At 46.7% G+C, this 70,953-nt stretch overlaps 4 protein-coding genes, 1 long non-coding RNA gene and 1 other non-coding gene across 6 annotated transcripts; 2 read left to right on the top strand and 4 right to left on the bottom strand.

Moving 5' to 3' along the window:
* Positions 1-36,061: 36,061 nt before the first annotated feature.
* LOC125536034 (uncharacterized) lies at positions 36,062-37,446 on the bottom strand. The gene has a single exon (XM_048699108.2). It carries the CDS (start codon positions 37,298-37,300, stop codon positions 36,230-36,232), a length of 1,071 nt encoding a protein of 356 aa, XP_048555065.1. The 5' UTR covers positions 37,301-37,446; the 3' UTR covers positions 36,062-36,229.
* A 1,149-nt stretch (positions 37,447-38,595) lies between these two features.
* On the top strand, positions 38,596-38,668 carry TRNAA-AGC (transfer RNA alanine (anticodon AGC)). The gene has a single exon. It is a non-coding gene; the product is annotated as a tRNA-Ala (tRNA).
* A 2,737-nt stretch (positions 38,669-41,405) lies between these two features.
* Positions 41,406-47,206, bottom strand: LOC125536032 (calcium/calmodulin-dependent serine/threonine-protein kinase 1). The gene is made up of 11 exons (XM_048699107.2): positions 45,941-47,206; positions 44,244-44,374; positions 43,995-44,036; positions 43,797-43,905; positions 43,505-43,583; positions 43,108-43,404; positions 42,887-42,999; positions 42,486-42,593; positions 42,348-42,410; positions 42,095-42,262; positions 41,406-42,006 (listed from the first exon to the last, which is right to left on the bottom strand). The coding sequence occupies exons 1-11, from the start codon at positions 46,466-46,468 to the stop codon at positions 41,869-41,871; spliced, it is 1,776 nt and encodes a 591-aa protein (XP_048555064.2). The 5' UTR covers positions 46,469-47,206; the 3' UTR covers positions 41,406-41,868.
* A 7,047-nt stretch (positions 47,207-54,253) lies between these two features.
* LOC125536031 (uncharacterized) lies at positions 54,254-55,547 on the bottom strand. The gene is made up of 2 exons (XR_007294891.2): positions 54,695-55,547; positions 54,254-54,603 (listed from the first exon to the last, which is right to left on the bottom strand). It is a non-coding gene; the product is annotated as an uncharacterized LOC125536031 (long non-coding RNA).
* Positions 55,548-58,638: 3,091 nt separating this feature from the next.
* Positions 58,639-62,936, bottom strand: LOC125536029 (Putative methyltransferase family protein). Its single transcript, XM_048699105.2, has 8 exons — positions 62,746-62,936; positions 62,581-62,648; positions 61,207-61,326; positions 61,061-61,134; positions 60,600-60,651; positions 60,393-60,494; positions 60,170-60,278; positions 58,639-59,055 (listed from the first exon to the last, which is right to left on the bottom strand). Exons 1-8 carry the CDS (start codon positions 62,832-62,834, stop codon positions 58,935-58,937), a joined length of 735 nt encoding a protein of 244 aa, XP_048555062.1. The 5' UTR covers positions 62,835-62,936; the 3' UTR covers positions 58,639-58,934.
* Positions 62,937-63,080: 144 nt separating this feature from the next.
* On the top strand, positions 63,081-65,485 carry LOC125536030 (10 kDa chaperonin, mitochondrial). Its single transcript, XM_048699106.2, has 3 exons — positions 63,081-63,331; positions 64,364-64,506; positions 65,158-65,485. The coding sequence occupies exons 1-3, from the start codon at positions 63,221-63,223 to the stop codon at positions 65,204-65,206; spliced, it is 303 nt and encodes a 100-aa protein (XP_048555063.1). The 5' UTR covers positions 63,081-63,220; the 3' UTR covers positions 65,207-65,485.
* The last annotated feature ends 5,468 nt before the right edge of the window (positions 65,486-70,953 follow it).

The following is a 70,953-nucleotide window of genomic DNA, read 5'->3' as shown; positions in this document are numbered from 1 at the left end:
TCCTTTACTCGAATCGTTTTTACTTTTCCACCTCAGCATGTTTTGCGAGGCGGTTTCCTTAGCACGTCTTGTCAAAGCAGAGATCGTGTACCCTTTTTACGGGATTCTCATCAATACGGACGTGGGTAACCCAACCGCGCCATTTATCACGGCGCTCGGGAGGCAAGCGAGTTTTATTAGGCAAGTGGGGACGCATAACCGCATCCGCCTATATAAGGGGATAAGGGTCCACCCTATTTACCTACGCCTTCTTCCTCCCTTGCCTACCCATCTCTCGCGCACCCGAGCTCCAGCGCCCGAGCCCGCACTTCCCACCTCAACCTTTTCCAGCAATGTCCGGAGTGGGAGGAAAATGGATGGTCTCCTCCATTACGGAGGGCAAAATCAAGAAGCTAAGGAAGGCCGGGTATCTATCCAAGGACATCGCGTACCGGCTTCCCGAGGAGGGGCAGCTCATCCCCACCCCAAGGCCCCATGAGAGGGTGGTATTTCTCCTCCACTTCCTCCGCGGACTGGGTTTTGCACTCCACCCATTTGTCCGGGGGCTCATGTTCTACTACGGCCTGGATTTCCACGATCTGGCTCTGAACTTCATCCTCAACATCTCGGCATTTATCGTCGTGTGCGAGGCTTTTCTCCGCGTCCGCCCCCATTTCGGCCTCTGGCTCAAGACTTTCAACGTCAAGCCCAAGGTGGTGAGCGGCAGCCAGGCGGAGTGCGGACGCGCCATGGCGGGCAGGATGGCCAACGCCCTATGGTTCAAGGGCTCTTTCGTGCAGACCCTAAAGGGATGGCAATCCGGGTGGTTTTATATCACCGAGCCACGCGATCCGGAATGGACCGCGGCCCCCGAGTTCCGATCCGGACCCCCCACGCGGCTTGTGTCCTGGAAAGAGACGGGCCTGTTGTGGGGTGACGAGAAAGAGGTGGCTGGATGCAAACATGCATTCAGTCCCTGGTGAACAAGCCAGTCCGGCTAGTTAATATAATCCAGGTTATGCTCGTCGCCGGATCCTCCCGTGCCAACAACGGGATTTCAAGCTGTGGGAGTTCGACCCGACGCAGCATCAAACCCTCAGCAGGCTCTTCGACACGACGTACGAGGACGCCTGGAAGATGCTATTCAAGGGCGCCGAGGCTCCCGCATCCGCTTCCGAGGACCGCGGATACAGCTTGCAGCGTCATGCTAGCAAGGTATGCCATCTACACCTTTTACAGGATGTTTAAGCTTTTTTCATAGATTGACTCTGTGCGGGATCTAAACTCCCTTACCTTTGACAGGCTTGGCGGGCGATAGCCGAACCAATTAACTGTCCGGCTCCATTGCCCGAAGACCTAGCCCCAGCTCTACTAGTGAAGCTGCTGGCTCCGGCGCCTTATGTGGTGCCGGAAAAGAAGGCCAAGAAGAAGAAGACCACGGGGACTCGGAAGAGTACCCGTAATGTGGTGCTATCGGACTCGTCATCCGACGAGTCCGAGATGCCCTCTTCCCGCGAAAACGAGGAGGAGGAAGAAGAAACATCTCCCCCTCCAGCGGGGGGAGGAAAGAAAAGGAAGGCCGCCCCAGTGGGGGGGCGAAGGGTCCAAGAAGAGGAAAACCCCTCCGCCGGACTACACCCCCGACGTCGACGAGGGCGAAGAGGAGTGGCCGGACAGGGCCAGGCGTCCGGCGAAATCGTAAGTGTTCAGATACCAGAGTAACTCATGATATTCCTTTTGTTGCACAGCTTTCCCTAATGTCGAATATAATCATGCAGCCCGCCCCGGGCCGAACTCAACGAGTCATCGAGCGGCTCCCTGGATTCATTGGACGTGAACTCTGTTCCGCCCGCTGTCTCCCCCCGCACTGCGGATGACACCGAAGTGGCATCGCAACGAGCTCCAAGGCAGGAGGAGGTGGTCCTGGAGGAGCCGCAAGGCGACCTCCCGGACCCCAGGAGTGAAGGGGACAAGACCCCCCAGGGCTCCAAGTCCGGCTTTAAGCCGGACACCGTGCCGGAATCTTCAACAATTCCGGACCGCGGCAGGTGAACTCCTTCCAAGAGGAGCAAGCCTTCTGAGCCAGCAGCCTCCGTCCAACCGGAGGCACCGGACAATCTGCTGGAGGTGCTTGATGGCGCCTCCATCGACGAGGAGCACCGTACTATTATGAGTACGGTGATCCAGAAGGTTCAGTCCGCCAAAAGCGGGCTGAGTGAAGCTTGCGCTAGCCTCCTAACAGGCTTCGAGGTAAGTAAAAATATGTAAAAATATTACGCATAGACAGTAGCCCCTGATGCTCTGTTTGGCGTTCGGAAAGAAAAGCCGAATAGAGGATCTATTAAATTTCGCAGGAGTCTAACAATAAAGAGTCAATATGCGTATGCAGGCTTCGCTGCTAGCCACTGCCGCACTGACTGCAGAGGTGGATGCCCTGAAGCAGGGGCTCGAGCGGTCCGAGCGAGAGCTCGGCCTTGCCAAGCGGCAGCTCGAGGAGAAAGAAGGTAAGAAATACCTTATAAAAAGGTGCCTATAGAGAGGCGTGATTGCAAAAAATAACAGGATTATACTGCTTATTGTAGGGGCCATGACTAAGGTGGCGACCCTCAAGCAGGCGCTGTCCGAGGCCGAAAAGAAAACGGCCACGGAGCGCACCGAGCGAGAGAAACTTGGGACTCAGGTCGGCGAGGTGCAGCAAGAGCTTCAGGCTCTCATGAAAAAACATGAGAGTTTGGAGCTTGAGTCAAAGACCCAAGCGTCCGAGCTCACGACAGCCCTTGAGACTTCCAAGTCTGCCAAGGCCGAAGCCCAAAAGGCCCTCCGAGAGTTGGAGGATATGAAGAAGATAGCAGCGGGTAAGGCATTCTTTATGCAAAGCAGAAATATAAAAGTAAACTACTTGTTACTTACCCGAATCCGGAGTTCTCCAGGGGCATTCACAGATCTTCCCTGCAGCGTATCCCATGCCGCCGCATGTTGGGGAACGTTGCAGAAAACAAAAATTTTCCTACTCGTTTCACCAAGATCCATCTAGGAGTTCATCAAGCAGCGAGTCATCGGATGCATCTACATACCTTTGTAGATCGCGCACGGAAGCGTTCAAAGAACGGTGATGATGTAGTCGAACACGACGTGATCCAAATCACCGATGACCAAGCGCTGAACGGACGGCACCTCCGCGTTCAACACACGTACGGGACGGGAGACGTCTCCTCCTTCTTGATCCAGCAAGGGGGAAGGAGAGGTTGATGAAGATCCAGCAGCACGACGGCGTGGTGGTGGATGCAGGGCGTCACAGTAGCAGGGCTTCGCCTATACTACAAGAGAGAGACGTAACGAGGAGAGAGGGAGGCGCCAAGGCTGAGGTATGAAGTCCTCCCCTCTCCTCAACTATATATAGGGGTGCCAAGGGGGGGTGGCCGGCCCTAGTAGATGGAATCTACTAGGGGGGCGGCGGCCAAGGGGTGGGGGGCTTGCCCCCCAAGCAAGGGGGCGCCCCCCTTAGGGTTTCCCCCCCAACCCTAGGCGCATGGGCCCTTGGGGGGTGGCGCCCCAGCCCACTTTGGGCTGGGTTCCCTCCCACTTCAGCCCATGGGGCCCCCCGGGATAGGTGGCCCCACCCGGTGGACCCCCGGGACCCTTCCGGTGGTCCCGGTACAATACCGGTGACCCCGAAACTTGTCCCGATGGCCGAAACAGCACTTCCTATATATAATTCTTTACCTCCGGACCATTCCGGAACTCCTCGTGACGTCCGGGATCTCATCCGGGACTCCGAACAACATTCGGGTTACTGCATATACATATCTTCACAACCCTAGCGTCACCGAACCTTAAGTGTGTAGACCCTACGGGTTCGGGAGACAAGCAGACATGACCGAGACGACTCTCCGGTCAATAACCAACAGCGGGATCTGGATACCCATGTTGGCTCCCACATGCTCCACGATGATCTCATCGGATGAACCACGATGTCGAGGATTCAATCAACCCCGTACGCAATTCCCTTTGTCAATCGATATGTCACTTGCCCGAGATTCGATCGTCGGTATCCCAATACCTCGTTCAATCTTGTTACCGGCAAGTCACTTTACTCGTACCGTAATGCATGATCCCGTGACCAGACACTTGGTCACTTTGAGCTCATTATGATGATGCATTACCGAGTGGGCCCAGTGATACCTCTCCGTCATACGGAGTGACAAATCCCAGTCTTGATCCATGTCAACCCAACAGACACTTTCGGAGATACCCGTAGTCTACCTTTATAGTCACCCAGTTACGTTGTGACGTTTGGTATACCCAAAGCACTCCTACGGTATCCGGGAGTTACACGATCTCATGGTCTAAGGAAAAGATACTTTGACATTGGAAAACTCTAGCAAACGAACTATACGATCTTGTGCTATGTTTAGGATTGGGTCTTGTCCATCACATCATTCTCCTAATGATGTGATCTCGTTATCAATGACATCCAATGTCCATAGTCAGGAAACCATGACTATCTGTTGATCAATGAGCTAGTCAACTAGAGGCTTACTAGGGACATGTTGGTGTCTGTTATTCACACATGTATTACGATTTCCGGATAACACAATTATAGCATGAACAAAGACAATTATCATGAATAAGGAAATATTATAATAATGCTTTTATTATTGCCTCTAGGGCATATTTCCAACAGTCTCCCACTTGCACTAGAGTCAATAATCTAGTTACATTGTGATGAATCGAACACCCATGGAATTCTGGTGTTGATCATGTTTTGCTCTAGGGAGAGGTTTAGTCAACGGATCTGCTACATTCAGGTCCGTATGTACTTTACAAATCTCTATGTCTCCATCTTGAACATTTTCACGAATGGAGTTGAAGCGACGCTTGATGTGCCTTGTCTTCTTGTGAAACCTGGGCTCCTTGGCAAGTGCAATAGCTCCAGTGTTGTCACAAAAGAGTTTGATTGGCCCCGACGCATTGGGTATGACTCCTAGGTCGGTGATGAACTCCTTCACCCATATTGCTTCATGTGCTGCCTCCGAGGCTGCCATGTACTCCGCTTCACATCTAGATCCCGCCACGACGCTCTGCTTGCAACTGCACCAGCTTACTGCCCCACCATTCAAAATATACACGTATCCGGTTTGTGACTTAGAGTCATCCAGATCTGTGTCGAAGCTAGCGTCAACGTAACCCTTTACGACGAGCTCTTCGTCACCTCCATAAACGAGAAACATTTCCTTAGTCCTTTTCAGGTACTTCAGGATATTCTTGACCACTGTCCAGTGTTCCTTGCCGAGATTACTTTGGTACCTTCCTACCAAACTTACGGCAAGGTTTACATCAGGTCTGGTACACAGCATGGCATACATAATAGAACCTATGGCTGATGCATAGGGGATGACGCTCATCTCTTCTATATCTTCTGCCGTGGTCGGACATTGAGCTGAGCTCAATTTCATACCTTGTAACACAGGCAAGAACCCCTTCTTAGATTGATCCATATTGAACTTCTTCAATATCTTATCAAGGTATGTGCTTTGTGAAAGACCTATGAGGCGTCTCGATCTATCTCTATAGATTTTGATGCCTAATATATAAGCAGCTTCTCCAAGGTCCTTCATTGAAAAACTCTTATTCAAGTAGGCCTTGATGTTGTCCAAGAGTTCTATATCATTTCCCATCAATAGTATGTCATCTACATATAATATGAGAAATGCTACAGACCACTCACTTTCTTGTAAACGCAGGCTTCTCCATAAGTCTGTGTAAACCCAAACGCTTTGATCATCTCATCAAAGCGAATGTTCCAACTCCGAGATGCTTGCACCAGCCCATAAATCGAGCGTTGGAGCTTGCACACCTTGTCAGCATTCTTAGGATCGACAAAACCTTCCGGCTGCATCATATACAATTCTTCCTTAAGGAAACCATTAAGGAATGTCGTTTTGATGTCCATTTTCCATATCTCATAATCGTAGAATGCGGCAATTGCTAACATGATTCGGACGGACTTTAGCTTCGCTACCGGTGAGAAAGTCTCATCGCAGTCAACCCCTTGAACTTGTCGATAACCCTTAGCGACAAGCCGAGCTTTATAGATGGTCACATTTCCATCCGCGTCTGTCTTCTTCTTAAAGATCCATTTATTTTCTATGGCTCGCCGTTCAACGGGCAAGTCAGTCAAAGTCCATACTTCATTTTCATACATGGATCCTATCTCGGATTTCATGGCTTCTAGCCATTTGTCGGAATCCGGGCCCGCCATCGCTTCTTCATAGTTCGAAGGTTCACCGTTGTCTAACAACATGATTTCCAAGACAGGGTTGCCGTACCACTCTGGTGCAGAACGTGTCCTTGTGGACCTTCAAATTTCAGTAAGAGCTTGATCAGAAGTATCTTGATCATTATCATTAACTTCCTCTCTAGTCGGTGCAGGCACCTCAGGAACATTTTCTTGAGTTGCGCCATTTTCCGGTTCAAGAGGTAATACTTCATCAAGCTCTACTTTCCTCCCACTTACTTCTTTCGAGAGAAACTCTTTTTCTAGAAAGGACCCATTCTTGGCAACAAAGATCTTGCCTTCGGATCTGAGGTAGAAGGTGTACCCAATAGTTTCTTTTGGGTATCCTATGAAGACGCATTTTTCCGACTTGGGTTCGAGCTTTTCAGGTTGAAGTTTCTTGACATAAGCATCGCATCCCCAAACTTTTAGAAACGACAGCTTAGGTTTCTTCCCAAACCATAATTCATACGGTGTCGTCTCAACGGATTTCGACGGAGCCCTATTTAAAGTGAATGCGGCAGTCTCTAAAGCATAGCCCCAAAAAGATAGCGGTAAATCGGTAAGAGACATCATAGATCGCACCATATCTAATAGAGTGCGATTACGACGTTCGGACACACCGTTACGCTGAGGTGTTCCAGGCGGCGTGAGTTGTGAAACTATTCCACATTTTCTTAAGTGTGTGCCAAACTCGTGACTCAAGTATTCTCCTCCACGATCTGATCGTAAAAACTTGATCTTCTTGTCACGTTGATTCTCAACCTCACTCTGAAATTCCTTGAACTTTTCAAAGGTTTCAGACTTGTGTTTCATTAAGTAGATATACCCATATCTACTTAAATCATCAGTGAGCGTGAGAACATAACGATAGCCACCGCGAGCCTCAACACTCATTGGACCGCACACATCAGTATGTATGATTTCCAATAAGTTGGTTGCTCGCTCCATTGTTCCTGAGAACGGAGTCTTGGTCATCTTACCCATGAGGCATGGTTCGCACATGTCAAATGATTCATAATCAAGAGACTCTAAAAGTCCATCTGCATGGAGCTTCTTCATGCGTTTGACACCTATGTGACCAAGGCGGCAGTGCCACAAGTATGTGGGACTATCATTATCAATCTTACATCTTTTGGTACTCACATTATGAACATGTGTAGTATCACGTTCGAGATTCATAAAGAATAAACCATTCACCATAGGAGCATGACCATAAAACATATCTCTCATATAAATAGAACAACCATTATTCTTGGATTTAAATGAGTAGCCATCTCGAATTAAACGAGATCCCGATACAATGTTCATGCTCAAAGCTGGCACTAAATAACAATTATTAAGGTTTAAAACTAATCCCGAAGGTAGATATAGAGGTAGCGTGCCGACGGTGATCACATTGACCTTGGAACCATTCCCGACGCGCATCGTCACCTCGTCCTTTGCCAGTTTCCGCTTATTCCGCAGCCCCTGCTTTGAGTTACAAATGTGAGCAACTGCACCGGTATCAAATACCCAGGAGCTACTACGGACACTAGTAAGGTACACATCAATTACATGTATATCACATATACCTTTTGTTTTGCCGGCCTTCTTGTCTGCTAAGTACTTAGGGCAGTTCCGCTTCCAGTGACCGCTTCCCTTGCAATAAAAGCACTCAGTCTCGGGCTTGGGTCCATTCTTTGGCTTCTTCCCGGCAGCTTGCTTGCCGGGCGCGGCAACCTCCTTGCTGTCCTTCTTGAAGTTCTTTTTACCCTTGCCTTTCTTGAACTTAGTGGTTTTATTGACCATCAACACTTGATGTTCCTTCTTGACTTCTACCTCCGCTGATTTCAGCATTGAGAACAACTCAGGAATGGTCTTTTGCATCCCCTGCATGTTGAAGTTCATCACAAAGCTCTTGTAGCTTGGTGGAAGCGACTGGAGGATTCTGTCAATGACCGCATCATCCGGGAGATTAACTCCCAGCTGAGACAAGCGGTTATGCAACCCAGACATAGTGAGTATGTGCTCACTGACAGAACTATTTTCCTCCATCTTATAGCTGAAGAACTTATCGGAGACTTCATATCTCTCGATCCGGGCATGAGCTTGAAAAACCATTTTCAGCTCTTCGAACATCTCATATGCTCCATGTCTCTCAAAACGCTTTTGGAGCCCCGGCTCTAAGCTGTAAAGCATGCCGCACTGAACGAGGGAGTAGTCGTCAACACGTGTCTGCCAAGCGTTCATAACGTCTTTGTTCTGTGGGACGGGAGCTTCACCTAGTGGTGCTTGTAGGACATATTCTTTCTTGGCAGCTATGAGGATGATCCTCAGGTTCCGGACCCAGTCCGTATAGTTGCTGCCATCGTCTTTCAGCTTGGTTTTCTCTAGGAACGCGTTGAAGTTGAGGACAACGTGGGCCATTTGATCTACAAGACATATTGTAAAATATTTTAGACTAAGTTCATGATAATCAAGTTCATCTAATAAAATTATTAATGAACTCCCACTTAGATTAGACATCCCTCTAGTCATCTAAGTATTACATGATCCGAGTTAACTAGGCCGTGTCCGATCATCACGTGAGACGGACTAGTCAACATCGGTGAACATCTTCATGTTGATCGTATCTTCTATACGACTCATGCTCGACCTTTCGGTCTTCTCTGTTCCGAGGCCATGTCTGTACATGCTAGGCTCGTCAAGTCAACCTAAGTGTTTGCATGTGTAAATCTGTCTTACACTCGTTGTATGTGAACGTCTGAATAAAACACCCGATCATCACGTGGTGTTTTGAAACAGCGAACTGTCACAACAGTGCACAGTTAGGGGGAACACTTCTTGAAATTATTATGAGGGATCATCTTATTTACTACCGTCGTTCTAAGTAAACAAGATGCAAAACATGATAAACATCACATGCAATCAAATAATAAACGTGACATGATATGGCCAATATCACATAGCTCCTTTGATCTCCATCTTGGGGCTCCATGATCATCTTGTCACCGGCTTGACACCATGATCTCCATCATCATGATCTCCATCATCGTGTCTCCATGAAGTTGCTCGCCAACTATTACTTCTACTACTATGGCTAACGCGTTTAGCAATAAAGTAAAGTAATTTACATGGCGTTTCTTAATGACACGCAGGTCATATAAAAGAATAAAGACAACTCCTATGGCTCCTGCCGGTTGCATACTCATCGACATGCAAGTCGTGATTCCTATTACAATAGCATGAACAACTCATACATCACATATAGATCATTCATCAGTCATCACAACTTTGGCCATATCATATCACAAACCACTTGCTGCAAAAACAAGTTAGACGTCCTCTAATTGTTGTTGCAAGTTTTACGTGGCTGAATTAGGGTTCTAGCAAGAACGACTTCTTACCTACGTTAAAGCCACAACGTGATTTGTCAACTTCTATTTACCCTTCATAAGGACCATGTTCATCGAATCCGCTCCAACTAAAGTGGGAGAGACAGACACCCGCCAGCCACCTTATGCAACTAGTGCATGTTAGTCGGTGGAACCGGTCTCACGTAAGCGTACGTGTAAGGTTGGTCTGGGCCGCTTCATCCCACAATGCCGCTGAAGCAAGAAAAGACTAGTAGCGGCAAGAAAGTTGACAAATCTACGCCCACAACAAATTGTGTTCTACTCGCGCAAGAAGAACTACGCATAGACCTAGCTCATGATGCCACTGTTGGGGAACGTTGCAGAAAACAAAAATTTTCCTACTCGTTTCACCAAGATCCATCTAGGAGTTCATCTAGCAGCGAGTCATTGGATGCATCTACATACCTTTGTAGATCGCGCACGGAAGCGTTCAAAGAACGGTGATGATGTAGTCGAACACGACGTGATCCAAATCACTGATGACCAAGCGCCGAACGGACGGCACCTCCACGTTCAACACACGTACGGGACGGGAGACGTCTCCTCCTTCTTGATCCAGCAAGGGGGAAGGAGAGGTTGATGAAGATCCAGCAGCACGACGGCGTGGTGGTGGATGCAGGGCGTCACAGTAGCAGGGCTTCGCCTATACTACAAGAGAGAGACGTAACAGGGAGAGAGGGAGGCGCCAAGGCTGAGGTATGAAGTCCTCCCCTCTCCTCAACTATATATAGGGGTGCCAAGGGGGGGTGGCCGGCCCTAGTAGATGGAATCTACTAGGGGGGCGGCGGCCAAGGGGTGGGGGCTTGCCCCCCAAGCAAGGGGGCGCCCGCCTTAGGGTTTCCCCCCCCCCCCAACCCTAGGCGCATGGGCCCTTGGGGGGTGGCGCCCCAGCCCACTTTGGGCTGGGTTCCCTCCCACTTCAGCCCATGGGGCCCCCCGGGATAGGTGGCCCCACCCAGTGGACCCCCGGGACCCTTCCGGTGGTCCCGGTACAATACCGGTGACCCCGAAACTTGTCCCGATGGCCGAAACAGCACTTCCTATATATAATTCTTTACCTCCGAACCATTCCGGAACTCCTCGTGACGTCCTGGATCTCATCCGGGACTCCGAACAACATTCGGGTTACTGCATATACATATCTTCACAACCCTAGCGTCACCGAACCTTAAGTGTGTAGACCCTACGGGTTCGGGAGACAAGCAGACATGACCGAGATGACTCTCCGGTCAATAACCAACAGCGGGATCTGGATACCCATGTTGGCTCCCACATGCTCCACGATGATCTCATCGGATGAACCACGATGTCGAGGATTCAATCAACCCCGTACGCAATTCCCTTTGTCAATCGATATGTCACTTGCCCGAGATTCGATCGTCGGTATCCCAATACCTCGTTCAATCTCGTTACCGGCAAGTCACTTTACTCGTACCGTAATGCATGATCCCGTGACCAGACACTTGGTCACTTTGAGCTCATTATGATGATGCATTACCGAGTGGGCCCAGTGATACATCTCCGTCATACGGAGTGACAAATCCCAGTCTTGATCCATGTCAACCCAACAGACACTTTCGGAGATACCCGTAGTCTACCTTTATAGTCACCCAGTTACTTGTGACGTTTGGTATACCCAAAGCACTCCTACGGTATCCGGGAGTTACACGATCTCATGGTCTAAGGAAAAGATACTTTGACATTGGAAAACTCTAGCAAACGAACTATACGATCTTGTGCTATGTTTAGGATTGGGTCTTGTCCATCACATCATTCTCCTAATGATGTGATCTCGTTATCAATGACATCCAATGTCCATAGTCAGGAAACCATGACTATCTGTTGATCAACGAGCTAGTCAACTAGAGGCTTACTAGGGACATGTTGGTGTCTGTTATTCACACATGTATTACGATTTCCGGATAACACAATTATAGCATGAACAAAGACAATTATCATGAATAAGGAAATATAATAATAATGCTTTTATTATTGCCTCTAGGGCATATTTCCAACACCGCATTCTACTGAGATGAAGAGGGCAGCTCGATGGAGAAGGTGTTCTGGTCTCAGTATGCTGAGGCCAGACACCCTGTGCCCTTGAGCGACCAGCTGAAATAGCTGGTCGAACTCCACAAGGCGGCCGAACAGGCCATGAAGGGCTTCATAGTTCGGCTGTGGCCCGGAGAGGCCCTGCCTGGGAGCTACTTCGGGCTGGTACGGCGGCTGGTGGAGGCCTGTCCAAGGCTCGAGGTCATCAAGCGCTCCGTCTGCATCGAAGGTGCCCGTAGGGCCCTTGCCCGTGTAAAGGTGCACTAGGGTAAGCTAGACGGTGAGAAGCTTGTGAAGGACGGGCCGCCGCCAGGGAAGGACCATTGCAAGCCCGAGAACTATTACAAGGATGTTCTTGCGGGTTCCTACCTTGTGGCAGATGAATGTACCAAGGATGTAATTTTTGAATAAACTCGCTCGTTTTTATCCTGTGCACTGAAAACTTGTTCATAGGTGCTTAAGCAATGCTTGTTGAATTTAAAATATTATTTTCTGTGCAGCCGTTTATCAAAAAATTGAGAGATGGCCAGTCGGCGGCTTCTGCCCCCATGCCACTAGTGCTGGGGTGTTCGGGGATAAACCTGAGCACTCTTTTTCCCACAGTTGGGTCCTTCGAGGGAGGCGCTCAGCACAATGAACCAGGCAATCGGACTATAATGCTTGAACACTCTCACTTAGCCATATAACTTTATAATTTTAAATTTCGGCGAAGCCCCTAGTTCGGAAGACCGAGTTCGGGGCGCTATCCACGCCTTGGCTGGGGTTATCCAGCTCCTCGCTCGAAGTGGCATAAGTCTTTAGGGACTCAAAAAACATCTCGAACAGCGACCGGTCTCTCGCCTCATCATGACAGTCAGTTTTAGCTTTCTCCACTGAGGTGCTTAACCCAGCTCAACCGGGCACAATCGCAGTGGTTCTCCTAGTGCTACCTTAGCCGATATAGCGGAACATAAGGCACCAAAACATAGGAGCCGGGCAAACCCAACTATTGACCCAAATCATGATTCGGAGCCGATGCATATAGTGCTATAAGTTCGGGGTGCCGCACTTGTGAAAGTGTACGGACTTCTCACACCATATTAAAGGGTACTGAAGCCCCTGGCGTACTTGCCGTACCATAGTGTACGGGTGCAACATGTCATTAATGAACATATATATGAAAAGAGTAATGCAAAAAATAGACAAAAAGCTAAGCATTGTTTATAGAGAGGCTGTTTATCAAAGCCGAACGATACAAATAGTGCAGTAAGCAAAAGATATTGGACTATTCAGTATGTCCTGACCAGGGGTAGGCCGCGGAATTTTATTTAAAACAGGTATACCGCTCGTAACAGAGACCACCTGGGGGTTCCATAATGCGGCATGGCTTGTCTGCCTCCCTGGATCTTGCATCGTTTGTGCGGCAGTCGAATTGCCGAACAGGTCGTCCGAAGTATGGAGTCCTGAAAGTAAGAAAAGATTAAAAAAGGAATCCGGCAGCCCCTGGTACGTTTTAAGCCGTATTTTGGGCGTGCCGTTATTGTGCCCCTTCCCCTGTGCCCATGGTATTTCAAGGGCGTAGTTATGTACGCGAGGTACTGGTTTCGCTAGGTCGCGAAAGCTGGGGTTGGGGCCGCATTGCTACGCTTGCTCAGAGTGTGCCCGGCGGTCCTGCTGTAGGTTACTCCGGGCGCGCTTGGCAGTGTCTGGCTTTTTAATGGCCGGACTGGGGAATTGCCTAAGAAGGCTACTTTGTACCTCCGCTGCGAGAGCCGCCGTATGCTCCTCCATACGGAGGGAGCGTTCGGTGTTTCCGTTGACCGTGATTACTCCTCGAGGGCCTGGCATCTTGAGTTTGACATATGCGTAGTGCGGCACCGCATTGGATTTTGCGAATGCGGTTCGTCCGAGCAGGGCGTGATAGCCACTGCGAAACGGGACTATATCGAAGATTAACTCTTCGCTTCGGAAATTATCCGGGGATCCGAAGACCACGTCAAGTGTTACTGAGCCTATACAGTTGGCTTCTACGCCTGGTATAACGCCTTTAAAGGTTGTTCTTGTGGGTTTGATCCCTGAGGGCTCTATGCCCATTTTCCGCACTGTATCCTGATAAAGCAGGTTCAGGCTACTGCTGTCGTCCATGAGGACTCTTGTGAGGTGAAATCCGTCGATGATTGGGTCAAGGACCAATGCGGCGAAGCCGCCATGACGGATGCTAGTGGGATGGTCCCTTCGATCAAAAGTGATCGGGCAGGAGGACCATGGGTTGAACTTTGGGGCGACTGGCTTGATCGCGTATACGTCCCATAGCGCACGCTTCCGCTCCCGCTTGGGAATGTGGGTTGCGTATATCATGTTCACCGTCCGCACTTGTGGGGGAAAACCCTTCTATCCATTGTTGTTCGGCGGCTTGGGCTCCTCGTCGTCGCTGTGCAGCCCCTTGTCTCTGTTTTCGGCTCTTAACTTGCCTGCCTGCTTGAACACCCAACAATCCCTGTTAGTGTGATTGGCTGGCTTTTCGGGGTGCCATGTATCTGGCACAAGCGATCGAGTATTCTGTCCAAACTGGACGGGCCCTAAGTATTCTTTTTGAATGGCTTTTTCCGCTGACCGGATTTATAGCCTTTGAATCCGGCGTTGACTGCCGTGTGTTCATTGTTGTCGCTGTTAACGCGGCGTTTTTGCTTATTCCGACATGTCCTGCCACTTTTGTCCTTGGTATCCGAATTACCAGGGTTCTTTGATAAGTTGTTACTGCGAGCTAGCCAGTTGTCTTCTCCCGCGCAAAAGCGGGTCATGAGTGTCGTGAGGGCTGCCATGGATTTTGGCTTTTCCTGTCCCAGGTGCCGGGCAAGCCACTCGTCGCGGATGTTATGCTTGAAGGCTGCTAGGGCCTCTGCGTCCGGACAGTCGACTATCTGGTTTTCTTTGTTAGGAACCGTGTCCAGAATTTTCTGGCCGATTCTTCTGGCTGCTGAATTATGTGGCTTAAGTCGTCGGCATCCGGCGGTCGCACGTAAGTGCCCTGGAAGTTGTCGAGGAATGCGGCTTCCAGGTCCTCCCAAGAGCCGATTGAGTCTACTGGCAAGCTGTTAAGCCAATGCCGGGCCGGTCCTTTAAGTTTGAGTGGGAGGTATTTTATGGCGTGTAGGTCATCGCCGCGTGCCATGTGGATATGAAGGAGATAATCCTCGATCCATACCGCCGGGTCTGTTGTGCCATCGTATGACTCGATGTTTACGGGCTTGAAACCCTCTGGGATTTTATGATCCATTACTTCATTCGTGAAGCATAGCGGGTGTGCGGCGCCTTTGTACTGGGCTATATCACGACGCAGCTCGGAAGAGCTATGTCTGTTGTGTTCGGCCCAGCCGGATTTGTTGTATCCGGAGTGAAGATCATTGTCACATGCCGTAGGGCGCCTGCGTGATCCGTAGATCGATCTTGTTTGTCTTGCCTTATCCTCCAGTATGTCTCGCGGGTCGGGCGCATTTTCCCGTGCCTTAGTTGTGCGGCGTCGGGGCATGGCTTGGGTGGAGGGCTGAGAGGCCTCTCTGTCGCGGCCACGGGGTGGCCGGTCTGCCATGTCATGCGCTGGTGATGTAGGTGCTTCCTCCTCTGATCGGGGTAGCGGCCTGTGCTTCGGGTAACTCTTGGAGGGGCGTTCGAGTTCATACTCTTCGGCCGCAAGGACTTCAGTCCATCTGTCAGCTAGCAAATCTTGGGCAGCTCTAAGTTGTTGCTGCTTTTTCTTGAGGCTGCTTGCCATGGCTAAAAGCCTGTGTTTAAAACGCTCTTATTCGGCGGGGTCGGATGGTATGACGAATTCGTCGTCATCGAGGCTTGCCTCGTCTTCGGAGGGAGGCATATAGTTATCATCCTCGACCTCTTGGTCTGCCGCTCTCTCATGAGGGCTGGCTTCTCCATCTTCCTGTGCCGAATCTTGCTGGGGTGGGTGTTCTTCGGCGCCATCCAGGGTAGTATTATCTCCCGTGCCGGAATCACCATTTTTGCTTTGGCGGGATTTAGAGCGGTGCCGCTGACGCCGGCGCTTTGGCTGTTTCTTGGGGGCGTCATCCCCCACTGTTCCATCGCCATCTCCGTCTTTTGGAGTGTCCACCATGTATATGTCATATGACGAGGTGGCCTTCCAGCGCCCAACAGGTGCTGGTTCCTATATCGTCGTTCATGCCGTCGATGTCTTCGGAGCCGAAGTCAAGTATGTCGGTTAAATAGTCGACAGTGGCTACAAAGTGGGTGGTGGGTGGGTTTTGAATTTCCTCACCATCCGTATCCCACCCTTGCTGACCGTAGTCCGGCCAGGGCTCTCCTGATAAAGAGAGAGACTTAAGAGAATTTAGGATGTCGCCAAAAGGCGAATGCTGAAAGATGTCCGCTGCGGTGAACTCCATTACCGGCGCCCAATCGGATTCCATTGGCAGGGGCGCGGGGGGGCTCGGAGTTCGGAGAGGAATCCGGCTCCTCGGAGTCACGGGCCATGCGGAGTGCGGGACTGCAGTTCGGCTCGATCGCCTCTGAGATCGCAGCCCCTGAGGCAGCGTCCAATCGCTGATCCTCGATCAGCGAAGTAGGTTCCGAATCAATGGTCGAAACTGATGCGTGTGTGGCCTCCAAGGCGCTATTCGGCGGCAGAGCTATATCATGCCCATCGAGACAGTGCGGCACGCTTGGCTGTGGCTCGAATCCGTCGAAGATCAAGTCCCCGCGGATGTCAGCCGTGTAGTTTAGGCTTCCAAACCTGACCTGATGGCCAGGGGTGTAGCTTCGATCTGCTCAAGGTGGCCAAGCGAATTGGCCCGCAGTGCGAAGCCGCCGAAGACGAAGATCTGTCCGGGGAGAAAAGTCTCACCCTGGAATGCATCGTTGTTGAAGATCGAAGGAGCCATCGGGCCTAAAGGCGACGACACAGAGGAACTCTCAATGAAAGCACCAATGTCGGTGTCAAAACCGGCGGATCTCGAGTAGGGGGTCCCGAACTGTGCGTCTAGGCCGGATGGTAACAGGAGACAGGGGACACTTTGTTTTACCCAGGTTCGGGCCCTCTCGATGGAGGTAATACCCTACTCCTGCTTGATTAATATTGATGATATGGGTAGTACAAGAGTAGATCTACCACGAGATCAAGGAGGCTAAACCCTAGAAGCTAGCCTATGGTATGATTGTTGTGTATGGAGTTGATTCTGTCCTACGGACTATAACACTCCGGTTTATATAGACACCGGATAGGGTTAGGGTTACACAGAGTCGGTTACAATGGTAGGAGATATTGAATATCTCATCGCCAAGCTTGCCTTCCACGCCAAGGAAAGTCCCATCCGGACACGGGACGAAGTCTTCAATCTTGTATCTTCATAGTCCAGGAGTCCGGCTGAAGGTATAGTCCAGCTACCCGAACACCCCCTAATCCAGGACTCCCTCAGCAAGAACAACCAATCTAGTAGGCCAAACCAAACTGATAATTCGAAGAGACTTGCAAAGATAACCAATCATACATAAAAGAATTCAGAGAAGATTCAAATATTATTCATAGATAGACTTGATCATAAACCCACAATTCATCGGTCTCAACAAACACACCGCAAAAACAAGATTACATCGAATAGATCTCCACGAGAGGGGGAGAACATTGTATTGAGATCCAAAAAGAGAGAAGAAGCCATCTAGCTACTAGCTATGGACCCGTAGGTCTGAAGTAAACTACTCACACTTCATTGGAGGGGCTTGGATGATGATGTAGAAGCCCTCCGTGATCGATGCCCCCTCCGGGGGAGTTCCGGAACAGGCCCCAAGATGGGATCTCATGGATACAGAAAGTTGCGGCGATGGAATTAGGTTTTTGGCTCCGTCCCCGATCGTTTGGGGTATGTGGATATATATAGGAGGAAGAAGTACGTGCATGAAGCTTTGAGGGGCCCACAAGGCAGGGGGCGCGCCCCTACCCTCGTGACCACCTCGTGGCTTTCTTGACGGAGGGTCCAAGTCTCCTGGATCTTATCTGATGAGAAAATCACGTTTCCAAAGGTTTCATTCCGTTTGGACTCCGTTTGATATTCCTTTTCTTCAAAACCCTAAAACAGGCAAAAAAACAGCAGTTCTGGGCTGGGCCTCCGGTTAATAGGTTAGTCCCAAAAATAATATAAAATTGGATAATAAAGCCCAATAATGTCTAAAACAGTAGATAATATAGCATGGAGCAATCAAAAATTATAGATACGTTGGAGACGTATCAAGCATCCCCAAGCTTAATTCCTGCTCGTCCTCGAGTAGGTAAATGATAAAAATAGAATTTTTGATGTGGAGTGCTACTTGGCATAATTTCAATGTAAATCTTCTTAATTGTGGTATGAATATTCAGATTCGAAAGATTCAAGACAAAATTTCATATTGATATAAAAATAATAATACTTCAAGCATACTAACAAAGCAATTATGTCTTCTCAAAATATCATGGCCAAAGAAAGCTATCCCTACAAAATCATATAGTCTGGCTATGCTCTGTCTTCACCACACAAAGTATTTAAATCATGCACAACCCCGATGACAAGCCAAGCAATTGTTTCATACTTTTGACATTTTCAAAACTTTTTCAATCTTCACGCAATACATGAGCGTGAGCCATGGATATAGCACTATAGGTGGAATAGAAAGGTGGTTGTGGAGAAGACAAAAAAGGGAGAAGATAGTCTCACATCAACTAGGCGTATCAACGGGCTATGGAGATGCCCATCAATAGATATCAATGTGAGTGAGTAGGGATTGTCATGCAACGGATGCACTAGAGCTATAAGTATATGAAAGCTCAAAAGAAACTAAGTGGGTGTGCATCCAACTCGCTTGCTCACGTAGACCTAGGGCATTTTGAGGAAGCCCATCATTGGAATATACAAGCCAAGTTCTATAATGAAAAATTCCCACTAGTATATGAAAGTGACATAATGAGAGACTCTCTATCATGAAGATCATGGTGCTACTTTGAAGCATGTAACGCCCCATATGTAACCTGCCATATTTGTATTCCAACTCTTGCCATTTCTGGCACTAAGTTATGATATTCCTCGTTGTTGGGTTTTGTCTCCGTGTTGCTTTTGTCTTTGTCATGCATCTCATATCATGTCATCATGTGCATCACATTTGCATACGTGTTCGTTTCATGCATCCGAGCTTTTTCCCCATTGTCCGTTTTGCATTCCGGCGCTCCTATGTCCTCCGGTGTCCCCTTTTGCCTCTTTTCGTGTGTGGATGTTAAACGTTCTCGGATTGGACCGAGACTTGCCAAGCGGCCTTGGTTTACTACCGGTAGGCCTCCTATCAAGTTTCGTGCCATTTGGACTTCGTTTGATACTCCAACGGTTAACTGAGGATCCGTGAAGGCCTCGTGTGTATTGCAGCCCAACACCTCTCCAAAGTGGCCCAAAGCCCAGCTAAACCCCCTACATCATCTCGGTCGTTCGATCACGATCGCGTGGCCTAAAACCATGCTCAATTTGGAGCCTCCTAGCTCCTCCTATGTATAAATAGACATCTCCCCCGAAAATCCCGGATCATTTCCACCCTAAACCTAGTCTCCTTCCTCCTCCCGTCGCCGGACGCGTCCGATCGGGCCAGACACGTCCGCCCCGCTCCCCCCGTCCAACCACCGCCCGCCACGTGGCGCCGCTGCGCCCCACATCGTCGAGGCCCGCCGGGCCCAACTGCGGCCCCCGTGGCCCGCTCCGCCCCGCCGCCTGCCCGACAGCGCCCCCGCGCGCGCCGCCTTCCGCCTCGCCGCCGCTCGCCTCCACCGGCACCGGCCGCCGCCCGCCGCCGCACGCCTCCATTCACCAGCGCCGGCGCCCCCTCACCGCCCCGGTCACCTCTCGGACCCGCCGCCGCCAGCTCGCCGCCGGAGCCGCCCCGGACCAGCGCCGCGCCGCCCTCCGACGCCCCAAGTCCGGCGAGCCCCGGCCGGCCTCTTCCTTGCCACTGTTCCGGTGAGAGATTGAGCCACCTCGGAGACCGTGCCTGATCCAGATCTGAAAATATTAGGGTTGACCTAATTTCTTCTCTAAGTTTTCAGTATTTTTAGCATTTTTCATCGCATCATAACTTTGCATCCGTGGCTCCGTTTTGGGCGTGTAGCATATCAAATTGTTCGTCTCGATGTGTACTCCATTTCATTACATTGCACCATGTTCATTTGAGTTCATCTTGATGCCCTAAATGCTGTTGCAAGAGTGCTATGTGATGTTAGTTTCAGATTCTTATCAGAAATTGGACATTTGTCTTTTTTGCCATGTTTAATGTGTGCCTCCTATGAACTAGAGCCCTACATGTGTTCTAAAGTATGCCATGCCATCTTTACAGGGGTGTATGCCATGTATTTTTGTGATCTTTGTGGCGACTAGTACAAGCATGCAAAGTAGCTCCTGTAATGTTGCTGATTTCAGGGACTTGGAATTCTTCTAAGTCATTGCCCTGATAATATTTTTATGCCATGTATTCTTGTTGCTACAAAGTGATCCATGCCTCTTTTGAGCATGTTCAGTAAGGGTGATTTTGAGATATTGTTATGCTCTATCCATCCATGTCTTTGCTTGCAATTATGGAGCAACCTAGCATGACTCAATCTTGCTCTACTTTTGCTATAAAATGTTCCTGGCAGATTGTTTACATGTTATTCAATTTTGTTGAGGTTGTTGTAGTTGATCCATGCATGCTATGAGAGTGTTCTTGCCATGGTTAGCTTATTCATCATGTCTACTTGCTGGGTGTATGCTTAGTTTGTCATGCAATGCCTTGTGGTGAGTGCATCGAGCTCGCAAACATGCCTACGTAAATCTGTTTTGCCATGTTCTAGTTTTCTGCAAGTCTGAATCTGTTAACGAAACTTGCTATGTTTACATGGTTGCCATTGTATTTTCTGATCCCTTTTGGCTTATGGTCAATAAGGGACTTTTGTTATATGCTTTGAGTAGCTTCATGCCATCTTGTTTTACCATGATATGTTCCTGTAGCGTGTTGTTATGTTGCTCTAAACATTGCTTCCTCATGTTAATTCCTGACATGTTATTTTCACGAAGTCTGTAACCTGTTATCTTTTGCACTTTTGCCATACTTGTTTGAACCTGCTATTGTGTGATTTAGCCGTAGCTCAGTGTTCATATTTTGTCAAGCATCTTGAGTGGATCACTGCCATGTGTTTTGTTGTTATGTTAGAGTGCAGTAGCTTGTTGTTCTTGATGCATTTAGATAGCCTCGTGCTGTTAATCGCAGCTTTGTGCCATTATTGTTTTTGCTTGCCATTTGCAAACCGTGCATCCGATTCCGGTGATCTTTATATCGATTTCGACCGAAATCAACTCATCTTTCCAGCGGAACTCTTGGTTTTCCAAGTTGAGGCCAGGTTCAATCTTTCCTTTCCGAAGCACGCATATGCATTGCATATCATGTCCCGCATATCATGCCATGTTTTGCATCATGTTGCTTGTGCATTGCACCATGGTTGATTGTGGTTCCCTTTGTTTGTGTTCTTGCTTTGGGTAGAGCCGGGAGACGAGTACGTGATCAAGGAACCAGTTGAGTACGCTTACGAGGATCAAGCTAACGTCAACTCATAGAACTTTGCAGGCAAGATACCATACCCTCGAAATCACTTCTATCTTTGCTTCCTAGATGCTCTCTCTATTGCTATGCCTATGCTATGATACCTACCACTTGCTTTATAATGCCTCCCATATTTCCATGTCAAACCTCTAACCCACCTTGTCCTAGCAAACCGTTGTTTGGCTATGTTACCGCTTTGCTCAGCCCCTCTTATAGCGTTGCTAGTTGCAGGTGAAGATTGGAGTTTGTTCCTTATTGGAACATGTTTATTGTTGGGATATCACTATTATATCTTTCTACATTAATGCATCTATACACTTGGTAAAGGGTGGAAGGCTCGGCCTTATGCCTGGTGTTTTGTTCCACTCTTGCCACCCTAGTTTCCGTCATACCGGTGTTATGTTCCTTGATTTTGCGTCCCTTACACGGTTAGGTTATAATGGGAACCCCTTGACAGTTCGCCTTGAATAAAACTCCTCTAGCAAGGCCCAACCTTGGTTTTACCATTCGCCACCTAGCCTTTTTTCCCTTGGGTTCCACGGACTCAAGGGTCATCTTTATTTTAAACCCCCGGGCCAGTGCTCCTCTGAGTGTTGGTCCAACTTGTCAGCCGCCGGTGGCCACCAGGGGCAACTCTGGGCTGGCCTACCGAAAGTTTGGACAATCCAGTGTGCCCTGAGAATGAGATATGTGCAGCTCCTATCGGTATTTTGTCGGCGCATTCGGGTGGCTTTGCTGGTTTAGTTTTACCATTGTTGAGATGTCTTGTAACCGGGATTCCGAGTCTGATCGGGTCGTCCTGGGAGAAGGAATATCCTTCATTGACCGTGAGAGCTTGTGATGGGCTAAGTTGGGACACCCCTGCAAGGATTTGAACTTTCGAAAGCCGTGCCCATGGTTATGGGCAGATGGGATTTGTTAATGTTTGGTTGTAGAAAACCTGAAGCTTAATCTTAATTAAAATGAATCAACAGCGTGTGTAGCCGTGATGGTCTCTTTTTAGCGGAGTCCGGGAAGAGAACACGGTCTCGTGTTATGCTTGAACGTAGGTTGTTCTAGGATCACTTCTTGATCATAGTTTCTCAACCGTGCCTTGCCTTCTCTTCTCGCTCTCATTTATTGTATGTTAGCCACCATATATGCTAGTGCTTGGTGCAGCTCCACCTCATACCTTTTTCCCTACCTATAAGCTTAAATAGTCTTGATCGCGAGGGTGTGAGATTGCTGAGTCCCTGTGACTCACAGATTACTTCCAAAACCAGATGCAGGAACCGAGGATACCGTTCCAGGAGATGCGACTGAGCTCAAGTGGGAGTTCGATGAGGACTCAGGACGATACTACGTTTCCTTTCCAGACGATCTGTAGTGGAGCCCAGTTGGGGCGATCGAGGACATTATGCATTTGGGGTTGTCTTTATTTTGGTTCCGTAGTCGGACCTTGATTGTATCTGGATGATTGTAATGATATTTATGCTATTGTGTGACGTGGCGAGTGTAAGCCAAATATGTACCTCTTTCCTTATTCAGTGCATGGGATGTGTAAAGATTACCCCTCTTGCGACATTGCCTACAATGCGGTTATGCCTCTAAGTCATGCTCCGACACGTGGGAGATATAGCCGCATCGTGGGTGTTACAAGTTGGTATCAGAGCCTTCCCCGACTTAGGAGCCCCCTGCTTGATCGAATCGTTGGTGTTGTTGAGTCTAGAAAAATGTTTTGAGTCTTTTAGGATTATATATATATCGGAGAGTAGGATTATTTTTACTCCTCAGTCCCTTCGTCGCTCCGGTGAGGCATCCTAACGTAGAGTTTTGACTCTTCTCTTCTCAAATTTCTCTAAAAAAATTTAGGATCACGCGGGTATCTTGGAATCGTTCCGATGGTTTTGTGACGAGAACATTGTTCTTGGTGCCTCCTGACATTTAGGGGTTGTGGCAGTGTCCCGAGGAGTTGAGCTCTGAGGTGTTGTCGTCACAATTTTATCATTGCAGTTCTGGAATACCTGAGTTTCACTGACATCGAAAATCTCTTTTATGCAGTTGTTGGTGAGATAACCTCGACGCCACCCAGTACTGGGGCGGGAGTTTGGGAGTATTGCCATAACTCGTATAACGGATGCTTTTCAAAGGTTGAGGTAAATGATTTCCGAAGGTTTCTTGGTTATGTGTTGAAGGATGGATACAGCTGGATGTAGGATTTGCTAGCTTTGGGTGAGATATTATGCTTCCCCTGTATCCCCAACACCTGATTGCATAACCGGGAAAATTTCGGGAGTTTCATAGGTGGGAATTCTTGTAGCTCTAGTATTTCTTCCGCAGATATTTGGTTTGTGATTGGGTAATCCTTACCAAGTATTTGTTCATGTCCGTACCTTGTTGTTTTATTCATCTACCTCTATCTAAGTGGCTTCTCAATTTATGGAAGTGTGACCATTTAATTTGGAATGCATTCTTTCATTTTTATTCGAATGTTAAGGCTATATGTTGCAATTTTGATCCATTTGATTCAGCTTGAATATATGTCTGTCAAGATGCTAACGGATGTCACCCCCTTCAGGATGGCTCCTCCAACGTGTCATAATCCTGAACCGCCGCCACCACCTCCACCTCCGGAGGCATGGCAAGTTGTGATGGCTTCTACCAACGCCAACACGTCGATGCTTATGCAACTCTTGCAAGAGCGCAACCAAGGAAATCAGGGCCATGGCAACAATCAGAATCAGTTTTCTACACTCAACCAGTTCCTCGCAAACCAGCCAAAGACCTTCAGTAACTGTGTCGAGGCAACAGACGCTGATGATTGGCTCGTGGATATCTGCAAGCATTTCGAGTGCAGCAACGTCAGGCCTGAGGACTTTGTCAAGTTTTCCTCGTTCCAACTCAAAGACCAAGCTGCTGAGTGGTATCAACAATACAAAGATTCCAGAGGAGGTTGTGTGATTACCTGGGATGAATTCCGCCAAGACTTCAAAGCTCACCACATTCCTCGGAGTGTTGTTGAGAGCAAGCGTGAGGAGTTCTGCAATCTGAAGCAAGGCAGCTTGTCTGTTTACCAGTATAACATCATGTTCCAGAAGCTCGCTCGTTTCGCTAAGCAAGATGTCCCTGACGAGAAGTGCATGATTTATCAGTTCAGAGGTGGCCTCAAAGAAGATCTGCAACTAGCTCTCGTGCTTTTTGAGCCGAAGAAGTACGATGAGTTCTACAATATGGCACTGAAGCAAGAGACTGCTCAGCTCAAGTGCGATGCTTCCAAGAAGCGAGTCAGGGATGCAACTCCTTCTTCCTCAACTCAAGTGGCAGCTAAGCAGCAAAAGTATTGGTTGCCTCCTCCTCCGTTTCGTCAGCCTTATCAGCAGAAGAGCAAAGGTGGCAATGGATCTTCCCACCCAACCCAGGCTTTCAGAACAAGACTTCGTCTCATGCTCCAAGATCAAGTGCTCCGTATCACCGTCCGCTTTCAGAGGTCACGTGCAATAAGTGTCAGCAGAAGGGTCACTATGCAAACAAATGCTTCAACCAGAGGCGTCTCCCTCCTTCTCCTCCTGTGAGATCTGCTAGCACTGCAGTGGTCAAGCATAATCCCAAGTTTGCAAAGGTCAACATGATGAGCGCAGCTCAGGCAGAGGACTCGTCAGATGTGATCATGGGTAACCTTCCTGTTAATGATATTCCTGCAAAAGTTCTTTTTGACACTGGTGCATCGCATTGTTTCATCTCGAGACCATTTGCATCTAAGCATGAGTTGGCTTTCCAAGATTTGCATAGTCCGTTAGCAGTTGTCTCACTGGGTAAATGCTTGCACGCAAGCTACATGGTTCCGGAAGTTTCTATCATGTTGGGCGACTATAAGTTTTTGTCTTCTCCAATGGTCCTTGGTAACTCGGATATTGATCTTATTCTCGGAATGGACTGGCTTTCTAAGCACAAGGCTCAGCTTGATTGTGCTGCCAGGAAGATTCAATTGACACATTCGTCTGAGGATGTAATCGTCTTTGCCGCTCGTGATGACACCATTCGACTGTTTTCTCTCAATGAGAAGGGCGAGTTGGATGCCATATCTTAGATTCCAGTCATTTGTGAATATCAAGACGTCTTTCCAGAAGAGCTTCCAGGAATGCCTCCTCACCTGCCAGTTGAATTCGTCATCGATCTTGAGCCTGGCACGGAACCTGTTTGCAAACGTCCTTACAAGCTTGGACCTGAAGAGTTGAAGGATCTGAAGAAACAACTCGATATTCAAGAGCGTATGGGTCTCATCCGACCAAGTTCTTCTCCATGGGGTTGTGGTGTTCTTTTTGTTAAGAAGAAGGATGGAACGGACTGACTTTGTGTCGACTACCGTCCATTGAACAAGAAGACCATAAAGAACAAGTACCCACTTCCCAACATCAATGAGCTTTTCGAACAACTCAAAGGTGCTCAAGTATCTCCAAGCTTGACCTCCGTATGGGCTATCATCAGATTCGCATTCGTGAAGAAGATATCCCCAAGAGAGCATTCAGAACAAGCTATGGTTCATATGAATACACTGTCATGTCTTTCGGCCTTGTCAACGCTCCTCCAACATTCTCTCGGATGATGAACTTCATCTTCAATGCCTACACAAATTATTTCGTCTTGGTCTACCTCGATAATTCGAAGAGACTTGCAAAGATAACCAATCATACATAAAATAATTCAGAGAAGATTCAAATATTATTCATAGATAGACTTGAGCATAAACCAATAATTCATCGGTCTCAACAAACACACCGCAAAAAGAAGATTACATCGAATAGATCTCCACGAGAGAGGGGGAGAACATTGTATTGAGATCCAAAAAGAGAGAAGAAGCCATCTAGCTACTAGATATGGACCCGTAGGTCTGAAGTAAACTACTCACACTTCATCGGAGGGGCTTGGATGATGATGTAGAAGCCCTCCGTGATCGATGCCCCCTTCGGCGGAGCTCCAAAACAGGCCCCAAGATGGGATCTCATGGATACAAAAAGTTGCGGCGATGGAATTAGGTTTTTGGCTCCGTCCCCAATTGTTTGGGGGTACGTGGATATATATAGGAGGAAGAAGTACGTTGGTGGAGCTTCGAGGGGCCCACGAGGCAGGGGGCGCGTCCCCTACTCTCGTGACCACCTCATGGCTCTCTTGACAGAGGGTCCAAGTCTCGTGGATCTTATCTGATGAGAAAATCATGTTTCCGAAGGTTTCATTCCGTTTGGACTCCGTTTGATATTCCTTTTCTTCGAAACCCTAAAACAGGCAAAAAAATTAGCAGTTCTGGGTTGGGCCTCCGGTTAATAGGTTAGTCCCAAAAATAATATAAAAGTGGATAATAAATCCCAATAATGTCTAAAACAGTAGATAATATAGAATGGAGCAATCAAAAATTATAGATACGTTGGAGACGTATCAGGACCTAGCACCAAATGAGAAGACACAATAGAGGTAGAGGTCAAGTCGTTAGTGTTGAAAGTGGCCTCACATGACCTACCAACTATCTCACTCTCTCTATGTGGTGGTTCACTCACTCCCTCAAAATAGGTGCACTCAATCTCACATATGGTGGAGTCACTCATCTCACTCAAGTGGTGGAGGTTATGGCTCTCCTCACATGGGAATTGGGGTAACACATCATATATGGGGCTAGTGGTGAAGTCACTCTCACTCTCAATATGGTGCCAAAAGTCACTCAAGTCATCATACGTCATCGTGGTCGAAGAGAAAATCCCATGCTCAACCATCTCATCGTCGTCGCCGTGGATGAAGGCCGAAGATGGCACATCATCACTCTCACCTCCTAAGGTGGAAGCATCATCCTTGATCACCACCTTGTCGCTTGCCTCCAAAGCTTGGTCCTTGAGGGTCTCCGTAGTCGTACTCGTCACCGCACCGTCTTGAAAAAGAGTCATGGAGGACTTGGCATCAACAATGCCACAAAGAGGTATGGCGGTGAAGTCGAACTTGGGAGCATCATCTTGGAGCTCGTCGAGCTTGGACATCGTGGTGTTACTAGCCTCATGCTCGTTCTCATGGAGCTTGGTCATCACGAAGTGAACTTGGGGTGGAGAAGCTTTAGCCTTCATGAGTTCTTGTTCTGCCTTGAGAGAGCCAATATAGTTGTCGTCGAGGGACTTGTAGTTCTCGAGGAAGATCGTCTTGGAGATCTCGTTGTGCAATCCCATCATGAAGTGGAACTTCATCGAAATGGGGTTGTCCACGTCGGCTCGTCGCAAGGCTTTCTTCATCTCCTTGAAGTACTCATCGATGGACTTGGATCCTTGGATGGTGTTCTCCAATTGGCGTTGAAGTTGTTCCATGTAGGTTGGAGGCACGAACTCTCGCCACATAGCTCTCTTCGTCTTGGGCCAACTCATGTCGTAGGTCTCCGAAGGTGTGTGAAGCCACCATGTGGACGCGTAGTCATGGAAGTTCCTTGTGGCGCACTTCACTTGATCTTCGGGAGGAACTTGATGTAGCTTGAGGTAGTCGTCCATCAGATGCTCCCATTCAAGATACTCCTCGGGTTATTGAGTCCCATAAAAAGGAATCGCATGGTCAATGTCAAGGTAGTAGCTTGTGGAAGTCAAGGACTTGAGCTTGGGGAGCTTCTCTTGAAGTGCTTGTGGGTGAAGATGTCGTATGTCCATAGGTGAAGACGCCTTGAAGTCGCTTAGCAAAGATGCCAAGGGAGATGGTGAAGTCATTGAGCGGTTGTTGGTGTTGAGCTCTTGACCTTCACGTCCTTGTTGGTGATGGTGTCGATGCCGATGTGATTTTGCCAGAGATGGTAGCTCAGAGGCATGTGCTCTTGAGCGTCTTCTCGAAGATGAGGAAGACCGCTTGTAGGACTTGATGAAGGCTTTGATCTCCTCCATTTGAGCGTGCATCTTCGCGTCGTTGGAGTTGTTCATGGCATCAAACTCGTTGTTGTTGTTGTAGACCGAAGATGAAATGCCTTGCCTATCCATCACAAGACTCGAGCAAATGTGAGTGGAGAAAGGGGAAGAACTATACCAAATGTACCTTGACCGATGTTGAAGATGGATCAATGATCACTCAATGATGTAACAAGGAAATAGCACAATTGGTACCAATTCTTGTCGGTTTCTCGCACCTACACAAATAAGGCTTATGGTGGAGCTCGGTGAGGATAGTGGCACAACAAATTGATGCAAAATGTTAGCAAGAGTCAATAATGTTGAAAGAGATCCACAAATTCGCAAGTGAAACAAGTAGACCTATAGCAATAAATGGCACACAGAAACACACACACGGATAGATAAATGGGGTCGTGCAACCAAGGAATGAGCTCAAAATATGGAATCCACGGAAAATGCTCTTGTTGCACAACTCTAGAGAGACGCTAGCACGATTGCTCAATAGGCGGATATGACACTTGTGCACAACCTATAGGAGACAAAAATGCAACGACTTCTATCCCAAGTATGCTATATATGTATGATGTTCCGGTGCTATGATCCAAGATGATCGGATATGACAATCTTATATGCAATGTGTTATGATGCTATGGCTATTGCTTACAAGCTCTTTTGTTTTTCTCTCTTTTGCTTAAAAGCTTAATTCTGTTTTTTGTATGTGTATGGCCACTTTTGCACAATGCACAAACCAAGATAGCAATTGCATATATGCGGAAACAAACTTGTGGCACAAGGTATGATATGATACCAATATGATACTGATATGGTATGGTATGTATGCAATGGAAGGTGTAGACCACTAATGTGCACAAGTAACGTTGCCGGCAATACTCAAATGGCTAGTCTTGATAGGCAAGTGACGCAAAATGGGCTAGGGGTTATCAATGCAATGGCAAGGGAATATGCAATGGAGGGATACCACGATACCAAGATGATATGGAGGTTACCGTCCGTGGTGATGATGAGTGGCGGTGTTCTTAATGTAGATACCAAGATGATGGAGACTCGTCCCTAAGTAGCCGAAACACCTTAGGAAATGGAAAAACCGCGAACTCAAAATCTCAAATCTCAAATGTCAAATGGTGGTGGCGGGATGCGGTGGTGGTTGCGGAAGCTCAATGGGATTGCAGAATGGCAATGATGGGTTGTGGAGTACGCAATGCGAAAATGGAGGGTAAGGTGGGCTATACACGGCGTCGAAGTTGGAAGCACGGTCCCTAAGTAGCCGAAACACCTTAGGAGACACAACTCACAACACAAACAAAATTGGGTTAGGTCGGGGTGGCGGGAGTGTATGGTTGGTAAGCCTATGCGGAAGTGGTGGTGGTGGTTGATGAAGAAGCAACCGTCCCTAAGTATCCTAGACACCTTAGGAGACTCAAATCACTCCTCAAGCAACCACTAATGCAATGTGGAACAAAATTGGTTAGGTTGCGGAATTCGGTGGTGGTGTAGCGGATGATGTGGTGGAAGCCCTAGACAAAGATGCCAAAATTCCAAAAATTTGATGGAGTCAAATGGTGTTGGTAGTATTTTTGTGGGAAGGGGGATGGCAATAGCTTTTCAACGAGCTAAAGAACGCGAAAATCGGACTCCGGATGAATTAGTTATGGACAAAACGGTGAAACGGGGGTGGCTGAGATGTCAGGGGCCGGACAACCGGGCTTGGGGCCGGAAATCCGGGACCTGATGTCCAGAACCGCGCAGATTTGGCGCTCCAGGAGCCGGATGTCCGGCCTGACGATTCCAGGTCGGGATTTGAACTTCAAAACTCGATTTGGGGGCGGAAATAGATGATTTTGGGGGCAAAATTGATGGGATTTCATGGACGGAAAGTGGGGAAACTTGGGGATATGCTAGGTCCACTTGAAAGCAAGCAAATACATGGATCAAAATCAACAAAACTTCTTCAAACCAACAAATCACAAAAAAAATTGGGGCTATTTTTGGTGGGGATTTTCAAAATTGGGGAAGAACACAACAAAATTAGGCTAGAAAACAACGAGGGGAGGCTCCGAAATCGTGATCAACGTGGCTCATGATACCAAGATGATGTAGGGTAGAACCCTAATCGGCTGATCTTTCACGAAAGGAGAGGATCCCGCGATGAAAACGAAGAACACGAGGGGGAAAACGAGGGGAATCACGAGGGGAAACACGAGAGAAACACTAAAACCAACAAGAATGATCACACATGTGCTAGATCCTCGAAACACAAAGAGAGATACAAGATCCACGATCAACAAGGGACGATACAAAGGGTAACCGGTTCTTCTCCGTGAGGAGGTCTTGATGTTTTCTCCATGAGGAGGTCTTGAATCCAAGGTGGATCTTCTCCGTAGAGGGGACGCGGTATCTCTCGTGGAGTAGATCCGATATGGATGAGCGAAGCTCTATCTCTCAAATGAGCTATCACAACGCTGACCCTAACTAGGAGAAGGGGAAGGAGTATATATAGTCTAAGCCACGAAGGGGTAAGTGGGAAAGGGATACATGGGCCTCTGGACCGACTCTGCGTGCAGGCAGGCGCCGGATGTCCGGGCTGGGGGTCGGATGTCCGGCCGTTCGCGGGAGGTTGGATGTCCGTGGCACGGGCCGGATGTCCAGGCTGAAGTGGCAGTTCGAGTCCTTCTCTGGATAGGGGATGCCGGATTTCCGGGAGGGATGCCGGATGTCCGGGCACACGGGCCGGATGTCCGGCCGCTGATGCATCGGTCGTCTATTGGTGCAGCTCCTTGGAGGCTGCACAGGCGCCGGATGTCTGGCCTCTGGCCCGGATGTCCGGCCACTGTAGCTTCAGCAGCTCCGTATTCTTCCATCGTCGCTTCCAGGCTTCCCTCGCAGATGGTGTAGTTGTTCCTTGGCGCTCGCACTCCTCCTCAACATCCGTGAAGCTCCGACAATACCTGTGCATGCACACGGGAGAAGTGTCAAGTAGTATACCATCCTCGAAGGGGTCAAGTGAGCACGTGTAAAGGAGATGATTCGCCTTTATGTATGTGAAGTAGATATCGCACGTGTCACTTGCCAAATGGACTCTTGACATGGTGATGTCCATAGGATGCTCCGCATCAGCTTGCTCCCACTTTAACAATGCTCGTCTTTCTCACTTTCGCTTTTCTTTTTCAAGAAGTTTTTAAGTTCCCCTCTATATTTTTTTTGTTTTAAAACTTTTTAAAAGCACACAACAGAAATAAATGAATCTCTAAAACTTCCAGGTTGTCTCCCTGGCAATGCTTTCTTTAAAGCCATTAAGCTAGGGAAAAAGTGCTCAAGTAATTGATCCACCCAGATCCTAAGGTATATCAAAGCCAATTTTAATTAACAATGGTTTGTATTTCAGTATTGAGCACAAGTAATATATATCATGCAATGACGAAGTCTAACTCCCTTCCTATGCATCGACATGTCATAAAAGAACAATTCATGCACATCAAGTAAAGGCCAATACATAGCATAAGCAATTTCTTGCAATTTTATCGTATTGGAAACATAGAGAGGTGGAGATGTAGTTCCTCTCTCATAATAATTGCAAGTAGGAGCAGCAAGCACATGTATATTATATTCATCAAAATTATCATGTGTAACGGTAAAACGTAACCCATCAAAATAATCCTTAATAAGTGCAAACTTCTCCGATATAGTGTAGTTGGGAGAATCCAAAAAGATAGTAGGACTATCATGTGTGGGTGCAATAGCAACAATTTCATTCTTAACATAAGGAACTATAGCAAGTTCATCTCCATATTGGCATCATGCCCACAAGCATACCAAGCATCAAGTTCATCAAAAAGGGATATTTCAAACAAATCCAAGGGATCATAGCAATCATCCTTCGGTAAGCACGAAGGGAAATTAAACAATGTATGACTTGAAAAGTTACTCTCATTAGAAGGTGGGCACGGGTGATCAATCTGCTCTTCCTCCTTTTGTCCTTCACTCTCCTCCTCATGTTTTTCATCCAATGAGCTCATAGTGTCATCAATTTCTTCTTCCATAGATTCCTGCAAAATATTAGTCTCTTCTTGGACAAGAGAGGCTTTCTGAATAAAATCATCAATATCAGCATTGTATTTGTAATTCTCATAACAATATTTAAGTATAGCAAAATTTTCAGGTCTATAAACAACATCATCAAAATCTTCATGTTTTTCAAATGAAGATTCAATTTCATAAGCACCCTTAAAAGCAAAAAAATCTTCTATTCGCTCCACATCATAGTAATCATATCTACCATTATCATAAGAAGCCAAAGTTTCTTTATCATTAAATTTACATGAAAAGGGAAGGTGTGGAGCCTTTATCCTAGAGCAGCAAGTATAACCATATCTCAAGCATAAAGTCCAAGCATACCAATGCAAAATTTCAATTTGATCCCATAAGAGATTCCCTTTTTTTAGTCAAGCGATAATTCCTAAAGTATTCACATTGATCCAATGTGTCTCCCATTATCAAGTTGAATGGGGTTTTCTCAGGATTATCAAAGTAGTGTTTAATATTTTTCACATAATGAGCATCGAGGGTTTTAGGAGGCTTCCCATCTCCATGAGTAGCAAGTGCACCTAATTTTTTTGGTATTCCGTGTTCCATATCCATAACTAAAGATAGAGAACAACTTAGAACATAAAATAAAAACTACTTAGTGATAAAGCAAACAAGCACATATGAGAATATTCACCCCACGCTATTGCACCCTGGCAACGGCGCCAGAAAAAGGTCCTAATAACCCATAAGTATAGGGGATCAATTTTAGCCTTTCTCGGTAAGTAAGAGTGTCGAACCCAACGAGGAGCTAAAGGTAAGATTTGTATTCCCTTCAAATTCTATCGACCATTGACAACTCTTTGCGCACTTGATGTTCGCTTTACCTAGAATAAGTATGAAACTAGAAGTACTTTGTAGGTGTAAAGGGATAGGTTTGCAAGATAATAAAGAACACATAAATAAAATCTAGGGGCTGTTTAGATAAAGAAATAATTAAGTTAGTTTTAGTAGAGAGCTTTGTGTCACAAGAAAGTTATTTGTCCCTAGGCAATCGATAACTAGATTGGTAATCGTTATTGCAATTTTATATGAGCGAGAGGCATGAGCTGACATACTCTCTCTACTTGGATCATATGCACTTATGATTGGAACTCTAGCAAGCATCCGCAACTATCAAAGATCATTAAGGTAAAACCCAACCATGCATTAAGTATCAAGTCCTCCTTACTCCCATACGCAACAACCCACTTATTTGGGTTTGTGCTTCTCTCACTCACACCACCCACCATCAGCGAATCATGAACATATTGCAATACCCTACAGCGGAGATCCCTCACACTTGCGCGACACGGAGAGCACCATAGGACAACACCAATAATAGAAAATACAACTCAAACCAATCATGATCATCAATCAAACCATAGGACAAAACGGATCTACTCAAACATTATAGGATACCCCCATATCATTGGATAATAATATATAGCGTTGAGCGCCATGTTTAAGTAGAGATTACAGCGGGGAGAAGAGGTGTTACACTGCTGCATAGAGGGGGGAAAGTTGGTGATGACGGCGGCGAAGTTGTTGGTGTAGATCATCATCACGATGATGGCCCCGGAGGCGTTCCGGTGCCACCTGGAGAGAGGGGGAGAGAGCTCCCCCCCTCCTCCTCCTCCTCCTCCTCCTCCTCCTCCTCCTTCTTCTTCTTCTTCTTCCTTGGCCTCCCCCCCCCCCCCCCGCCTCCTAGATGGGAGGAGGGTTTCCCCTCTGGTCCATGGCCTCCATGGCGGCAGAGGGGCGGGAGGCCCTCCGAGATTGGATCTCTCTCTCTCTCTCTCTCTCTCTCGGTTTCCTTCTGTTTATGTGTTCTGTTTTCTGGCCTTTCACCGTTTCTTAAATTCCCGGAGAACCGTAACTCCGATGGGGCTGAAATTTTGAGGGAATTTTATCCCAGATATTATCTTTCTTGTGGCAAAAGAAGGGCACCAACCACCTTACAGGAGCCCCACAAGCTTGCCAGCCACGCCCTGGGTAGGGGGGCGTGCCTCTTGAGCTTGTGAGATCCTCGGGCATCGTCTCACATTGATATCGCTTCCCAAAAATCGCATATATTCCAAAATAATTCTCTGAATTTTTATCGCGTTTGGACTTCGTTTGATATGGGTATTCCACGAAACAAAAAACATGCAACAAACAGGAATGGCACTGGGCACTGGATCAATATGTTAGTCCAATAAATCATATAAATTGTTGCCAAAAGTATGTGAAAGTTGTGAAATATTGGCATGAAACAATCAAAAATTATAGATACGACGGAGACGTATCATGGGCATGCGTTAACTTCTAATTACATGGAATCAAATGATTTAAATATCGTCGGGACCTAGATGTAGACGAGTGGTACGGGTCTGTTAAATCTAGCTCTTCAAGTTGGAGTTTTCAAAAACTTTGGGAACGATGTAAAATAAGGAAAAGTTGTCATTGAGGAGGCCTGTTAGGAATAGAGATAGGAAGGTTATGTTTGGTATGTTGTGATTTAATCCGCCGGTTGTGGATAAAGTTACGATCGTTTAAACCTTCCTTGTAACCGAAGTTGTGCAAACCGTAGGCCGATTGCTCGTTGTTAATATATATACATGCCGCATCCTATGGATTGTAGACACTCCACCAATTATTAGAAGAAGTTCGAGAGAATCATATCATTGCACATGTGTGAATTATTCAAGAGAAAATGTATTATGTAATAAGCACTTATGTGTTGTTCATTCAACACTGCATTATGAGCACAAGAAGGTTAACAACATGGTGATTGGAATTTGTCCTCAAGATGAGAGAAGGAAAAAAATCAAACTCAATGGGACATGTCCTTACACATGGCTTCAACCTATATCCTAGACTCGCACGGGTTGTGGAGTCTGACCTCGAGGAAATAAAGTATAATAGAAGATATAACCCTAACAAATGAGAAAGACGTCATATTTACGGCATGAGGAATCTAGAATATTCAACGCCAACACATTGTAGAGAATGCTTTCATCAAACTGTGTCATTGATCCTTATGCCAAAGCCATATCGGGGGGGGGGGGGGGGGGGGTACTCTTCATCCCTTACTGGCAGATTTGGAAATCTAGGAACTAATGACCTAATTTCCTCGGGCATTCACTCCTCGGACAATGATATAGTGCATCGGTCTACAGAAAATATGGCTACATGATCGAGATATGTAACTTCACACAAGATCAGCCTGCTTCTTTCCTTTTGTTTCTACCTCCTTTCACGCCATGTCCGGTTTCTTCTTCTTTTAGCTTGGGTTGTTGCTTTTTTGGGTTCTCATAATCCTTGTAAGATTTTTCCAAGTGTCTTTCGGTGGGACGAAGACATAAGCTAAACAATAAATGAAAACATATTGGCCAATCGAGCAAATTATCAACATGTAATAATTAGGTTATAAATGGTTATCCAGACAAAGATGAACCATGACACTCAACTTATTCCGGGACACACTTACAACTTCACAATGTTCATACCGAAAAAATGAAAAATTCTGATCATGAGAAAAGGAAGGCCTAGCTAGCAGTATTTTCCAACACAAGATCATAGCGCTTAGGTTCTTTATTCATTGATAGCAGCCGCTGCAAAACTAAGTAACTATCAAGGCTAGTAGTGTTGTATACACACAGTTCTGTAAGTATACACATAGCTATGCCTACTGACAAAACATGTATATAGACACAGAGGCGGTGCAAAGTACGAGCTACGAACTTATGATCAAATAAACATCAGATATCAAACAAACAGATCATGACAGAAAAAATCCAATATAACAATTTCAACGACTAGAATAAAAATGCCTTCGCTCAAAGAGCACGACCGAGACTGAATGTCTCAACTTATTAACAACCATTCCTGCATCTTAACCATGCCAAGACTAAGTAAAATGAGACGACACGCATGACCATGAACTGCATGTGAGGATAGATCCTCTACTCGAAGAAGATGCTCCCCACGATCGGCGCTCACTTCAACCCGGATCTCATATTGTTGAAGAACTGCATCAGATCATCCATGGGGAAGCCGACGCTAGAGCTAGTACCGGCGCCGTCGTGGCCACCAGTACCGTTAGCATTGTAGAGCAATGCGCTGGCCCCCTCGGACCTCTGCATGTCAAGCCAACCCTCTTGCTGATGCGGCGGCGCCTGATACATCGGTGGAGGCCCTATGTCAATGCTGCCAGTGACGTATGGCGTCTGCGCCTGATACATCGGCGGAGGCCCCATGTCAACGCTACTAGGGACATATGACGCCTGGGGCTGGAAGGTCGGTGGCTGCCAGCCGTGCTGCTGCAGCAGCACATGATACATCTGCGGAGGCCCCATGTCGACATTGCCGATGACGTATGGCGCCTGGGGCCGAAAGACCTGTGGCTGCCAGCCTTGTTGCTGTTGAGGCGGAACCTGATATGTCGGCAGATACCCCATGTCGACGTTGCTCGTGACCCGTGGTGCCTGGGCCTGGAAGACCTCTGGCTGCCAGCCCTCCTGCTGTGGCGGCACCTGGTCCATCGACGGAGGCCCCATGTCGACACCGCCGGTGACGTATTGCGCTTGGAGCTGGAAGATCGGCGGCTGCCCGCTGGTATTTGCTATGCGCTCTGCGAGGCTCTTGCGGATCTCCTGCAACTTACATCCAACCCTGGTGACCTCCTCAGCATTCAGGTTGCCACCGAGCATGGCCTTGTGCAGAAGGATCCTGGTATCGCGGTCCTCACGCTCGCGCCGGAGCTTGTCGGCCTCATGCTGGAGCTTGGCGACTTGCTTGGTGAGGAACTCCTCCTGGGTCACCACCTTCTTGAACCGCGACATGTCCGGCATGTTCTTGTACCTATTCAGGATAGCCACCGCCTCCATGTGGGATGGGTAAACGTCCGGCGACGCGGCACCCTCATCATACACCAGCATGCAGATCTTGGTGTTGCACAGGATGCCCAACTCGCCCGCCTTCTTCATCAGGCTGTTGCGGCGCGTCACATAAGTATGGCGCCGTGTTGAGTTGCCAATGTAGCGGAGGGGCACCTTCTTGCGGGCCATTGCCGGACGATGGGTAAAACTAACAGAAGGTCGAAAGGGAGGACGATGGGTAATACCAGCGGAAGGTCGAAAGGGAGGACGATGGGTAATACCAGCGGAAGGTCGAAAGGGAGGACGATGGGTAATACCAGTAGAAGGTCGAAAGGGAAGGGAAGTCACTGGTTTTGGTGAGTTGAAAGCAAGGGAGGAGGCGTGGATTTATAGGGGAGGATCGGCGAGGATGAGGGCAGCCTTCCGGCCCACCGCCCACATGCATTGTGCTCATCTCTAACTTTAGCGTCCATTTACAGCTTTTACTCTACGCTCATATGATAATTGTACTCATTTAATGGGTCATAACACCACAGATTTTCTTTATAATTAACCCAAAATTGCTAAGAATCGATCCAGATAAAAACAGTGAAAAAACATTTCTGTAATGGTACGTATGGTCATATACTGAATAAGCTATGGAAAATTCCTCTCAAAGACCCATGCATGCATATCTATTAACAAGATATGTTCTTTAGCTAGCTACATATTGCAAAATTAATTTTGCATTTAATTTTCTCTAAAGTTGGTGTAGTGGTTTAGGGTTGGTTGGGCCGGTATTCAAACATGTACATCGTCTCATCACCACGTTAAGAAAATATCAATAAATAGAAAGCATCCTTCATTGGTAAGCAAAAGTTACAAATCTACAAAGATATATAAACAATTAAACCCGAATTTATAATGCACATTGTGCGAGTAATTTTCTGCCATATTTTCCGACATATGAATTGAATGTTATTCCAAATATACAGGTTGGACTACCCACAACAGGAAAATCACGCATTGGTGTGTATCTATGTGTAAACCGAGTGTAAAAACTCCTGTTCAAGAATTCGTCCAATTGACCAGTTAAGTTACCGAGTAGCCCATAAATTGATAAATCATCTGATTAACTGATTAACTTATTGATTATTCTATTACCCCTACTCGTCAGCTAGCCGAGCAGTTACCAATTATAACGATATCCTCAACAAGACTAAACACATGGGTGCTCGGCTTACAATGGTGTAAGTCGAACAACAGAAGTACACACGGTTAATAAAAAGAAGAGGACTCTGGATTGCGTATCAGTAAGCCGAGAGGTTGTAGAAAAAGATCTCGGCTTACGCAAAATGCTTAGCATAAGATTAAAAACCACTCGGGTTACAACGGGCTCTTGATGACATTTGTTGTCACGTGGTGTGCAGAGACGAAACATGATTGCGAATGTTTGTCAGCTACTGTTTCATTATCTAGGGGCGATAAAATCGTTCCCACGCATTGGGGGTGTAGCTCAGATGGTAGAGCGCTCGCTTAGCATGCGAGAGGTACGGGGATCGATACCCCGCGTCTCCAAATTTGATTTTCATTCTTTTTTGCATTTTCTTCCAATCCTCTTCCTCTCGCGTGGTTTTGAACGAGGTTTGGCTTCAACTCGCGACGTCCGTACGCAATCATGCACCTTTCCATGTCCATGTCCATGTGTTCAAACCAACCGTGTCTTTTGAGAGGACAGGCTCGGTTTCAAAATTAGAGCTCTCTGAACAAAGTCTCCATGATACCGGCTTTTAGTGCACTCCTCTACTCTACTCTACTCTTTCAAGAAAACTTTCTGCATATATACTCGTATTTCTTTACGGAGGGAGTACATACGATACGACTACTGAATCCTTGCAATTTTATACTGCCCCGATGCAGCATTTGACGCCTCTTGCGTGTCTTTTGAGGCAACCCCTTCCCTTTCCCCTTATTTTTCTTTACAACCTTTCTGTTCATACCACAATAGTAATTTACTGTTCGTTCTTCAAGGAGCCTTCTGAAAGATGAGGAGAAACACACGAGCACACCACTGCCTAACTGAATCATGCATGCATCCGTCAGTTGGTCATAGGCATAAGGGCCATTACTTGCATCAGATACACATCAGACCATTACTTGCATAATGACAAACACATCCATAATCAAGATCCTAACCACGAATCCCACAAAACAAAACAAAAAAATCTGTGTAACCATGGCTTCTCTTTTTTTTTTGAGATTCGGCGACCTTTATTAAACAATAACCATATCAGTTACAAGGAAGGGGAGTAAGAAATCAGGAGGTTTATCTCGCCACTCTTCAGAAAAAATTCCTCTGTAACTAGCCCGAGCAAGCTCATGCACTGCTGCATTACCTTCACGAGCACAATGAACAACAGTCGCCCTGCCGAACGCAGTCAATAATTTTCGACAGTCATCAGTAACAACCGCCGCTGAAGCACGGTAATCTGATGGGTTAAGGATAGCTTGGACAATCTCTAGTGAGTCAGACTCTACTACCAGAGTTGAAATGCCCAGATTGTCAGCTAGGCGTAAGCCATCAAGTAGAGCAAGAGCCTCCATGGATGATGCATCCATAGCATGTTGTTTATAATAACAACATCCTGCAATAAAAGCGCCCGTACAATCCCGAACTACTGCTCCCGTTGCTCCTGATCCCTCATCAACATGTAACTTGCATCCACATTAAGCTTTAAGACCCCCATAACAGACCTCTCCCACCTCACTTTTCCATCCTTTACCCCTGGTTTCATAGCGAGAGCATTAGCAACGATGCCCCGTATACTCATTGTTGTACGAACCGGGGTGTCACACTTCTCGTCGTGGCTAATTTTTCGGCGATCCCACCAGAGGTACCAAGCTGCTACCATAATCATCTCAACTCCATTTGAAATCGGGATCCTTGCTTCTCCCTCGAGGTCCGAACAGAGTAGCTTTTTCTAAAATAACTGAACCTACCTCTCTTGTGATATAGCATTTTCAATGGTATGTTTCAAACCGAGTTCCTCCCACACCTTCTTTGATCTGTCACATGTAAACAACATATGGCGGAGATCCTCCGGGGTAGTTCGGCAAACTGGGCATATTACAGGGGACTTCATATGATGATCTGTTAATGTGCAGTAGCATGGAACGATCCCATGTAACACCCGCCAGTTGAACACATGTACTTTAGGAGGGACAGTTCTTCCCCAAAGCGACTTCCACACAGGATGTGGATCAATTCTGCCTCCTCCCGAGTCCAATCGAGCTCGTGTCCTATATTCATTTTTCCATGTAATATGATACGCTAAGCGGACAGTAAAGCAACCTGACTTCGGAAAATGCCATGAGATGAAGTCTGATTGTCCATGAGATGACAGCGGAATTTGCAATATCCTCTCTGCATCAACCGGCCAGAAGTTTTCACGCACGAGCTGCTCATCCCAATTTCCAGAAATTGGATCAATCAAGTCCTGGACTTTCTGTAACAAACATAGCCCCCTAGGAGTCATTACCTTGCGGTCATGGCTTGTGGGTATCCACTGGTCAAACCAAATATCAATTGAAGCACCATTCCCTGGTCGCCAAATCGCCCCTAGCTTGAAGGTTTTCATACCCGCCATGATACTCTGCCAAGTATACGATGAACCTTTTTTCAAAGATGCATTCATCAAGTCCCCATCTGGATAATATTTAGCCCGTAGTACTTGGGCGCATAGAGAGTCTGGATCGGATAATAGCCTCCAACACTACTTCGCTAGCATAGCTTTGTTAAAACAATGTAAATCACGAAAGCCCATACCTCCCTCTTTCTTAGGAATGCACATCTTCCACCACGCCTTCCAGTGGATCTTCTTTTTTTCTTGCGTGTCACCCCACTAATATCTAGCAATAGCATCACGGATAGCCTTACAAATATTCTTCGGGATGTTAAAAACCGACATGGCATAAACCGGGATAGCCTGTGCCACCGCCTTCAAAAGAGTTTCTTTCCCGCTGATTGATAACATTTTTGAGATCCACCCATTAATAAGTGCACAAACTTTATCAACTAGATGTTGAAAACTGTCATTTCGGTCAATTCCAACTTTTGACGGTAACCCCAAGTACTTATCCGAAATTGCCTCTAAGACAATATTAAGTTGTGAACAGATATCTGCTCGCACTTCCACTGAAGTATTGGGACTGAAGAACACACTGGATTTTGCATCGCTAACCAGTTGTCCTGAGCTAGCACAGTACTTGTTTAGAGCATTTCTGAGTGACGTGGCATTCAACACAAGAGGAGATCTCCAGTACAAACACCTTATTTGAGACAGCACCAAAACAAGGACACTGACGACAACCAGCAGTCTCCAAGCCATAACAACAACAACAGCTAAGCCCTTTCAATTCATATTCTTTTCTTCCTATCCTCATCTGTACATCCGTCTACACAGCAGCTTAATACAACACCATCATCAATCCACGTGGCACGGGGGGGGGGGGGGGGGGGGTACAAGCAAGCACTAGTAGCTACTACTGTAGTAGTCATAAGCATCAAGCAACAACCTTCTTCTTATCTTCTTCTTACCTCTTACACAAAGACTGCCGGCTTCTCTTCCGTTACGGTCGCGGTCGCAAGCCATCGTCCTCCTCCAGCCACCTCAAACAGTCGTCGTCCACGCACACAGACACCAGCGAGAGATTGGCGGTGGCTTAGCCATCAGTCATCTCCTAGGTTTGATGCAAGAATAATAATGCTTGTTTCCGTCTCAGGCTTTCGGGATCGACCGGGAAGAAACACCGTGCAACAGCTTTATGAACCCGAGGAAGCTGAGCTTCCCGTCGGCGTGCCTGATCCAGTCCTGGAGGACGACGTGGAGGGGCACCGACGGGCCGAGGCCGAGTTCCTGATGGACCAAAGACGTGACAGTGATCAGTGAAATGTCAAGTGATCACGCATAAATTAACTGTTCAGACTACAGTTCAGACTCGTACCGACGCAAGTTCTTCGATCACGATAGGCCGGTTGCCCTCCTTGTCGAACAGCTCGTACGCGCGCCGAGCATGCTGTTCCCAGGTCTCCAGAGCTTCCATCTGGTATACGCTGATGGCGGAAGCGGCGAACTCTTCAAAATCCAATTTTCTGTACTGAAGGGTGCATACCTTGTATACACCATAATCTTGGCAGGTAAGTCGGCGTCTCAGTCCAATACATCATACAACTGAAGATACTATGAGGAAGGCTTACCGTGTTAACAAAGTCAATAACCCTGGAATCCTTCATTGCATCCGTAGAATTCTTCACCAGAGCCTGCAAGTTTCATTTGCCCTTTTCAGCAACTGCATGCTGTAAACTAGACTAAATGACGAATATAGGATTACTAACCGATTTCAAATTTTGCAAGGAGATTAAACCACTCTTGTTTGGACCCAACAATTCAAACTGCTCTTTTAGATAAAAGAGTTGATTTGCTGTCAATGTCTTAGCTAGGGCCTGCAAAATGTATGAACATCCATAAGAAATGGCTCATTGGTAATGCAATTAAATTCAGGACATAATGCTATGAACCTACTTAACTGTGCAAATTTGTCCTATATAATAGCGAAAGGAACATTCAACATGTAGCAATTTCAAAAAGAATATGGATATCTCAAGTACCCAATGCAATAAAAAATCAAAAACAAATTAACACTTGCTGGTAAGAAAATAAACTGTGGATTACATAATGAAGACCAAATTGCAATAGGTTTTTTTTGTTAAGATTGTTTTAAGTGCATAGTGTATACCCTCAAAGCAGACTTCCGCAATGAAGATGAACTGATATAAGCTCGGATAAGCTTGTAGATTATCATATCTAAAGGAATTTTGACTTGTTGTGCATCACGGATCCATGGGTGACCTGCAGGTACCAGTGCACAAGTAAACAGTTAAGCATCATTCTGCAGAAGAATAGTCTTCCAAAGGAGGATATTACTGTACGGCACTGCCAAACAAATATAGTTCTTACTCAGAGCTTGTGAGGCAGTCATCCTCTTGCGGTAATCCTTATTAAGCAACCTTTTTACAAAGTCTTTGGCTTCCGCAGAGAGAGTAGGCCATGGGGCCTCATCAAAACTTGGTTCTGCCTTAAGGACAGCTCGGAATATTCCTGATTCTGTGCGTGCCCAGAAAGGTCGGCTCCCACAAAGCAAAATGTAGGCAATTACTCCAATGCTCCACATATCTCCCTCCGTGCCATAAGATCGATGAAGCACCTCGGGAGCAACATAATACGCACTTCCAACAATGTCGTTGAGCCTTTCATCTGAAGATGTAAAAATTGTGTGGTGTCACAATACAGTCACATTTAAATGTAGTAAAACAAAATGTTATACAATAATCTGAATGGACCATGTTAGACTAACCTGGCTTTACAAAGTCAGACAAGCCAAAGTCTATGACCTTCAAGGGTGAGTTTTCCTCCTTCGATGAGAATAGAAAATTCTGGGAAAAGGAAACACAGATGTATTTAGTTATTGCAAAATCTTTGTACTGCATCTGCTGACTGAACAGAAGTGCTTTGGATAATACAATATAAAGAACCAACAATCGAAGAAAATATGGTATCGCATTAAGAAACTCCCAGGTTGATAATAGTAACTAAAAGACAGTACAAAGAATTAATATTAGCTGCTAACTGTGTGAAAACAAACCAACCTCTGGTTTCAGATCCCGATGAACAACACCTTGAAGATGGCAAAATGATACTACACTCAAAATTTGCAGCATAACAACCTTTGCATCCTCTTCAGAATACTTTCCACCTCTGCAAAACAAGAGATGAGATATCGTTAGAACCCCAGCAGATATAATCATAAGAATTGTTCCAATTTGCGAACACTGGTAGGATTATACCTCGCCAATATCTTATCAAGTAGTTCGCCTCCTTTACACAATCTGAAAAGAAACAAACATGATAAGTGATAGAAGTTACAGTAAGCGCCATTTGATACGCATGGTCAATTTTGATAGGAATTGATCATAATTTGACTAATTATAATTTAAACCTTCTAATATAAAGAAGAACAAGAATCTCATGCATTGCAACAACATATGAAGACAGAACTGAAAAGGACCTACTCTATGAAAGAAATGCACACTTACTCCATAACTATATACACGTTGTCTTCATCTTCAAAAGCATCATAGAACTGCACTAGGTTGCTGTGGCCTGTCAGAGAGCTCAATATCCTCACTTCTCTTCTGACATCTTCAATTGCTATGGCTGTTGTCATCTGCCCACACACGTCATTTGGTGAGACTAGGAAACAGCTTTAACTTAAATATAATGTGAACTCTAAACAGCTAGCACGCGTCACTTGGTGAGACTAGAAAACAGCTTGAATTTCAATATCAATTTGTATGGTTTTGGAATAAACCACTAACAAATAAATGACTGAAACAAGCAAACAGGGTCATAACAAAGTCAATGCGATGAACATAGCACATTACAGGTAAGATCGTGCAACTAAAACAGTGACAAGCACAAAGTCAACCAAAAATAGCTCCTTCGTCCTTACACTTAGACGGGCAACGTACGTAGATCTCGAAACACAAATTATGACACCTTTATCTTTGTGGCCTATCCAACAACCAGCTACTGTTTAGCCCAACGTTGTCCAGCAGTGCACTAGACAAGCAATAAGTGATCAATTATAGGCACCAAGGAATAAAATGCCTCTTGCTGGCATCAGCGCAACTGCAACCCATTTACAATGAAACAAACCATGCCCAAACGGCAGTTGAAACCCTAAAGTTAAAAAAACAGTAATCAAACGACTTGGCTTGTTTCCTAACAATGCCAGTGAGCTCATCTTCTCTAGAAAGAACCGATCAAGAAAAGAAAAAGAAAAAACAGCATTGCTACGATTGGCAGAGCACAAGCACATGCACATGGAATGTGAGTAGCTGTGGCCGGCCATGCATGTACAACAGGGAGGTTGCCAGCTCTGCTCATAAAAGCACTGGGCAGGCTGAGGCTCTACAGGGGCCAAATTAAATGGCACCTCATACAATTGCAGGGAGGCGCATAATGAGCAAAGCTCTTTAAACAGAATTGAAGTATCACTTTTGGCCTGCAGATCTAGCCGAGAGGCTGCCATGAGCTTGCCAGGCAAGGTGAGGAAAGAAGATAAGAAGAGTAGAGAGGACATTGACATGGGGAGCTCGGTGACCATCTCCACTCGCCACCACCAATCCACCATGGCCATGATGTTAAGTCAATGAATGCACAGGGGCTTGTCCACATCCGGATAGATGAGCTTCACCAGGCTCCATCGCCATGAATGCCTGCCGCGGGGTGGCAGCGAGCTTTGCCCTACCGGCAAGGGCGAGGTCGTTCTCCCTCCCTCCCACCAACAGTCACGAGCGCCCCGGGTTGCTTTTCGCCAAGCCATGGTTGAACCAACCGACGCTCTAACGAATACGTAGCTGATAGGATTAGAACATATGCAACACGAGCTCAACGGATCCGATTTCCCAAAATCTCAAGCAGGCAAAAAAAATGCTTAATCGACGAAATGCAAGTCTTGGTCAACACCTGGAGAAGTCGAGATTGAATCTAACGTGGTGGCAAAAGACGGATCTTGACGACAAAATGAGCAGAGACAGCATCATTCAGACGGACATGCTGATGCCCAATCACGCGTAGAAAAAGAAGTGGTAAAATGCAGATTATGCAGCTGAACATAGACGGCGAGAGACTGAATGGCAGAGACATTTCTGCAAGCAGCTCGAGAACGAGGGCATGGCAATGGCGAGGGGAGGGGAGGAGGGACGGCGTGATAGAGTGAGTATCGGACCTTGGCCTTGGGGATGACCTTGACGGCGACGTCCTGGCCCTTGTGCTCGCCCTTCTTGGCCTTGGCAGCGCAGGTGTAGCCGAAGTGGCCGCGGCCGACCTCCTCGCCGAGCTCGTACTTGGCGAAGAAGTGCTTGGAGAAGCCGAAGCTCTTGTCGAGGCCCAGCTCCGGCTCGCCGCCCTCGGGGATGGACGCCTCGTTGGGCTTGACGGAGCCGTGCCGCCGCGCCAGGAGCGCGCGGATGTGCTTGGCCGGCGACGGCGGCGGGAAGGGCCGCTTGAACCCGCCGCGGGCCGGCGTGGACGCCACGCTCGAGTTGGCCGGCGAGCCCTTGTAGCTGGACGCCGGGAGCGGGCTCGGCAGGTAGAAGGGGAACTTGGGCTGCTTCGGCGTGCCCGGCTTCGCCGCGGCGGCCGCCTGCGCCGGCGAGGCGGCACCGGCGGCATAGCCGGTCCCGGAGGCCACACGCGGCTCCTCCTCCGCCTTGGGCTCCGGGATTCGCGAGGGCTTTCCGTGACAGAGACCCATGGAGCCCGCGGATCAAGAACCGGGCTCAACGGCCCCGAATCGACGCAAATTCCGCAGAAATCGCCCAGAAAATTGCCCCCCAGAAACGGCGCAGGGGCGGGTCGTCAGAGAGTCTCCCCGCCTTCAAGAACCCGAGAAATCATCCCAAATTCCTGCCCCGCCAAGAAAGGAACCCTGCTCCACACCACGGCGAACCCGCCCCCAAAATTGGATCCCAATCACGGCAGAAACCAGGCCGCCAGAATCCTCTCCTCGCAGAGAACCCAGCCGCCGCGAAATGCCGCCGCAGGAGGAAAGAGAGAGAGCGCGACAGGGTCCAGAGCAGGGATGGGTGGGCGGATCAGAGCAGGGGCGGCGGCAGGAGCAAGAACATATTCCGAGATTCTTGAAGTGACCAAACAATCGGCAAAAGCCGGGGGCTTTGAGCGAAAGGCTTGGATCAGAGCGAGGAAATGGGCACCACCACTGGCTGCCTCTGGCTCTGCTAGGAAGGAAGGGGAGAAAGAAAAGAAACACCCAGCTGGTGAGTGAATCCTGTGATGAATTGGGAGGGGAGAAAAGGGGGGAGGGGAGGGGGAGAGGAGCTCTGCCTTTTCCTTTTCAGCTCCTTCTTTTTCCCCCTTTTCTTTTGTAGCTGTGGCTGTAGCTGTAGCCCCCCTCCAACGCCTCCACACACACCATCGCCATGTATGTGCTGTGCTTTGGTGAGGGAGGAGGAGGGGAGGGCAATGGGGACCTGGGGGTGGGGTGGGGGGTGGGGGTGGCGCAAGACAACATGGGTGGCTGGCCAGGCCAACTATTTCTTTCTTTCTTTTTCTTTCTCCCCTGTTTCTGTTGCCATCTACTCCTTGTTTGCTGGTCACCACTACCAGGGCAAGGGAACAACTGTACTGACAAAACTTCCACGGGATACATGCAACTTATTCAGCAGTATCATCTACTTGGAGCCTCAGGGGATCTATCCATCCCAGAATGATCCTGCTCTCAAATAGAAATAACTTCAACATTCAAACTTCAAACGCGCAAACTCGGCGGTTCGATACGGCCAATGATATTGCAGTACTACTCCCTTGTTCTAACGTTTTTAGTTCATTAGTTAAGCAAAACACGACTTTTTTCTATTCCATTGTGAACAAATGGACTGTTCATCGTTGCTGATCCACTACTTTTTATTAGTTTCCAAAAATTTACTGAAAAGAAGCCTCATGCCTGTCTCACTCTGAATCTGAATTTCTCAAGCCACCCTTCTCTCCAATCCAAAAAAGGCCACACCGCACACGCACAGGCTGTCCTTGCGAGAGCCGAGCTGAGCTCCTCCAATCCAACCTCAACCTCCCAAGGTATTAAACTGGGGAGTAATGGAGGCATCAATGCTGCTTGCTTGCTACTACTCCCTCTCCTTTTTCCTCCTCTCCTCTCCTCTCATTCATATCCCATTACCTAAGCAATGTTGACTTGAGCAGGCTGCCTCTGGATTATCTACTTACTTCATTTGCTATTCAGATCTCAACAAGGCTTCCTGTCACTGTCTCACTGTAATCTTGCATCACTTCTTTTTTCATGGTTTTTTACCAGGAGTTTATAGTGTAAATTTATGTCGACCTCACATGCTTTTCAGGACATTAAATAATTTGCATAAATGACACAAGTTAATCAGAAGAAAACCCTCAGTGGTTCAGCTCCCATTAGTTTACATGTAAGGTCACTTTCACTCATGCACCTTTCGGTCCCCATACCCTACCCTATGTGTGTGTCAAACTTGTGAACCCTCCTCCTCCAACGTCCAGGTCCCGTTTGAAACGCAGAAACTATTTCAGTGCCAACGGAAAAAAAAATGAGCCGGCTCTTCGAAAATTCTCGCGAAACCAGATTATTAACGCGTTCCGAACAGGACCTTAGAGATTGTGTGCGGGAAAATTAAAGTGTGTCGGCTTCGAATGCAACGTTTTGTGTGTGACCAGTTGGTCAGGGTTTTGGACTCCCAGCGGTGGTGGAGTCTAGAAATGTTGATTTCCATGGATTAGAGGAACTTTCTGATTAGAAATTTTGAGAGATTACGATGGGTAAGAAATGTGTGAGCATCTGATGAGACACTCCACGGGAAGCAACCCATTGCCCATGCAGTTGGTTTTGTGTAAAGGGGGTAAGATCCAGTGGACAGATGTCTTTAATCAATCATTTTCTCCTAATTGGAAAAGGCAGACAAGCGTCCATTAGGGACCTGAAAAATGCAGTGAGCAGAATTCTTGCCCCACGTGATCTAGATTAAAATAAGTCCTGGGCTTTGGTAGATTCTTTCTAGAAAAGATTACATGGTCTTTTTTCCTTTGTGAGGAAAAGTTTACAACCCTAAAGCGACGTACACTGTTTTGAAAAAAAATCTGAATATTTTGATCTAGAACAAAGCAAAGAAGTCTATACTATGTGATACTACATAGTCTGTATCAAACCTGAAAAATACTACTGTGCACTAAAACTGATTTTCACACATCTGTGTATGTACTCTCATCTCTAGTTGAATTTATCATTATGTTGGTAAAGACTGCCCTCACCTAATACTAGTAGCATTAACTACTTTCCTTGGAAATTCCTGAACCTTTCTGGTGGATTCCATGGAATAATTCCTTTGTTTGCACAGACCACATATTATTTGCGGATACAAGCCCTGCTCTGCATTCTTGATTGGAGCAGTGCCTCCACATTGGGATGATTGATGCTGCCTCGCCTCACCTCCAAACAAAAAGAAGGAACAGGCAGCTTCAATGAAACTGTCTAATTCTGTTGTCCTCTCCCCTGCACCCCTCACATAAAAGAAAGAGGTTGGAACCAGTATTCTAAGCATGTTGGGACTAGGGCTGTCACCTGCCTAATTTTCAGGGTTGGCCCACCGTCCAGCATCATTAGTCCTGATCCTGATTAATTATTGGAACACTCATGCTAGATGCATGGCATTCTCCTGAAGTTTCTTCCTCTGCTGCTTAACAGGCAGGAGCAGTGTACTGCTTATGATTTGCAGTACATGGTAGTACTGCTGCTGCTGCACTCTGATCAACAAGCACAAGGAATCAAGGAGGCTTTCATGGGTAACTGGAATGGTGAAAAGTTTGTGGGTGTTGCCTAGTAGTGGTAGTACATGTATGTAGTGCATTGTGGCCATGGCATGGGGCACTGTGACCTTCACCCTCACCAAATCCCAGATGAGCCAAGCAAACAGGACCATCCCCTTCCTTTTTAAAAAAAATCAGTGGGGGAATAATTAGGAGGGATAGATAATGACATTGCTTTCACCACCCCACTATCTGCCTAAGCAAATTGCTTCCCCATTTTGTCTACCCTTTCTGGAGGTCCACTAGGGGAAAAAGGGGCAGCTAATGGGGACAATTCAGCTGAGGAATAAAGACATCAAAGTGCTAATCACACGCATGCTTATACTTGCTCTCTTTGATGTATTTCGTTTGGAGTCATATTTGTGGAGTATATTCCACGGATACATGGAGCTAACCATGTTTTGCTAGATTGACAAAATTAAACAGATTTAAAGCATTTTATCACACTGCACCGTTTATTATTGTTTGTCGTTGCACCAGTTTCTACAAACTAAAATATTTAATCAGGCAAATTGTGAAATCTTTTTGTTGCAAAATGGGGTTATACATGGTTAAATCTGTCAAGAAAAACTTCTGAAAAATAAATGGCTCGCATCCGAAAATGCTGGTTCTTCTACTACAGTACACTACACAATGAGTCTCGGTCTAAGTAATTAAACCCTAACCAACTTGTTAATTCTGCACAGTCCAAGATCACAGCCAACAGCTCAGATACCCTAGAGCTAAAATAACCCCAGCCTAGGGTTCACCAGGTGCGAGCCCTGATTCCAAGCCCCATGCATGCTAAGCAAGCAGGCCCGGAGCTCATCATTCCTGAGCCCTAATGCGCCGATCAATCATCCCGCGCCCAAAAGATGAACATCTGCACCCACACTCCCATGTTTTTGCGTCCCAGGAAATAATCAAGCAGGCGCATTGCTCCTGAGGTCTTTTGGAGACCTTGTAATGTAATCATCTCTCCATATCCCCGGCGTATCCCAGTGACTGCAACGCCACCCTGATGCTTGTCGCAAAATTGGTTGCTCTGCATATCAATGGAAGAGCTTGCAGGAGAAGCAAGCACCCAAGGAGGGAAACACAAACGGGGTGGTTGGGGAGGGATATGATAAAGATGGAGGAACATGGGGGTAACATGGACGCAATCGGGTGCTTTCATGCCATTGCAAGAAACCGCCACCCCTCTTTGCGGTTGAGCCATGCCATGCATCCATGCAATCCTTGTGGGTTACAACTTACATGAGCTCCTTCCTGCTGCCTCTGATTGCAACCGTCTCAGCGTGTGTCATCACCTGTGTGGAAGCCTCTATAATTTTTTCTTTTGTTAATACTTTTCTGGGGGAGTTGTTGGGTAGTCCAGAGCCAGGAAGCAAGCTGCATGCTTCACTTGCTGCACATATGATCTCACTCTGTTTACTAGTAGTGCTTGACTACACCTGGTAAACTGCAACTTCTTTGTCATCACAGCAGATAAAATAGACTAGTTCTTAATTACACCAGGTAAACTACAGCATCTGTGTCATCACACACCAGGTAAAATGGACTTGTTCTTCTTGCACAGAGCATGCATGTGATATCATGGGAGGATGAAAACTAATTAACCGCGTCGCTGTCAGTAAAACCGTTTATCTATGACCATGGATTGGAAGAGGAGGACTAGGCCACAATTTTGCTTTGTCTGGCGCGTTGTTCTCTGGTGATTTGGCTGTGTCGATCTTGATGCGGTTTCTGTCCTGTATCTGGGGATTTCTTCCTTTTGGTTTTCAAGGGAACCACGCCGCCGACCTCGACAAATTGTATTCCAAATGATACGCGGACGACAAATACAACAGAACCACCTTTTGTTAGGTTTTGGGGGTAGTGAGGCATGGCTTCTTCCACTAGGGTTCGTTGCTCACGTTTAAACGTGTGGGGTTGGGCGTCCGCGGGAGCTTTGTGGGTTTGTTCCGTGTCTTTGTAGGCGTGTGTTAAGAAGTCACAATCGTGTTGGTGTGTATGTCTTGTTGGATGTACACACGTGTGCCTCTTCTTTGTTAACGACAGCAACAAAAATCTCTGCTTCAAAAAGAAATCAAAACAAAGTTCACAAGTTCTACATGGTGTTTTTTTAGGGGAAATTATACATGTTGTTGAGAGGAGAAATTGATGGCTTAAAACAGAGATTTGGATATGTGCCACTCTTATAAGAAAAGAATAAATACACATACATTTCTCATTATAGTAGAGCATCTCAAGCAGGAACTCATTATACCCTCACTATACTAGAGCCTCCAAAAGAAGGCCCTCAAATCGCCGGTCCTAGGCGATCTAGACCATGTTGATAGTTAGTAGGTCAGGCGGATAGTTCACCATGACCTACATTGTACTGCCTCTCCTTCGTTCCGTGTGGTGGTGCCGTCGTTGTCGCTCTCTAATGCACCCCCTCTTTCCCTCTCGGAGCTTGCCCTGACATTGTTGGAACCCTAGGGTAATGCGGCTCACGGTGTCATAGACTAGCGTGACGCGTCCTTGACCCATACGTCCCTTCACGAGCCCCCACTACCTTCTCTCTCTCTCTCTCTCATGTTGGCAACCACGCGCATGTTTGCACACGAACACATCACCGTGTACCCCTAACGTCAAGCACGATACATAGGACACGTCGGAGGAGGAGCCTCGTCAGGAGTGCAATACACAAGACATGTTAGCGAGAACTTTTGAGGACCCGAAACCCCACACGCCCGGGAGAAACCCTGCAGGGCACACGGCGGCTATGGGCTGCCCTAGCTAGGTCAGCATGATCACCCCTAGGGCCTCATGGATCGCTGATGTAGAACACGAAGAACAAGGAATAAGAAAACAAGGGAGGGAGATAAATAAAACATAAAAAGTAGTAGATGTATTTGCCTCGTATATGAATGCACCTACCACTTCAAGATGGTTTATAGTATATGGCTTCGGATTGAGATAATCCAAAAAGCAAAGTTGTTCGTTTCGATGAGATTATTTTTCCATGTTCAACACTTTCCCGTCTAAAGCCATATTGAAGCCGATCTATGTTACACTTTATATCAGACATGCATCACCCATGTCTAGGACCAGGCTACTGTATTTTAACAATGGAGGCGATCCAAAAAAAAGTTGCTCAACAAGATGAATAACTTCTATATGGATTTCATCGCATGTATCACTATCTGTCTGGGTCGGGCAACCGAATTTTTGTTTAGAAAAATATTAGGGTGCACTATTTTGGCTATAGAAGTTGTATACAACCTAAGATGATCCAAAAGAATTTCCCCAAAAAAAAAGATGATCCAAAAGAAAAATTGTTCGCCTAAATAAGATGAAGAGTTTTCATGTTGATCACTTTTTCATTTGAGACAATCTCAAGGATGCAACCAGGCAAGCCAAAAAACCAGTGTCAACACATGCCTCATATTTTTTGTTTGGCAAAGCTAGCGTGTCAAAAAGAAAAGTTGCATCAAGTTTGTCTAAGGACGATGTTAACTCCATCGTCCACTTTATGTGCTTAGGGCGATAAGTCTACATCAACCATGTTTATGCTTAGGACGATAATTATATATTGGTCATTGCTTGTTCGGGCTCCTTGATGCAAACTTGGATGAAATTTCTTCAATTTCGTGTTTGTTTTTTCAAGCATTTGAAAAGAATGCCATCAACAATCCTGCGATAAAGATCATTATACCGATAAAGATCATTATGTACTCTAGTTGTAAGCCCTCAAATACTCATCCTACCTCACAGGAGGAAATGCAGACGGTTGAAAATATTTTAGTGCTACTTGCTAGCCATTCTGTTGTATAAACGTCAGGGACTAGATTTCCAACAAATCCCTTTCGCACGTACTACTTGTACTTGAAGATGAATCCTCGTTAGCCATTCCTTCCAAAACGATTATACATGGACATGCACGACCAATTATATGTACGGGGTCATGCATGAGCTGGTCGAGTCCAAAAAACCAAAAAACAGAGAAGTTTGACTAATCAGAGTTATTGGAACTGAATCAACTGACCTGTGATATATTTGGACCCAATCAAAGCACTTGTCATTACACTACTGATGCGTATATGTACGTACAAAAACGCGTTAGACAGACAGCTACAACTACCTGGATTCTACAATACTACACTGCACATCGTATTTGTTCTTTATACATGATCAGTATAAATAATCGTACGCGTTAGAACACTGCTGGTTAGTATGGTGTGTATAAAGATTAATGACGCCGCTCGTATCATTGCATGGTTAATCGGATATTAAATCCCAGTCCAAACCTAACAACGACCTAGACAAATCCCTGCGGTTGCAACTAATTAGATCGTGGAGATCTTCGTCGCACACACGCCATACACCGTCACAGCTCACGTGAGCTTGCATTGCATTGCATTTGAGACGCACATCAACCTCTTAATTTCATGATGAGTTCCTTCAACTGCTAGCCTACTGCTCCCCAGCATCCCCTGAACAGCAGCAACTCGTTGTCATGAGCCCATAAACGCCATTGACCTTGCTTGGTGTTTACACCTGACAGGTAATCTTGCTTCGCTTGGAGTTGAACTGAACAACACCACCAAGCATAACTAAGCATATATAGGATGGTGAGATGAGCATAGCTGCATAGGCTAATCCTGTCATTCACGGTTAGTTGCCCCATCATCCGTGGTTAGTTTGCGCCGTGTTTGTTTGGGCTGCAACTTCCGCAGAAAAAACGCGGCTTGCGGCGGGTTGCTTCGCGAGGCAGCCCGCCGCACCGCAGTGTGTACATTGGAAGATTTCTAAGCAAAGAATAAGGTCTCAGTTAATCAACTTGTGCCCTAATTAAGAGCAATAACACTTTTGAGGTTGTGCTTGCCAATGAGCTTCCCTTCCACTGGTCGGCAATGTGTGTGAGGTCACGGTTTCATCACCACCACTGCATCCATCTCATGCCATGCGTGTGACCAACAACTCCATCAGCTTGTGCGTTGAGCACATACGCTTTCGAGATTCCCATGGCATCATCTTCCCCTTCCCTGACATTATTTATACCTATCCATGAGCACAAGAAAACAAGCAGGCTTCTGAATTAACCTTTTGTCATGGCTCATCTGTAAGCACTAACAGACTATGATACACGTACCGGCCGGCCGGGGCGGCTGGTCGTCGCCGGCGGTGGACCAGACCGCGACGGCGGCCGGTAGCCTAGACGTCACCGCCGGCCAGATGAGATCTGCTTGAAGGCCAAGGTGGCGACCTGAAGAAGCGTGTGTATGTATGTATGTGTGTGTGTGTATCTGTCCTGGTGGCTGGACCATGCTGGTGCTATAACTGACAGGGATGTTGCCACCGGCGCTTGCTATTAACACAAGCAAACAGACAGCAAGACAGAAGCAACATCTTGTATTTATCAGTTGGGTCTCTGGTCGTGCTGCGTTGAGTTTGGCACTCACTGCTGCTGCTACATGTATAGCACTAGTACAAGAAATGTGTATGTGCAATTGGTGGCCAAGGATCCTCTGCGCCCGTGCGTGTGTGGCCGTTGTGATGAGAGACTTTACATTTCTGCTTGAAAAACTTAGGGAACTTAGGGCTCCTTTGATTCAAAGGAATATAGGATTTTTGGAGGATTTAAATCCTTAGAAATTTTTCCAACATTTCATAGAAAATCTAACAACCACTCCAACCGCCTTTTACAATTCCTTGCTTTTCCTGTGGCATCAAATACACCCTGAGTAAGAGTATCTCTAGCAGACCCCGTAAAAGGGCTAAACCCGTATAATTCTGGCGAGTATACAAGTTCGGCCCGTTTTTCTTGCCAAAAAGATACTCCGTACCCTGAGCCCAGCTTGTAAAAAGTTTGCCGTGGCCCGGAAAAAGACCCTCTCCACCGCTATTTATGCGGTTTCATCGCTCGGATATGGGTCAAACCCTATCCGCCTCCGCCACAATTCCCCTCCCCCTCCGCCCCAATTTCTCGCCGCCGGTGAACCTCAAAAAAGCCCTAGCGACCCTTGCCGGCCCATGGACGGCTAAGGAAGTGGTGGGGATGACGCGGAGCGTCGCCACTACCGCATCTCCGACGCCGCACGCAAGCGGGGGGTGCAGAAGTGGCTCAACTATGGGAGCCGGCCGCCGCCGGCGTTTGAACGCCGCGAGCTTGACGAGTACGAGCGCGAGCTCGCGGTCCGCCGCCCCGCGCCTCCTCCGGCTCCTCTGCCGCAGGGAGCTCGTGCGCGGGCGGCTCGAGCTAGCGGCTCACTCCGGTCAAGAGAGAGCCGGAGGAGCTCGGGCCGCTCGCCGTCAAACTCGAGGCCGAGGCGGACCCGCCGCGTCGAGGCGTCACTGGCCCTGAAGACTACCTCCCCCCGGGGCAGGAGGACCACCTCAAGTGCGCCATCATGGAGCATTCGACAAGGGGGGAGGAGGAGGCTGACGCGTGCCGCCACCGCGAGCTTGAGATCGAGGAGATCTTCCTCGAGCAGGGCGTCGCGGCGTCGCAGGCGCACGCGTCCAAGGAGGCGGACCTACGCGTCATGAAGGCCGAGCAGGCCAAGGTCTGGATCGACCTTGACTCCGGCGAGGACTGAGCTCCTCCGGCTCCTCCGCCACGTTGTCGCCGCCGCACCCGTCGATTTTGGTAGCCCAGGCTCCCCCCTATGTAGTACTATGATGTAGTATGATGAGCAACTATCTATGATGTAGTATGATGATCAACTATGTATGATGAATCTTGTTGCAAGTTTCTCCGGCGAATGTTTTTTTTTAAAAAAAATTACAGTGTCATATACGGGGTCTCATCTGCAGCGCACGAATTCGCCCCACAAATCTGATCTGCAACTGTAAACACGTTTTCCGATCCGACTTTTACAGGGTCTGCTAGAGATGCTTTAAGTAGGGTTTAAATGGGTATGCCACTCCTATCCTATACTTTTCATATCCCTGCATTTTCAGAATCCTGTGAATCAAAGAGGCTCTTAACGGTTTCCTCAAGCAGCTGGTCAAGTCAGGCAGCAGACACACAGCAGCTCATTATACAAACAGACAGGAGTACTACGAGCTAATTAGGCAAGCATGTGCATGCAGTTGCATTATGTAACGACGGTGGAAAAAATTCTCCTCTCATGTGGAGTGGTAGTAGTACTGGATTATGCAATGCAGCCCAATCATTGGGCACCCAATCAGCCTTCTCATCTTTTACGTGCTCAATGTTCATCCCGTGTTTCATTTCACGGAGGAGGAATCTCTGCAGAACACACACACATACACACACGCATGCAAGCATATACTCCTACTAGGCAACAGTGTGCCTGCAAAAAAGCAAGCAAAAGAAGAGGTGAAGCCATGGCAACGCTGCCAACGGTGAAGAGAGCAGCCACTCTCTCTTTCTTCCCCACTTTTACTTTACCCTCAGACAGTGCCCAGTAAATTGCTCTTCTTTTCGTACGCCCTTTCAGGTGTGTGCTTGGACTGGGCGCCGCTCCTTTCATGGCCCCCAATTTGACCTGACTGAGCGAGTGACTGACACCTGCATGCCCAAAGCTCAAGCATCGGATGCGGCGGCTGTGGAAAAGCCAGGAAAGAAAGAAAGAAAGAAACCAATCAAGTCTTGATGCCTTTCTCGTCTGATGATGGGGCTGCAAGATACTACCACCAGCTAGCTGAAATCCAATCATGGCCGGTGAATGAGAGGCGCTGGTTAATCTACGGGTCACATTGCCATTGTGACTGATGCCGGTGGTGATTCAGAGAAGATCGATCGATCGCTCGGGTACGGTATCCAAAGCGTGATGCTGATTTTCGTGGCCAAACTTGTTGGTTGATAAACCCTATACGTTGATCTCGCTCGCATAATTAGTTATGAGGATAAGCAAGATGGGCGTCCAATTGGAGCTTGAATTAATCGTGTTGGTTGCAACGTAGTGGTTGCAGGGTTCTTGGACTCCATCCATGGCACCACTACGCCACTGCTCTTTCCGTCTGCTGCATGGGACCATTTCCAACCTCCAATCGCCAACCTGTCCTCGCCAGTAGTAAACCACTGAAATTAGTAGTACAAGGAATTGCTCATGCGATCCTTGTACACTTCTACTCCCTCCGTTTCTAAATATAAGACTGTTTAAAGATTTTAATATAGACATATTTTAGAGTGTAGATCCACTCGTTTTGCTTCATATGTAGTCTGTATTGAAATCTTTAAAAAGGCTTATATTTAGGAACGGAGGGAGTAGCAAGCAAGCTGCCTGCGACTTTGGCAGATTTTAGAACAAGCAAGCTTAGATAAGCTAGGTTTCAAAAAAAGGAAAAGAAAACTCAGATAAGTGTAAGTGTTGTTGTGTGGCCAAGAGGGCTGGGGGTCTGTGGGGCTCGAGATTCTTCATCGTCAATGGTCTTCATACACGCACTATTCGTGTACGTGCCGGCATCTCCCTGTAATCGAAAACAACCAACGTTTTCTACTGTTTCAGAAGCAGACCGGTTCATTCAGGCTTCGGATCATAGCGGAAGGCTGGCCCAGTGCAACGCATCAGCGTTAGCAACAGGACCCGGCACAGTTTCGTGACCTCTTCACTTCTTGGCAGCATCAGCGTTGGCGATGGCTCCAAATCTCGGGCTGATTCCGAGCCAGAAGAAGGAAGGCAAAGCCGACGACGACGCGTCGGTTTGCCTCCGTGACAGGTCCTGCTCTGCTGACTAGGGCAGGCCTTGACGAGTTGTCGCGGCGAGATTCGCTACGTGGCGAGGGCAAGGAACAGGCTAAAGAACAACCAAGAATTTTGGACCCGCATCGCATGCATCGGCAACTTGGCATGGGAGCGTCGCAGGGCAATGCAGGAATGGGATGATGAAGATTCATTGATTCATTCAGTGTGGGTTTTGGTGCTTACCTAGGTGGCGCCAAGCACGAGCCCATGGCGGTCCAGAGCATCTTCAGGCCCTGCAAGCAAGCACCTCTCAAGTAGTCAGGTTTATATGATGCAACTGCTTCTGGCAGCTCCTCCTTCACTGAATCATCTCGATCAAGGGCCTTCATCAGTGCCTGGTCATCTCATTGGTACTTCATAGACGGTCTAGGAAAAAAAGCTGTGACGGCAATGCGATGCTCGTGACCCCGAATCGCTTCTTGATTTAGCGAAAGGGGTCACGACCGACGAATCATTTAAAAGTTACGCTGAATCAATCAGCGCCATATCAGGACTGATGCTGGTGTTGTGCAACTGTTTTCTCCCATGGAGTGGAGAGATGCGGACTAGAGACCACATCATGTTCAGGGCCAGCTCAGCAGATCATGAAGGCGGTAACATTGGCTTTCCTGATGGGAGGAGGCTCCACATCTTGTTCCTGTCTGATGGAATTGTCACCCAAGCATTCCATCGGAGGCGTCATTTGAGGGTGATGTCGAATATGACGCCTTCGAGATCTGTGATGGTTGTTCTTGTCCCGTCCACTTCCTCGACAAGCATTCCACGTTTTTCAGCTTCCTTCAGTACCAGTGCGTCCATGCTGGTCATATAGAGAAGACAAGCATCTTAGTTAAGAGAATATACACATCATCATCTAAAAAAAATATGCATTAATACTGGAATTGGCGTAAAATAATAGGATAAAGAAAGAAAGTAGTTGGAGAACATAATGAGACAAAAAAATTTGAAGCAGACATAAGTGGCCTATTAAAGTGTCACGGTAGCTCTAAGATCTCACTTGTACCAGTTATGACGACCTTGCAAAAATCTTTACACAAGTACGAAGGACAAAGCTGGGATAACCGGGCATAATATCTCAGAAAAAAATAGACCATTTGTTGTTAACAGTTGCTCTTGTATTGCAAGCTTTAGTAGCAGGACACTCTGACCATACCAAGTACATGGCAGTATGCTACCAATTGTAGCTGTCAGTAAATGATAATCTAAACTACTCCGAGCCAGCCCGTACATTCTATATGCTCAGGAACGCATTTGGAGAATCATTTTTGCACAAGGAAAATGAACTAGCAGGTGCAGTGTATCTCAAACAAGCGACAAACTGATAAAGGAATGGGCAACATGACACTTTGCTTGTCTGCAAACCGGCAGAGGTTCTGTAGCTCTACATAAATACATTTACAGTTTTCAGCAAATCTCTTATCTTTATGTACGAGTGCATCACATTGTGTGCATTTTAGACTTAAGGATCAGCGCTCATTAGCATATGCAATGTTTTGGTTTTCTGGAGCCATTGTAAGTACTTCTTAGGACCTTCTAATCTGACCAATAATGTATCTTTAGGCAATTTTATCCATGAGTGCCTCATCTACCTTTTAAGCAAAGATATTTAAAATGGCATATCATACACTCGTATGGATGAACCCAAAATATACAGATTAGTCAATGCAGCATAATGATCCAAGAACCAGGCGAGTAGTTACTCTTGACGGATAAAGCAAGGAGAACTAAAATGTGAATATAATGTGATAATCAACTATAATGTCAGCAATTCCTTAGTGCAATTGGCACATCATGATGGGCGCATTTATCTGCACCTTTTTTCTAGAAAGTATTCAGAATTCTACTTATATATGTCTTGGACAAGATAATGAGTTGAACAAAATACATAGATAATGAGTCGGAAAAGTACATACACTTTGGTTCGTGATACATAAGCCAGTATAAATCTACATTTATTGGCCTGCATACGAAGAAGCTTCTCTACAGTATCAAAGAGACATGGAATGCTAGCTTGCTGGAAGCTTTCTGCGAGTCAAGGTCCACGAAATGCAGCAATTGATATATGCATAAGGAATAGAGAAAAAAGGGATCAGAACTGAAAATAACCACAGGGGCATAGAAAAGTTAGAAGGATATAGATATCGGCTCCAAGAATGAGATCAAATCCAACAGGATGTTTTTCAATGATATTGCTTAGATGATCATGATTTCCCCATTCTAGCTTCTCAGCAGTCAACACTGCAACAAAAGTATCAGTTCAGATCCAATTTATGTATAGTTTTATTTCAACTAATATCAGAGCAATGAAACATAGTAATAAGCTGGAAATTACAAAGTGGTAACCTGCATCCGCATTGCCAGAACATGACTGCATCTCTATATTTTTCTTTATAATCTGTGAAATAGATGTAAGGCTTATGTCCAAGGAAAGATCCAAGTGTGGCATGTGCAAATGCATGCATCATTTATGATCAATGAAGTCGATTTCTAGTTCTAGCATTTGAAGATATAGCAGTACATTGTATGATTGTTGCCGGACAGACTGAAAATATAAATGCAATGCAATGGCTGCATCATTAATGATCTATGAATTTGATTTCTAGGTCTAGCATTTGAAGATATAACAGTACACTGGATGATTGTTGACTGACACATAGACTGAAAAATGTTGATGCCTATAAATCCAATTCATATACACAAATTGCTACGTATAAAAAGTAATTCGATATCTTAAAACCATGTGAAAGTCTCAAAATCATTCTATAAAATGTCTAACTGGAAGATTCTGAAGGTTTAAATCTTGCCTCTAGAACTTCATCATTGTGATCAGTCAATACCACCTCTTTGCAGAAACGGCTGCACAATATGCCGGTAATGCCTAGCAAGTCACAACAGTGTCAATGTTTGTAAGATCACAATTTGAAGTGAATGTGATAGAGAATTCTCTCACCGATCCCAGATCCTAACTCAATTAGTGAACGCCCCTTCACAGTCTCAGGGTGTTCAGATAGGTACGTGTTCATCAGAACAGCACCTGGCCACACTAATTGTCCAGTAAGATCATAATCAGCTGCACCACACATTGGAATGTTTGTTAGTGCTAAGCAAATAAAAAACATCTGGCACTCTGTAATATGGGGTGGCATCATGCCTGTACCTAAATCCAGCCAGACAAGGTAGTGTGCTAACCATGAGACTTAAATAAGACTATCCACATATCTCACTGCACGGATGCAACACAACTTGAATTTAGCATGGTCAGATCTATTTATTTTTCAGCTGTTGGACACTGGATAGCACTGTGACCACTTAAATGAGAATTCCTTTGTTAAGAAAATTTGTGTACATGCCTCTGGCTGTAGAAGTAGATACAAAGGACAGAACGAAGGAATATACAGTGACAGAGATTTGATCCTTCATAGAAAGGACAGAACGAAGCAAGGGTAAGAGTCGCCTCGCCTAGTGACAGCAAATATGAATGTGACCCTTCATAAGTTTGATCATGTGATAAATGGGTCTTTTGACGTCCTCACGCACTAGAATGGAACTGTCTCAGTGTAAGGGTCCCCAAACAAGAGAAGGTAAAAGTGGTCCTAAAGCCACATGATTGTATAATGAAAACCCGTATTTGCTACATACACAGACAACAAGAAGACAATGCAGAAACCACATGCCACAGACGTATTTCCATGTTCGACAGATTTAACATTTTACCTAAGCTGTAACTGCACAACCAGAAACCAGGCATTTACAATTGGTACGGCTGTTATTGGGACGATGCCGGGGAATGTGTCGAGGCGGCGAACACTAAAATTGTGATCAGCACCTCATCGAGTAAACAAGTATAGAACAGACTGCCAGTGCCTGAAGCATATGTGCAGCAATTCACTGACCAAAATGAAACAACATGTAATAGAACATAACACTGAGCATTATTTAGGGCTACTACGTGAGTGCTGGATTGAACAGCCTATTATTGTCGACACAAAAATATTGGTACTCGACGGTCAAGGTTAGGGCTACTCAAGTTGGGTTGAACTTGAACATAACACGTAGCATTATTTAGGGCTACTACATGTAACTAACTTGAGTAGCACAAAATGTTCAAGTTCAACCAAGAACCAACCATCCCCTCTTCTGCTCTGAACTAAGAAACCTCCACGCTTGTCCCTGCTCCTAGTAGATTTTACACAGAACGAGCTAGTAGCAAGACCCACACGTTGCCAATTCACCATCCCAACAGGCTTATCGAACTGCCCCGCTTAGCTAGCGATGAGTAATTTGCAACATTGGCAAGGAAGAAGCTAAGGGCAGGGGCACTAACTGCAGGCGGAGCTGAGGCAGAGGAGCTGGAGCTCCTGGGAGCCGTAGGTGAAGGTCTTCATCTCGTAGCTGCCCAAATCCAGCAACGAAATTAGCACAAAAGCTTTCGACCCAGCTCACCGGGAAAGGCTGCAACCGAGAGGATGGACAGAGAGCAAACCCCTACTTGCGGTTCATGAAGAAGGAGGGATCCAGGCAGACGAAGTCGTCCTCCTCTTCCTCCTCCCGCTCCCTCGTGCCGCCGGCGCCCGCCATCTCTCAGCCCCTTCCTCCTCCTCCTCGCCGCCGGCGACCGCAGCAGCAGGTTAGCAGAAATTGGAAGTGGAGTTCGCGGCGGCGCGTTGGATTGGACCCTCGGTCGCCTTGTGGGCTCGAGCCTACGGTAACGGGCCTTAACTGGGCCGGAGTAGGCACCAAGCAGCTGGGTCCGGCCCACGGGCGGGAACATTCTAGGGCTGGCAGGGGCAGGACGGTCATTCCACCGCGCCCGCGACCGCGCCGCCCCTCATAAAACCCTAAACCCCACCATCCCCGGGAGGCGAAAAGCGAAGAGTGTGGAAGCGTCTCGTTCTCTTTTCTTGCTTGTTTCCCAAGAAGGAGAAGGAGAAGAGCGGCGGCGTCTGATCTCGTCGGCGGCGGCGATGGCGGCGATTCGGCGTCTGATCCCGTCCTTCAACCGGGTGCTGGTGGAGAAGGTGGTGCAGCCCAAGAAGAGCGCCGGCGGCATCCTCCTCCCGGAGACCTCCAAGCAGGTACGACCCGCCGTTCTCGCCTCCCCCTTTGGTGCTGCCGCCGCTGCTGGTAGATGTTGCTTCTTGCTCATATGCGTGGATCCCGTGCGGGGGCTGCTTAGATCTTGGGCGGGCGGTGGTCGTTTAGGTTGCAAGTTGTTCTTATTGTGTTATTCGTTCAGTTGGGGGTTCAGATTTGCTTCTTGTTGGTAGATTCTAAGCTAGTAGAATGGTCTAACTTAAGAAATTGGGATTCGATTGGTCAAGTTGACATCCATCTGCGCTATTGCACAAAGAATCGGTTTTTACCAATGTTCCACTTTTCGAATTTGGCGTGCTGCTAGACTGCTAGCTGTAGTTGTACAATAGTTCTGTCCCATAGTGCTATCAGGTGCACGTTAATGATGTCACATTATGTCATTATCTTTGAGAACAGGGTTCATCAATAGTTCATACGGGGTAGTTGTGAACATGTGGGCTGTCTGTTCCTGTGGAGATTGCCTATGATTCTGATGTCGTTACTTGTTCGGTAGAGAGATACGTAGTTGTGTGCTTTGCAAATTGTTTTCTTGTGGAACTCGTTCAGATGGGGGTGTGGCTAGACTTGCTCATTCAGATTCGCATTGTGTATTGCAGGTTGTTAGCTAGAATTATCTGGTTTAAGCAACTGTAGTTTGATTGGTTTAGATGCCATCAGTTCTGCTTCCACAGAATTTATTTTTACCACCAATATTGCATTTTCACATTTGTCATGCTACTAGATTTGCTAGTTTTGCTGTAGTTCTGTCTCCTAGTCCTATCAGTCCACTTAAACTGGTCAGTTCATGTCAAATCACTCCTATTAGTATTGGAGTTAACTGACTGGTTCCTGACTGATCAGTCCTATTATTTGTGCACATAATTGTGTGGTTCTTGACTGATTACTCTTATTAGTAGTGCCCTCGACTGATTCCACATTATCTTTGAGAAAAGGTTCCGTCATTAGTTCAGGGTTGTCTTTGATGATTTGACTGTCAAATCAGTTCATGACTTGAGAATGTTCTGTGAATCCAGCTGAACTCTGGTAAGGTCATAGCTGTTGGCCCTGGCAGCCGTGACAAGGAAGGGAAGCTGATCCCTGTTGCTCTCAAGGAAGGTGACCATGTGCTCCTGCCTGAGTATGGTGGTCTTGAAGTCAAGCTTGCTCCTGAGAAAGAGTATGTTACTCATTTCACAATCGTATTACTTCTGTTGGTGTTGTTTTTATGTTTTTCTTGATGCGTGTGATACAAATCAATGTGCAAAATCCTAATTCTGAAGTATACTGCACATTTCTGTCACTTGTAGAAACAATTGTTTCCATACCTTTTCATTATTTGATTATTCCATCCATCAACTTAGGATAATGAATTCTATTGGGACACAAGTTGTAACATGTGAGTGATTTTTGAACTGCGAATAGCAGTATATCAGTAACTGTACAACCTGACATGCTTCATTCAAATGCTGCCACAGCCACTAGGTAGTTGGTACTAAAATCTTTCACACGGTCTGTGTTGCTACGTCAAGCCATTTTGCCTTAACTTGGATAATTATATTACGTAGTTGGATGGCAGATGTGTTACTTGGGAAGTGCTAATATCTAACTGTGTGATTTGAAACTCCTGCTATTGCTAAAGATGTTAATAGCTCTTTCTACTAATACGCCACTTTTCACATGCTCGTTTGGGTGACAATGTTCTATTTTTACCCATCGGTCATTCCGGTGGCATGGTTTTCCAAACTTTATGAGAAGACAGATACCATTGCTCCTACCTCCTATATTCTCAGTTTTATCTGCCTTTTCTAATGCACCTGAAACTTTTCAGGTACCTCCTCTACAGAGACGATGACATTCTGGGCACCCTCCACGAGTGATTCAGATGGTGCGGAAGTCATCAGCTGCTTTAATGCAGGAGGAGAGGATGTTAGAGTCTCCATGTTATCGGATAAACCTGAAGTAGAACTCTCTTTTATGGTGTGATGATAGATTTTTACCTCGAACATCATGAACTTATGATTGTTGCCAGACTTTCTGTCGTGATGCAGTTCAGTAAACTTGCAGCTGAAGTGCTGCCTTAATTTTCGTCAAATTACTTCCCTGGCTGCTAAGCCTTGCGTTATTTGGATTATTATAATAGTGGGTTCATTGATGCATTGGTGCCCTGTTTTACTCTAGCGTAGACCATGTGTATGTGCAAATCTATGAATCTGATACGCTCCGCTGGTTGGTTCAGCTTACTCTCTGTTCATGTGTATTGTTGGATGTGTGGAACAGTTGCTATATCCCACATATAATTAAAGGTTACGATATTCCTTACAGAAGGAGGGAAACTGCACATAAAAATGTGGTTCAAGCATAAAATGTATTCATACGCAGCAAAATCATAGTTGAAACATAAAAGTTGCATAAATTCACATATTGGCATTTACTTGGGGTTCTCTAAATCATGCATAGGGTTGCCTTTGCCTCCATTCTCCACAATCATGGTGTTCAAGATTACACAATATGTCATCAGAAACAAGCTGACTTTGAAGCACTTAGAATACCCTTTGTGAAGAGAGACATTGTTTGTTAGAGCATCTCCAGTAGCACGTGTATATTTGGATGTCTATATATTCATATAGACAATGGTCTAAAAAGATTCTCTCATATACACGTCCAGTTTTGCATCAGAATGTCTATACAAGGACCATGACAGATGGGCCGTCGCTGGGGAGAGGAAGAAATCATGACTGCAGCTGAGTTTAGACAACGCCTTCACATTGTCCAGGCGTGGACATTGTCGAGGTCGGTATAGAGGATGTGTATTGGACGACCATATAGACAAGTTGTTGGACGCCTGTTTTGGGATCACGTCGTGAAAAACGAGTATAGACATTCATATAGACAAGCTATTGGAGATGCTCTTACCTTGAGGCTGGATATAGTCTTCATAAATATCACCCACCGAGAATAAGATGCTATTGATAAGGTAGTATCATATTTTATACTTGTCTCTGTTAATGGTGTAGTAGCATCACCATCACAAAGTCTCTTGAATAAAGTACATTGATATCATTGTTAGAGCCAAACATGCCAAAGAAAACATGTCAAATTCACAAGTTCTTCAATGCCACTACTTTAGGTATGACAATGTTCTTTTTGGTGTGACCTTAATACCACTTGCGTAAACCTTTCGATCAATTCTTTCATTATGAATGCACGCAATCGACTTGACAAAGGAAAACGCTTAACATCAGGCGGATGATTTTCTCGCCGCTTAAGTCCCTTCCCTCTCTTGCCACGTGTCCCTTGCGGGACCGATGAAGCCTTATCTTCTCGATTGTTCCCATCTCGTCGTCTCTCGCTAATCCCCTCCGCACTAGCGCGCTCTCTCCCCCCACCACTTTCCTCTCTCTCCCCAGCGCCCTCTCCTCCCTGGGCTGTTGCCCGGCCGGCCACCACTCCTCGCCGGCGCTAATTGCTGCAGGAAACTCCGTGGCGGCCTGTTTTGCAAAGGAAGAGACGCCTACCGGTGCTTTTCACGGGGAGCGTCACGTTTTTCTTCTTCAAATCAGTGCGACCTCGCTGCTGTTGCAGAGGAGCCTATCGGCGGCAAGCCGGCCGGTCGTTGCGGCGACGCTTGCTGCAGAGCAACACGGGAAAGGGAGCTTCGCCGGAGGCGGCGGCGCTGCGTTGGAGCTCCGCTGCGGCTGCAATGGAGCTCGGTTGGAGTTGCAATGGAGTGTTGTCGGAGCCGTCGGAGCTTTGCCAGGGCTGCAATGAAGCTCGACTGGAGTTGCAATGGAGCTCTGTCAGAGCCGTCGGAGCTTTGCCAGGGCTGCAATGAAGCTCGGTCGGAGTTGTAGTGGAGCTTTGCCGGAGCGTCGGTGCTGCGTTGGAGCTCCGCCGAGGCTGCAATGGAGCACAACCAGAGTTGCAATGGAACTTCACCGGAGCGTTGGTGCCGCGTTGGAACTCATCGGATGCCATCGGTGCTTCATTGGAGCTTCGCGCGAGGCTGCAGTGGCGTTGGGTTGAAGCTGATGTGCTCGCTGCTACCTGCTGTGATCCAACGACAGCCAACACCCTGATCCAACGGCTGAATAGGCAGATGATTTCTTAGAGAAATCATCCGACTTATTTGTAGCAGCCGCCCTTGACAAAGCATACCGGGATCCACTTGATGCTCTTTGGTACAAACACTTTCACCATGATGCATGCAAATTTCACCTTCGTCCGCACACATGTTGTCTTTCCCATCTGGATTTCAACATCGATGGCATTTGCGGCTTTATCATAATCGAGCATCCTGAGAGCAGTTGTGCAATTTTGCAGATGAGAGAAGAAAAGTTGTTCACAACAATCTTTCCTCAGCTTGAAGTAGTCATCAACCTCCTCCACGACATTCACTACGCGAATGAACAAACTCTGCTCATCCGGTAGCAACGCCAAAAAAACCCTTCATCATGGTATGTTAGATCCGGTGTGAAGTTGTCCTTGTAGAGAAGCTTTGCACCAGTAATCCTATCTCAAGGAACAACTATCCTGCCGTTTATCGAACCCTTGAAGTTCAGGACATTCTCCTATTGCTTCTCCAATTCATTATGGATGCTCATCATCATTCCAACATTTTTGTCGTTCGAATCTGACAAATCGATGAACCCTTTATATATAAATTATACAAGGTCCTTGTTCCAATACTCATCAGACGAATCCATTGTTTGCCTACAAATGAGCAAAATAAAAAAATTACTCGGACATTTCATCGACCACATAGAGTGCGAGGTGTATGCCGGGAGGAGTTGGACGTATCAGGGCAGCATCCAGTGGCGACATGGATGACGGTGTTGTCGGTTGGGGCTGACGACGGAGCTAGGGTGGCGGCGGAGCTATGGTAGCGGTTGTGTGGAGGAGGCAGAAAATGAGAGAGGAATAGGGCAAGTTGGGCTAGGTTAGGGGTGACCTGAAGAGATTTGAGATAGATCCCTCCTGTGAGTACAACGCGGCGGACACGCCCGAGCGTCCCTGTATCCAATCCGCCACAGATATGGGTTGGAGGGGTGCCGGACAGCCCAAACTTATGTTGACGGTTTAAGGTGTCCGGTTGGGCGGCAATTTTGTCACCGGCAGTGAATAGGTCGTCTGCCAGGACGTATTAGGGAGGCGGGATTCTGAGGGGTATAGTTGTAGATGCTCTTATGTATTAGGCGATGGGAGAAGTTGTGTGGCCTCCTTATATAGCATTAGTCATTAAAACCTTAATCACCACATCCCCTCTCTCCCACTTCACACCTTGGAACGTGAGTAATAGATGGTTCCTTGCCTTCAAAGTTAAATCCATTTGTGAAAATTCCAAATTTTCCACATAGTCCTCCTTCCAAATTATCCACACAACGCATGCATAAACTTTTAACCGTAGTGCATGCAAAAATAAGGCTGTGAAATTTAGGAGATACCCACATAATGCTAACATTGTTGAGAGAAATTGCAATTGAAGTCATTAGCTTTTCAATGTGTTATGCTCCACACTTATACACGACGTGTGTGTGTGTGTGTATTCATTTCAACGTTTTTAACTCTTGGTTTCAATATGTAAGAAACATACTCACATATATATTCTTTTGCAATTTCTACCATCTGATATGATTTTTACCTCGAACATCATGAACTTATATGATTGTTGCCAAACTTTCTGTGATGATGTAGTTCAGTAAACTTGCAGCTGAAGTGTTGCCTTAATTTTCTTCAAATTACTTCCATGGCTGCTAAGCCTTGCGTTATTTGGATTATTATAATGGTGGATTCATTGATGCATTAGTGCCCTGTTTTGCTCTAGCGTAGACCATGTGTATGTGCAAATCTATGAATCTGATACGCTCCGCTGGTTGGTTCAGCTTACTCTCTGTTCATGTGTATTCTTGGATGTGTGAAACAATTGATATATCCCACATATAATTAAAGGTTACGATATTCCTTACAGAAGGAGGGAAATTGCACATAAAAATGTGGTTCAAGCATAAAATGTATTCATACAAAAAATCATAGTTGAAACATAAAATCTGCATAAATTCACATATTTGCATGAACTTGGGGTTCTCTAAATCATGCATAGGGTTGCCTTCGCCTGCATTCTCCACAATCATGGTGTTCAAGATTACACAACATGTCATCAGCTGGCAAAGTGCTAGTTTTCACATTGTTGGAGTTACATGAAACAAGCTGACTTTGAAGCACTTAGAATACCCTTTCCACATCGTACCGTCTGTTGGAAATATGCCCTAGAGGCAATAATAAAAGCATTATTATTATATTTCCTTGTTCATGATAATTGTCTTTTATTCATGCTATAGTTGTGTTATCCGGAAATCGTAATACATGTGTGAATAAATAGACACCAACATGTCCCTAGTAAGCCTCTAGTTGACTAGCTCGTTGATCAACAGATAGTCATGGTTTCCTGACTATGGACATTGGATGTCGTTGTTAACGAGATCACATCATTAGGAGAATGATGTGGTGGACAAGACCCAATCCTAAACATAGCACAAGATCGTATAGTTCGTTTGCTAGAGTTTTCCAATGTCAAGTATCTTTTCCTTAGACCATGAGATCGTGTAACTCCCGGATACTGTAGGAGTGCTTTGGGTATACCAAACGTCACAACGTAACTGGGTGACTATAAAAGTATACTACGGGTATCTCCGAAAGTGTCTGTTGGGTTAACACGGATCAAGACTGGGATTTGTCACTTCGTATGACGGAGAGGTGTCACTGGGCCCACTCGGTAATGCATCATCATTATGAGCTCAAAGTGACCAAGTGTCTGGTCACGGGATCATGCATTACGGTACGAGTAAAGTGACTTGCCGGTAACGAGATTGAACAAGGTATTGGGATACCGACAATCGAATCTCGGGCAAGTAACATACCGATTGACGAAGGGAATTGTATACGGGGTTGCTTGAATCCTCGACATCGTGGTTCATCCGATGAGATCATCGAGGAGCATGTGGGAGCCAATATGGGTATCCAGATCCCGCTCTTGGTTATTGACCGGAGAGCGATCTCGGTCATGTCTACATGTCTCCCGAACACGTAGGGTCTACACACTTAAGGTTCGGTGACGCTAGGGTTGTAGGGATATGTATATGCAGTAACCCGAATATTGTTCGGAGTCCCGGATGAGATCCCGGACGTCACGAGGAGTTCCGGAATGGTCTGGAGGTAAATAATTATATATGGGAAGTGCTATTTCGGCCATCGGGACAAGTTTCGGGGTCACCGGTATTGTACCGGGACCACTGGAAGGGTCCCGGGGGTCCACCGGGTGGGGCCACCTATCCCGGAGGGCCCCATGGGCTGAAGTGGGAAGGGATCCAGCCCAAAGTGGGCTGGGGCGCCACTTCCCCTAGGGCCCATGCGCCTAGGGTGGGGGAAACCCTAAAGGGGGCGCCCCTTGCTTGGGGGGCAAGCCCCCCACCCCTTGGCCGCCGCCCCCCCTAGGAGATTGCATCTCCTAGGGCCGGCGCCCCCCCTATGCCCCCTATATATAGTGGGGGGAAGGGAGGGCCTCCCCCCTACGCCATTGGTGCCTCCCTCTCCCTCTCCAACACCTCCTCCTTCTCCATAGAGCTTGGCG

This window comes from Triticum urartu, chromosome 2A, assembly GCF_056163025.1.
Source record: "Triticum urartu cultivar PI428250 chromosome 2A, HENAU_Tu73, whole genome shotgun sequence".
NCBI lineage: Eukaryota > Viridiplantae > Streptophyta > Magnoliopsida > Poales > Poaceae > Triticum > Triticum urartu.
Note: the sequence above shows the minus strand (reverse complement) of the source record. Positions and strands in the feature narration are given on the sequence as shown.

Excerpts from the sequence above, each read along its gene's own strand:
- LOC125536034 (XM_048699108.2), bottom strand. The coding sequence starts at position 37,300 with ATGGCCCGCAAGAAGGTGCCCCTCCGCTACATTGGCAACTCAACACGG.
- LOC125536032 (XM_048699107.2), bottom strand. The coding sequence starts at position 46,468 with ATGGGTCTCTGTCACGGAAAGCCCTCGCGAATCCCGGAGCCCAAGGCG. Across the intron at positions 44,375-45,940 it reads AGGTCATCCCCAAGGCCAAG|ATGACAACAGCCATAGCAAT; the intron begins GTCCGATACTCA and ends GTGTGTGGGCAG. Across the intron at positions 42,007-42,094 it reads TGATCGAAGAACTTGCGTCG|GAACTCGGCCTCGGCCCGTC; the intron begins GTACGAGTCTGA and ends TTGGTCCATCAG.
- LOC125536029 (XM_048699105.2), bottom strand. The coding sequence starts at position 62,834 with ATGGCGGGCGCCGGCGGCACGAGGGAGCGGGAGGAGGAAGAGGAGGAC. Across the intron at positions 61,135-61,206 it reads TGAGTTAGGATCTGGGATCG|GCATTACCGGCATATTGTGC; the intron begins GTGAGAGAATTC and ends GTGACTTGCTAG. Across the intron at positions 60,495-60,599 it reads TTCTGGCAATGCGGATGCAG|TGTTGACTGCTGAGAAGCTA; the intron begins GTTACCACTTTG and ends CTTTTGTTGCAG.
- LOC125536030 (XM_048699106.2), top strand. The coding sequence starts at position 63,221 with ATGGCGGCGATTCGGCGTCTGATCCCGTCCTTCAACCGGGTGCTGGTG. Across the intron at positions 63,332-64,363 it reads TCCCGGAGACCTCCAAGCAG|CTGAACTCTGGTAAGGTCAT; the intron begins GTACGACCCGCC and ends CTGTGAATCCAG. Across the intron at positions 64,507-65,157 it reads AAGCTTGCTCCTGAGAAAGA|GTACCTCCTCTACAGAGACG; the intron begins GTATGTTACTCA and ends GAAACTTTTCAG.